This window comes from Geotrypetes seraphini, chromosome 2 (assembly GCF_902459505.1).
Source record: "Geotrypetes seraphini chromosome 2, aGeoSer1.1, whole genome shotgun sequence".
Taxonomy (NCBI): Eukaryota; Metazoa; Chordata; class Amphibia; order Gymnophiona; family Dermophiidae; genus Geotrypetes; species Geotrypetes seraphini.
The window spans coordinates 218,342,489-218,414,577 of NC_047085.1; positions in this window are offsets into that span (position 1 = coordinate 218,342,489).

Here is a 72,089-nt window from a genome sequence, read left to right on the forward strand (position 1 = left end):
TATTTTATGGTGTCTTATCTGCATGCAGCTCCACAGAGGCAATATGCAGTATCCTTTAATATGTTGGTCTCATAAGTTTTAAATATCGATCTATCTAAAAGCTTAATTGCCTATTTTACGTTTTGTGAGAGATTTTAGCTGGGTTTTCTTTTTTACTAACAGCCACAGTTGATTTAGGAATAAGTTACAGGGAAATTGCAGCTGTTTAGAAGTTTCTATATTTATCTATAACATTTGATATTGTCAAAAGAAGGGACACACAAAATTTTGTTTGTGCGTGTTTACTTTCTTACATTGCCTTAAGGGCGAATAACATTTATGTATTCAATTTTGTATCCCATTCTCTCAAAGGAGCCAGAGTGGGTTATAAATCGACATACACAGCATGAATCAGTAGTAAGATTTGAACATGTAGTTTACTTACTACTTCATGAAAGTCACTATAGATATAGTCCCTTGGGTGAAGGCTCACAAGCTTCCTCTCCAGAACACACTGCTGTCTTGGTGGTCCTCACAAATGAACTCACTTCAAATGACTCTTCTGTGGTCTCTGGAATCCCACTGCAGTATAAGTTGGTGGCTCCCTCCAAAGTCATTATTATGAGGCATGCCTCTCAGAATAACTTTGTGGGTGATTCTCACAATGGATGCCAGCCTATTCATCTGGGGAGGCCACTGCAATGGATGCCTAGTCTGGAAGCCCACTTATTGTTCTGATGAACAGGTGATCTCTGCAGCACATGTAGCAGGAGTAGATAATGTCTAGGCCGATTTCCTCAAAAGACAGACCTGGGAGAATGGATGTTATTGCAGCAGCATTTCAGTCCCTTGTTCATTGATGGGATCTAATGGCAACAGCGAAGAACAAAAAGGCAGTCTGCTTCTTCAGTTGAACATCTGAGCCAGGAAGTGGAGACCTGGCTGCCCTAGTCTAGACGTGGCCAAAGAGTGAGTTCTTGTAAGTGTTTCTTCCATGACCCATGATAGAGCTGATTCATCACAAAATAACAAACCACCCAGGGATACCGGTCCTTGTAGCACTGGATGGGCCACACAGACCATGATACACAGACCTTGTGTATATTCAGAGGGACAAGGGTCTCAGACTGCAGGTACAACATGATTTTCTGTCTCAAGGCCCCGTGGTCATTGAAGATCCAGATTGCTTTGTTCTTACAGCATGGCTCTTGAGCAAGCAGCATTAGAGTGCAAAGGATACTCAGAGGTAGTCATTGCTACTCTCCTCAGGGCCAAGTAGGCTATGATGATCTCTGTTTATGCTAAAGCATGGGAGATGTTTCAACATTGTTGCTTGAAAAAAGAAGGTGGAGCTATTTAGTGCTCCAATCGTGGTGATATCACTCAGGGTTCAAGTGGTTGACCTCTCATGTTCAGAGCCCATGAATGCAAAGCTCCCCTGGCTTCTCATCCAGACATAGCCAGATTCTTAAGGGGAGCACCAAAGCTCAGACCATGGTTTTCAGTGGCCTCAGTTAAGCTCCATATGAGCCTATCCAGGAGGCATCCTTGTTGGATCTTACCATCAAAACTTTTCCTAGTGACTAGTACGTCAGCAAAATGAGTTTCAGAGCTGCAGTCCCTATTATGCAGGAAGCCCTTCCTCAAGATAATGGAAGCAGGAGGTTCCTTTCACACATGCCTGTCCTTTTTGCTGAAGGTGGTTTCAGCATTTCATATCAGTCAAGAGGTAAAAGTGGTCCAGACCATAGGGTCAAAAAAAGGACTAAATTCTGAGAAAGCTGGATGTGAGGAGAGTCCTTCTATGTTATCTAGAGATCACCAATGAGTTATGACAGTCGGACCACTTATTTGTGTTCTAAGTCAACTCATTGTGGTGTCAGGGAGGATTCTAGGTTTAAATATAGAGATCAAAAAGGGTTGATACATCAATATATAACAATGATACCTATTCAAAATATCATACTATCAAATAGTAATTGTAAGTGAAATTATAACATGTGCTTAGAGATGTGTAGCCTTGTCAAGGACCAAAGCCCCTATAGCTAGACCTACCACCCAATCATTGCATATGTAGTAAAGTGCTAAAAACTTCTTATGCTGTGACTTCAGAAAAGTAATCAAACTTTTAAAATATTTTTCTCTTAGCTTCAGGTGATTATGAAGGTCCTGACGCGGACCACTTTTTGATGTCTTTTTCAAGGAACCCCAAATAGAATAAAGTGCTTGTCTCAAAACGAGTGGAGTGGTGAGTCCAATTCAAAATTCCCACTCGGACATGCTGTGAATAAAAGAGATATTCTCAAAGAATTTGTTGGATCAAAATGCAATAAATTATATCAACATTAAAGGCAAACTAATTGGGGAGGTACCTGTCAACAAAAATTCTTATCTTCATTCTTCAGTCGCTCAACTGGCGAAACAAGCCGCCACTGATTTAAAATATTAGCAACCTCACCACGTTACTGAGCGTGATGACATTTGCAAGACGTAGCCAAATGATAGATTGGCAGGAAAAAGAGCTAACAAAGGCAGAATTTACAAAAATGTTCCTCATTCAATCTTGTTGTTTAAACCTCTAGGGTGGAGAGTATTTAATTTGTAAATCCATCTTTGCTCCCGGATCCATAATGTGTGTGCCAAATCACCCTCTCTTCTTAAAGTGGGTATGTCCAAAACAGAAAATCAAAGATCACTAACATCATAAGTGGCTTCATCAGGGATCACTAAAAGGAACTCTGTAATTAAATGCCACATTTTGTCATTAGCTAAGCTAAGCTAGCAGTAGGTTTTCATTTACAAATAATACCATTCTACAGCATTCTGTAATGGAACTTTGGCACCAAGATGCCATTATAGATTTGGCACTAAGACCCTCTTTTGCTAAGGTGTGCTAACCGATTAGTGCACGCTAATTGAATTAGTGTGCACTAAACACTAACGAATGCATATTAGTCTATGGAGCGTTAGTGTTTAGCACATGCTAATTTGATTAGCGCTCTCTAGTTGGTTAGCGCACCTTAGTAAAAAAGGGGGTAAGAAAATGACATTGGGTGCCTAAACTGAAGTGTTAATTTGTAGATTTGCCCATGTGTTTTCTAATAATTTAGAAAAAGTAGATTAACTGGCTGTCCTTTTATCCCTGCTTACTCACACCTTCAAAAATATAACAGGGGGATTGGGCAATGTGTATCTTGTCTTATTTTTGCTTTGGCTTTAATGCTAGTTTCTACTAATTTTCCTGATACTAATATCAAGCTCACCAGTCTGTAGTTTCCTTGATCACCCATGGAACCCTTTTTATAAACTGGTATTACACTGATCATCAATCTTCAGGTATTAAATATTACCTTATAGTCTTCATCCTATAGTGGGTCCTTCAATCTGCTAAAGTTCCAGTTGCCATAAAATAATGGTGTCAGCCTTCTTAGTCTCAAACAAAACATCTGATAATATCCCTACTGCTTTTTTAAAAAATTATGTTTTTATTATTGTTATATATTATAGGTACTGTATATACAAAACAGTTGCTTTTATACTCTGCAGTTTGCTTGATTTGCAATAAAATATGATTCATTAAATCACAATTTAAAAAATACATTCAGAACTAAAAGCACCTTAATAAGTTAAAAAGAAAGTTGTCATGTATGTGATTAGGAAAGACTCAACATGGAAGGAAAATGCACAAGAAATATTTAAAGGAAGTTTTGGTAGATGGGATATTTGAAAGTTAAGAAAACCCTCTGTAAAACAGGGGATCAGAATCAGACTTCTTCCTAATTCTTGTCTGCAGGTCTTTCACACCTTATTTTTATGTGTCTGTGTTTCATTCTATAAAATGAAAGAGAAGATTTGATGGCTGCAGTATTTATTCATTTTGGGACCAGAAAATGACTCCACGGATCTGTGTTTCAGATTGCCAGGGGCAGCACATTTCTCAGCCAGACTAATATGATTTGTCAAACTAGCTGAATATTGCAGTTTTTGGATTTTGAAGAGAGAGAGACTTTTAGAGGATGATTATATTGATACAATTGCAAACATTTTAGTGAAAAACTCTTATTAGAAACATATGATTCATAAAAAAAAAAGATGTAAAATAAAGTACCCTTGCCTTTAAGCTATAATATAAATTTTCTATATTGGTTAAAGGTAATTATAGTGCTCATAGGCAGTAATAGATTTCAATTTGTGATCCAGACATGTTTAATATTTAAATTATTTTACATAGTAACATAGTAGATGACGGCAGATAAAGACCCGAATGGTCCATCCAGTCTGCCCAACCTGATTCAATTTAAATTTTTTTTTTTTTTTTTTTTTCTTCTTAGCTATTTCTGGGCAAGAATCCAAAGCTTTACCCGTTACTATGCTTGGGTTCCAACTGCCGAAATCTCTGTTAAGACTTACTCCAGCCCATCTACACCCTCCCAGCCATTGAAGCCCTCCCCTGCCCATCCTCCACCAAACGGCCATACACAGACACAGACCGTGCAAGTCTGCCCAGTAACTGGCCTAGTTCAATATTTAATATTTTATAATGAAAAGCTATATACTGCACACAGTACAACAATGGAAAGTGTATAGGTCCCACTATATGGGACAGCTTTTGCTGCATATATGTTTAATGTTGTTTAATGTTTGGATATACGAATGAACTGAGACCCTGCATTTCTATGCTCCTTGATGATTAGCCTATGCAGGGATCTGTTGTAATGCCTGTCTCTGGAAGGAGCAGAATTCCCCCTTCCCTCTCAGCCTGATCTGAGGGAAAAGAGAAAGACATCTGACAGGGCTGACTACTAGTTTCCAATGTGTTTGAGTGCCAAAACATCACTCAACATCGAGGCAGATACCCCAGCTGCTTTATCTCTCTGCTAAACATAGAAGGCCATAGTGCTTTTACCTGAGTATGTTTGAGACTAATAACTGCACTGTTAGATCTATTATACCCACTGAAGTAACTTCTGTCTTTGTTATTGGTGTAACAGCTAAATTAGCCCTTGACAACTCTTTCTGGGAGAGAATTAAGTTACTCAAGCAGACTCATTCTGTATGGACAGAATCCTAATCCATCTTAATTGTTACAAGTGACTTGTTGATTATTTAATGTATCAATTAATACCAGATGTCAGGGTCCAACTTGGGGGTCAGCGCTGAAGAAAAAAGATCTGGATGTCATCATGGATAAACAAGATGCTAGGAATTATTAGAAAAGGGATGATTAACAAGACTAAGAATGTTATAATTCCTCTGTATCGCTCAATGGTGCAACCTCACCTTGAGTATTGCATTCAGTTCTGGTCTCCTTATCTCAAAAAAATATATAGCAGCACAAGAAAAGGTTCAAAGAAGAATGACCAAATGATAAAGGGGATTGGACTCCTCTTGTATGAGGAAAGACTATATAACTTAGGGCTCTTCAGCTTGGAAAAGAGATGGCTGAGGGGAAATAAGATCAAAGTCTATAAAATCCTGAGTGGTGCAGAATGGGTACAAGTGGATTGATTTTTTTTACTGCATCAAGATTTACAAAGACTAGGGGACACTCAGTGAAGTAATGCTTTTAAAACCAATAGGAGGAAACATTTTTTCACTCAGAGAATATTTAAGCTCTGGAATGCATTGCCAGAGGATGTGGTAAGAGTGGTTAATATAGCTGGTTTTAAAAAAGGTTTGGACAAGTTCCTGGAAGAAAAATCCATAAACTGCTGTTGAGACAGACATGGGATAAGCCATAATAATAGCAATAATTGTAATGTCATTTCTTCCATTCGTTCTTTATATACACACAATATAATCTTATTAACAATATATAATAATAATAATAATAATAACAGTTTACATACCGCAGGACCGTGAAGTGGTAACAACAAATTTAAACTACACAAAGCACATTGAAACATCTGCATTCCTTAATGGCATGTTCTGAAAAGAGTTTTTCCCTCTCTCTCTCTCTTAAAGCAGCTAATACATGGCTAATCAACCCCATTCTACCTCTATTTAAAATATAATAAAAATCAAACACCCAGATCTTCACATAAAAAGTATCTCCTTTCTCAGCCTCCAATGACTGCTGCATTAATAGAAATTCCATCAACTAGTTTAGCAATATTTATTTCACCTGCACTATTCCATATCTAATTAACTCAAAAAGTTGCATGTAGCACCTGAAAAATGAAAATGAGAATTGTCAAGCTACTAAAATATTTATTTTACTACTGATAATGAGCTATAAACTACATTTGGGACAGCCCTTCTCATGCTCTACAATCCCCTCCCCAATGTTTTCTTCTCTAGCCCATATGCTTTCCAGCCCCCTCCATGTGCTTTCCTCTACAGCCTCCCCCCCCTGCCCCATGTTCTCCAGCCCTCTCCCCAATGTTCTCCCAGGAAGCCACAAAGCAACACTGGAGAAAAAGAAAAAGTGATGCACATTTTCCTGTACTGTGAAAAATATAAAGATAGCAGAAGTAAATTTCAGAAACTAAGAACTTAAGAATTGCCACTGCTAGGTCAGACCAGTAGACCATCGTGCCCAGTAGTCCGCTCACGCTGCAGCCCCCAGGTCAAAGACCAGTGCCCTAACTGAGACTAGCCTTACCTGCGTACGTTCTGGTTCAGCAGGAACTTGTCTAACTTTGTATTGAATCCCTGGAGGGTGTTTCCCCTATAATAGCCTCTGGAAGAGCATTCCAGTTTGGAGAGGGTGAACAATCTGCCTTTATCTACTAAGTCTATTCCCTTCAGTATCTTGAATGTTTTGATCATGTCCCCTCTCAGTCTCCTCTTTTCAAGGGAGAAGAGGTACAGTTTCTCCATTCTCTCACTGTACGGCAACTCCTCCAGCCCCTTAACCATTTTAGTTGCTCTTCTCTTGACCCTTTTGAGTAGTACCGTGTCCTTCTTCATGTATGGCGATCAGTGCTGGATGCAGTACTCCAGGTGAGGGCGCACCATGGCCAGGTACAGTGGCATGATAATCTTCTCAGATCTGTTTGTGATCCCCTTCTTTATCATTCCTAGCATTCTGCTCACCCTTTTTACCACTGCCTCGTATTGTGCGGATGGCTTCATTGACTTGCCAATCAGAACTCCCAAGTCTCTTTCCTGGGAGGTCTCTCCAAGTAGTACCCCGGACATCCTGTATTGATGCATGAAATTTTTGTTACCGACAAGCATCACTTTACACTTATCCACATTTAACCTCATTTTCTATGTCGATGCCCATTTCTCAAGCTTGATTATATCACGTTGCAAATCTTCACAATCCCCCTGTGTCTTCACTACTCTGAATAACTTCGTATCATCCGCAAATTTAATTATCTCACTCGTCGTACCAATGTCCAGATCATTTATATAGATGTTGAAGAGCACAGGTCCAAGCACTGAGCCCTGCGGCACCCCACTGGTGTCGCTCTTCCAGTCCGAGTATTGGTACAGTTGTCATATATCCATCTCCTTCATGCCCTGTGCAACCACACTTACCAAACCTATGTTTCTATGGTCCTGCAAAGCTATCAAGATATCTTGGATGGATTGCAGAATGTCAAGAGTTAACTAAAGAGTATTCTATTTCCAGGCCATTAGGGGCATAGATTTGAGGTCTTGATGAACATAAGAACATAAGAAGTTGCCTCCACTGGGTCAGACCAGAGGTCCATCCTGCCCAGCGGTCCGCTCCCGCGGCGGCCCATCAGGTAAGAACGTCTTCGGACGTCGACTAGCCCGCCTACTTCGAAGGGCTTTAAACTAGGTAAGTTGGGGGAGGGTATCCATTCATTCTCTGGAGCAGTAAGTAACTATCCTGAGGAGGTGAGTCGCCACTCTGAGTCTGAGGTAAGTGCACACACTGTAAACAATACATCAGGGGTCACACTAACTCAGGCGGGAAACTCTGTACAGGGACTTAGCAAACATAAGGTATGGAGAGCTATGTACGTCAATGCACACAGTTTGGGCAATAAAATTCTAGATTTAGAGACGGAAATAATGAACGCCGACCTAGACGTGGTGGCGATATCCGAAACTTGGTTCACGGACTCACACTGGTGGGATATGGTTATACCGGGTTACAACTTACTCCGTCGAGACAGGGAGGGCAAGTTAGGAGGAGGGGTAGCTCTATACACTAGAGAAGACATCAAAACTACCATAATCACAGATGTCAAGTATACCGGGGAATCCCTCTGGGTGAACCTGGCTAGAGGAAATGAAAAATGCCTGTATCTTGGTGTGATTTACAGACCTCCGAGACAACAGGTAGACAAGGATATGGAATTAATCGAAGACATTGAAAACATCACCTTGCGTGGGGACACAGTACTGTTAGGGGATTTTAATATGCCCGATACAGATTGGAATGCACTTACCGCACAAACTAGTGGCAGTAGAAGGTTGTTAACCTCCATAAAGGGTGCACAGCTCAAACAATTGGTATTGGAGCCCACTAGGGACCAGGCGTTACTAGACCTGGTACTCACCAACGGAGACAGCGTATCAGAAGTTTTGGTAGGTGATACGCTGGCCTCCAGCGACCATAACATGGTTTGGTTCAACCTTAGGAAGGGTTTCTCCAGATCGACCACAACAACAAAGGTCCTAAATTTTCGTGGCACTGACTTCAAACGCATGGGAGACTTCGTCCATCGGGCACTGCAAGACCATGCCGAAACCAATAATGTAGAGGCTATGTGGGCAAACCTGAAATCTACCCTACATGAAGCAATAAATCGCTATATAAAAACAACAAGCAAACGACGGAGGAATAACAGACCCCAGTTGTTCACTACAGAAATCTCGGACCTCGTTAAGAAAAAAAAAAAAGCATTTGTTTCCTACAAACATTCAGGAAGAGGAGCAGTAAAAGAAGACTATCTGGCCAAGTCCAAAGCTGTCAAAACGGCAGTCAGAGAGGCCAAGCTTCAGATAGAAGAGAATCTAGCAAAGGACATTAAGAAAAGGGATAAATCCTTCTTCAGGTACATCAGTGATAGGAAAAGAAACACAAATGGGATAGTACGCCTTAGGAAAGCAGACGGGACTTATGCAGAATCAGATTCCGATAAAGCCGAACTACTAAACGAATACTTCTGCTCAGTCTTTACCTGCGAGGCGCCAGGGTCCGGTCCACAGTTGCAAGCAAGGCATAGCTCAGATGACCCGTTCTGGAATTTCGAGTTTACACCCAGCAGCGTCTACTGCGAGCTATCAAGACTCAAAGTGAACAAAGCCATGGGACCGGACAATCTACACCCCAGGGTGCTTAGAGAGCTGTGTGATGTCCTGGCAGAGCCATTGTCTGTGCTCTTCAATCTTTCCTTGAAGGCGGGAAAAGTCCCCTTGGACTGGAAAACAGCCAATGTAATCCCACTCCACAAAAAGGGCTGCAGGACAGAGGCTGAGAATTACAGACCGGTGAGTCTCACATCCATAGTGAGTAAACTCATGGAAACACTAATTAAGCATAAATTAGATACAATCCTAGACGAGAAGAATCTACGGGATCCCCGCCAACATGGATTTACCAGAGGCAGGTCCTGCCAATCCAATCTGATTAGTTTCTTTGACTGGATAACAAGGAAACTGGATGTGGGTGAGTCCCTGGACGTCGTTTACTTGGACTTTAGTAAAGCTTTTGATAGCGTTCCACACCGCAGACTATTGAACAAGATGAAATCAATGGGACTGGGAGAGACGTTAACTACATGGGTCGGTGATTGGCTAAACAGTAGACTTCAGAGAGTGGTGGTAAATGGTGCCCCTTCAAAAACGTCGGAGGTGATCAGTGGAGTGCCTCAGGGCTCGGTCTTGGGCCCGATCCTCTTCAACATATTTGTGGGAGATCTGACTCAGGGGCTTCAGGGTAAAATCACATTATTCGCCGATGACGCCAAACTATGCAACATAGTAAGTGAGAACACTTTACCAGACAGTATGACGCAGGACCTACTTCTATTGGAACATTGGTCCTCGACTTGGCAGCTAAACTTCAATGCTAGAAAATGTAAGGTCATGCACCTCGGCAGCAGGAATCCATGCAAAACTTACACACTAAATGGTGAAACCTTAGTTAGGACCAAGGCGGAACGTGATTTGGGGGTGATCATTAGCGAAGACATGAAGACTGCCAATCAAGTGGAGAAGGCTTCATCAAAGGCAAGACAAATGATGGGTTGCATCCGAAGAAGTTTTATCAGCCGGAAGCCCGAAGTTATAATGCCATTGTACAGATCCATGGTGAGGCCTCATCTGGAGTATTGTGTACAATTCTGGAGGGCACATTACCAAAAGGATGTGCTGAGAGTTGAGTCAGTTCAAAGAATGGCCACCAAAATGGTCTCGGGACTCAAAGACCTCCCGTATGAAGAAAGGCTGAATAAATTGCAGCTATATTCACTTGAAGAACGTAGAGAGAGAGGAGACATGATAGAGACGTTTAAATATATCACCGGCCGTATTGAGGTGGAAGATGATATCTTCTTTTTTAAAGGCCCCTCTGCCACAAGAGGCCATCCGCTGAAAATCAGGGGTGGGAAATTTCATGGCGACACCAGGAAGTTCTTCTTCACCGAAAGGGTGGTCGATCGTTGGAATGAACTTCCACCTCAGGTGATTCAGGCCAGCAGCGTGAAGGATTTTAAAAGGAAATGGGATACACATGTGGGATCTCTAGGGGGGTAAATTCAAGGGGGTAGGGTTGTTGGGGTGGGCAGACTTGATGGGCTGTGGCCCTTTTCTGCCATCATCTTCTATGTTTCTATGTTTCTATGTTTCTACCTCAAGTTCTATCTATACCCCTCTATCCCCTTATCCTCCAGGAATCTATCCAAACCTTCCTTGAAACCCTGTACAGAGTTCTGGCTTATCACCTCCTCCGGAAGCTTGTTCCATGTGTCCACCACCCTCTGGGTAAAAAAGAACTTCCTAGCATTTGTTCTAAACCTGTTCCCCTTTCAATTTCTCTGAGTGACCCCTAGTACTTGTGGCTCCCCACAGTTTGAAGAATCTGTCCTTATTCACTTTCTCTATGCCCTTTAGGATTTTGAAGGTTTCTATCATGTCCCCTCTAAGTCTCCTCTTCTCCAGAGAGAACAGCCCCAGCGTTTTTAACCTGTCAGCGTATGAGAAATTTTCCATACCTTTTATCAGTTTAGTCGCCCTCCTCTGCACTCCCTCGAGTACCGCCATGTCCTTCTTACGGCGACCAGTATTGAACACAGTACTCCAGGTGCGGGCGCACCATTGCGCGATACAGCGGCATGATGACTTCCTTCGTCCTGGTTGTGATACCCTTTTTGATGATGCCCAGCATTCTGTTTGCTTTCTTTGAGGCTGTCGCACACTGCGCCGATGGTTTCAGTGATGTGTCGACCATCACCCCCAGATCCCTTTCAAGGTTACTCACCCCTAGCCGTGTTCCCCCCATTTTGTAGCTGAACATCGGGTTCTTTTTCCCTACATGCATGACTTTGCATTTCTCTACGTTAAAACTCATTTGCCACTTATTTGCCCAGTCTTCCAGTCTCGTTAGGTCCCTTTGCAGGTTTTCACAGTCTTCCATGTTCCTAACCCTGCTGCAGAGTTTGGTGTCATCAGCAAATTTGATAACCTCACATTTTGTCCCCGTCTCCAGATCGTTAATAAATATATTGAACAATAGAGGTCCCAGCACCGACTCCTGTGGAACTCCGCTCGTGACCCATTGCCAAAATGAAGAAGTTGACCCTTTGTTTGAGCGATCAGTGCTAGGAACTGCACTAGTTTTAATGAACAAAAGTGTTAGGTTTTAAAGAACAAAGAAATCTATGTTAAAGCCAGTGCATATAAATTTGAGATACAAAGAAGAAGGAAGAAGAAAACAGAAGAGAGGAACTTTTGAATTATTTTCATTAATAAAGAGGTCAATATGAAATGTTCTTTAGTCAAGAAAGAGGTACCCAGATTTAGGGACCATTCCTTAGGTTAAAGCACCCTACTGAATTTGTTGTCAAACTGATTCTGGGATCCAAATATGTAGTTGACCCAGATTTGAATACAACTGGCTATCATCCCACATCCTGAATGTTTTTCTACAGAGGTAAAGAGATTATGAGTGTCTTTTAGGGTTGTCCAGAAAAACCCTAAAGCTCATCTTATGGTCCTTCAAAGCCACAATTACATAAAGCTCCATTTTTCTTAAAATTTGCAATTATTTTTGCTTAATGAAACAAATTTATTGGTATTATAGCTATAACTTTTATGATTTCATACTTTTTGTCAAGTCTTTTTTTACAGAAAAAGAACAATAAATCAGTACAGAAATAACACTAAAGAGTCTTCAACTGTGGTAGGATTCCTTAGACCCCCACTAATATAGCGTTACAGCCACAAAATAGGGAAACATTCTCCTGTCTTCAAATAATGATAAAATACATTTTATGCAAAAACTCTAGTACTATTTTATTAACTTAACCTTCAATATCTGAACTTTATTGTGGAAAATAACAGAAATTTAATATATTTTACTAATTGCTAAATATGTACACTTTGGCGTAGTCTTCTACTAATGGTGTTCCAAACACTCAAGCATTCAATGTCTTCTTGAGATAGAATAAAGCCTACAATGCTATTCAACTCCTTGCAACAAGGCCTCTCTCTTCCTATGGCTATCCCACTGAATCCATCTTTTCTCTGTTCCTTGTGCCACCTGTCTCTTCCTATTCTCTTTGAGTCTCTCTGTCTCTCTCTCTCTCTCTATACCAGGTTTCCTCCCTCTTGCTATTACCCATGACTTAAGCAACTCTGGTCTCAGCAAAGGATGGGGCAGATACACACATTCTTCAGGTTAGGCTGTTGCTGGAGTGTGTATACAGTAGTGACTGAATTAAGAACATAAGAATTGTTGCTGCTGGGTCAGACCAGTGGTCCATCATGCCCAACAGTCCGCTCACGTGGCGGCCCCCAGGTCAAACACCTGTGCCCTAACCGAGACCAGGCCTACCTGCGTTCGTTCTGGTTCAGCAGGAACTTGTCCAACCTTGTCTTGAATCCCTGGAGGGTGTTTTCCCTTATAACAGACTCTGGAAGAGCATTCCAGTTCTCCACCACTCTCTGGGTGAAGAAGAACTTCTTTACGTTTGTACAGAATCTATCCCCTTTTAAATTTAGAGAGTGCCCTCTCGTTCTCTCTACCTTGGAGAGGGTGAACAACCTGTCTTTATGTACTGTCTATTCCCTTCATTATCTTGAATGTTTCGATCATGTCTCCTCTCAGTCTCAACTTCCCTAATCTCTCACTGTACGGCAACTCCTCCAACCCCTTAACCATTTTAGTCGTTCTTCTCTGGACCGTTTTAAGTAGTACCGTGTCCTTCTTCATGTATGGTGACCAGTGCTGGACACAGTATTCCAGGTGAGGGCATATGCATATAGGGGTCCTTTTACTTTTATAAAGATTAGCACGTGCTAAATGCTAAGGCGCCCATAGAATATAATGGATGCCTTAGCATTTAGCAAGCATTAATTTTTAGCACGTGCTATATCGATTAGTGCGTGCTAAATTGGTTAGCGCGCTTTAGTAAAAGGATCCCACATTTAGAGACACCACATATCTATTTTTAAAAAATACAATCACTGCCACTGCAGCAAATTTTCCTGAATGCTGTTTATGGCAGAAAAGAATCCAACAGTAACGAGGTACTTTTAAAGAATTTTTCTTTTTTGGACCTAAAGGCCATTTTATAAACATAAAATTACCTCAGAGGTTGACCTGCATGTAGACATGTTCAGATGCAGGGTTTAGGTGGAGGCATGATTTATATAGATGTTTTTATGCTAGCAATTATGTCTGTTCCCGAGCAGGCACAAAATGTTTATAGTTTCTGTCTACAAGGTGAGGCACCCTATGATTTTTGCACAATAAAGCTACCTCTATTTGAAAAAGAAAAATGGGGTACTAGCTTATTGTTAATGGAATTACAGTGGCTGGAGAGCAATGCTAGAGGCCTAACACAAGCTCCACTCAAAATTGCAAACAGTTGCCAAACTTACCCTCTCCTTTACAAAGTTGTGCGAGCGTTTTTATTGCTGGCCATCACAGTAACAGCTCCAATACTCATAGAAATCCTTTGAGCAACCGAACTGTTACCGTCGTGGCTAGCGCTGAAAACATTAGCACGACTTTGTAAAGGAGGGGTGAGTGAAGCACTGCAGATGATCTGGAACAACCTGCCACAAGAAAAGATCGACAAGGCTCTTAAGAACTTTCTGAAGCAACTGAAGACTTGTGTTAAAGTTGGGGGTAAACTCTTTGGCTCCAATAATGTTGCCTAAAGTTAGACACTTTAGATCAGTGCGCCTAGCCGATCTGGACACCTAATTTAATTTTCTAAATTGACTTAATAAACACTGATAATTGAAAGTGTGATTAAAAAGCATTACAAATTAACTGGTAGTCTAATCTAATCTTCTATTTCTGCATTGTGCATGCCTAAGAAGGCTCAAGGCGACTTACATACACTAACCTTGAATTCTGGGTCCGATCCGAGGCCAATTCCAGCAGGCCCGACAAATTCACAACAGCCCAATATTGTAATGAGGTGATCAGAGGAATGCCCCCTTCTGCCCATACAGATCACTAGTGTGCGATCCTGACGCATGCGCAGACCATTTGTTTTCCCTTCAGATGGTCTGCGCATGCATTTTATGTCTGTTTTTTTTATTTTGACATTTGTTTGGCTTTTTCTAAGGCTCCGACTCTCCTGCTCTCAAGCTAGCCCTTGAAACCCTGCCTCCCTTCTCAAACAGCGCACCAGCAGAGCAGACTTTACTTTTGTAGCCCAGAAAACCCGTGGTTTTAACCTGTTTTAAACCCATGGGTTAAAACCACGGGCTCGCAGTGCGGGGAAGGGGCAGAGCAGGGCGGTGATTCGGGGCCGCAGGCAGGAGAGATCTAGGGAAGAGCATCAGGGCGGCAGGCAGGAGAGATTCGGGGCAGCAGGCAGGATAGATTTGGGGACAAGCAGGGCGGCGATTTGGGAAAGAGCAGGGCGGCAATTCAGGAGAGAGCATGTAGGAGAGATCGGGGCAGAGCAGAGTGGCGATTCGTGGCAGAGAAGGCAGGAGAGATCCGGGGAAAAGCATCGGGGTGGCAGGCAGGAGAGATTTAGGGCAGCAGAGAGCAGGGCTTCAATGGAGCTGGAGAGTTGGAAAGACGTTTGCAACTGATCCTCAGCACTCACTTCTTAGGCTGATCAGCCAGCCCAGTCGGTTTCAAAAATTTATTTGGTGAATCGTGTCCCTGTCTACTTTGCATGCATTTCCCCTCATTTGCATGCACGGATTGGAAGCGGATCGCAGGAGAGGTTAGTGAATCGGGCTGGAGGGAAATCTGGTCGCAAAGGGGTCACAAACCGATTGGTTTGCTTAGTGTATCTATCCCATAGAAAAGAGAAGGGAGAGGAAAGGGGCAGGGAAAGGAGGGAGGAGGAGAAAGAGGGGGGATACTTAGGCAGGAAATGTGAAAGAGAAGATCTGTGTAGCTTAAGTGTCAAAGAGGAGGGTTTTCAGTTTTTTCTGGAATTTGGTGTAGCTGGGTTCCATTCCGGTCATTTCAGTGAGGTCATTCCTAGGAAGGTTAACATGGAGTGTAAAACACTTTTGTATTGGAGATTCTTTGTTGATGGGAGGTTTAGTAGTATCCTGTTGAGGGTTCTGCAAAAAGTAGTCCATGCTTTTGAGAACAACTGGATGAGTTTCCATGAATAATTTGGTAAACGATGCATGATGTTTTAAATTTTATTTGTGATGGGATGGATAACCAGTGCAGTTGTTTGATGAAGGCTGAGACTGAGTTGCATTTTTTTAGGTTGAAAATTAGCTTTACAGCTGTGTTTTGGATGAGTTGCAATTTATGGACCAGTGTGGTGTTAATTCCTATGTAGGCAGAGTTACAGTATTCCAGCTGTGGTAGAATCATCGACTGCACAATAAGAGCAAAGTGATGCCGATGGAAGTATGGTCTGATGAGTCTTAGTTGCCTCATAGTGAAGAGGGACTTTTTCCAGATATTGGAGATTTGAATTTCCATGGTTAATGTGGAGTCAAGAATGCAACCTAGGATTTTGAAGGTTTTATTGACAGCGAGGGTGTTGCCCGATCGAAGAGTGATGCTTGTCGGTGCTGTTTGTTGGGCGGTGTGGAAGTATAGGACTTTGGGTTTGGCTGGATTTAGTTTTAGCTTGTTGATTGTTGCCCAATTTTGGATTCTTTCAATATTGATTGAGACTTTGTTGGTGACATATGATTGGTTGTTGGTTGTAGGAATGAGGAGCAGAATGTCATCTGTGTAGAACATTATGCTTTTGTCATCAAATTTGATGTTTCCGAGAGAGCTCATGAAGAGGTTAAACAGAATGGAGAGAGTGGAGAGCCTTGTGACACTCCATAGAAAGCCTTCCAGTAGTCTCTGTTTTGTAAGAAGTCAGAGAACCATTTTAGCACTGTTCCAGTTATACCAATTTCTGACAGTTTTGTCAGTAGGAGGTTGTGATCCACGGAGTCAAAGACAGCTGAGATGTCAAATTTCAGGAGTAGTGCCTGACGTCCTGTACTGAGTAGTTGTTTGGTTTTGTGATCAAGGTGATGAAGAGAAGTTCTGTGCTGTGTTGTTGGTGGAATCCAAATTGTGATGGGTGGAGACATGTGTAAGTTACTAGTTGTTTACTTACATGGGTCTTGATGATTTTTGTTAGGATGGGAATGCCAGCAATGGATCTGTAGTTGGAGGCCATGGAGAGATCTGCCTTTGGGGTTTTTTGGTATGGGAGTGAGCGCTATTTTTCCCATTGTTTTTGGTAATCAGCCTTGGTTTATGGTGGTATTGAGAAGGTTGGTGATCCAGGTGATGATTTGTTTGGGTGCAGCTATGAGGAGGTAGGAAGGGCAGTTGTCTAGGGGACTGCAGCATGCTGACAGCTTGGATAGGAGGTTTGTTGTTTTGGAGATGGACAGGTTGGAGAATGAAGATCACATTTGGTCTGCTTTTGTGGGTTCTGTGGGGTGCCGGAGAGTATCAAGAGCATGAGGGTCCGTAGTGGTCACTTTGGCTACTTCAGATTGAACTGTCTTGATTTTATTTAGAAAGAAGTCTGCTAGTTCTCGCGCTGTGATTTTGTTGAAGTGTCTCATAGAGTTTTTATTCGGAGGGATAGTGAGCTGTTACACCAGGAAGAATAGATCATTTTATGTCTGCATTTTGGTTCCTAATTTGGCGGTATAATAGTTTTTCTTGGCATCTACACCGAGGCACCTACCAGCAATTAGGCATGGTTAGAAATGGAATTGGGGCAGATTTTGGACACTCATTTAGGACAAGAAAACCCTGGTCTAAATGGGTGTGAGCTTAAGGATTCAACACCTATTGGCACTTAAGACTGGTTAGGTGCCACTGGGAGTGATTCTATAAAGAGCACCATAAACATCTATCTAGCTCCATTACTAACTCTTTGTCAGTCAATCAGTTTTTAAATCTTTGCGTATGCCAATGACATACAAATTCTTCACACTATTGATCCTTCTAATCTTGCTATCAATTCTATCAACTCTAAGCTAGAAATAATTAGAGAATGGCTCCATTATAACATGCTCTCTCTCAGTATTAACAAAACAAACTGTGTCCTATTTCCATGGAAGGATAATCTTCATCTTCTTGCCCCTTTGTCTATCGAAAACACTCTGATTGAATTACTCTCCTCAATCAAAATCTTAGGTGTCATCATTGATAACAAGCTTACCTACCGTCCACAAATTAGCGCCCTTGTTAAAAACTGTTTTTACAAACTGAGAATGATACGTTCATTACCTTCTGTCCTAGATTCCCAATCACTTAATATCCTGATACATTCTTTAGTTATCTCAAAAATCAATTATTGCAACTCACTCTTTAAAGGATTATGTCAAAAAGATATCAGATGCCTTCAGTTGATCCAAAACTCCACCATAAAAATCATTACAAATTTTAAAAAATATGACCACGTCACTCCTCTATTGAAAAAAGCACACTGGCTACCTATACCTCACCGGATCACATATAAAATTGCCTTCTTAATATTTAAAACACAAAAAACCTAATGAACCCGCTTTTATAGACCGTCTTTTGATTGCATATGATCCTCCCAGGGCTTTAAGATCTACTTCTCAACGAACACTCTATGTCCCCTCGCTAAAAATTATTGGCACTTGCCGTGCCTCCATTTTCTCTGTCACAGCACCCATGATCTGGAACTCTCTTCCATTTTCCATCAGAGCAGAAAATCATTTAGAAAAATTTAAGGGTAGTCTAAAATGCTTCCTTTTTAAGGATGCATATGAGTAATTTTCTTGTTTCTACATGATTTCATTCTAATTTTCCCTCCCCTCCCTTCTTGTCTTTTCCCTTTATTGTCTTCTTCCCCCTCTCCTCTTGTCTTCCAATCTTCCTTATGTCTATTGTGATTAGGTCGGCCGTCTTGTCTTGTCGGTAACCTAGAGTTTGTCTTCCTTTAAAAAAATGTTTTATTTAACAGTACGATGCTTTGATTTTTTTTTTTAATTATTTATTTATTTATAATTTTAACAATTTAGACAAGAAAATAAACTGCTTGTACAGAAAATGAATAAGATATGGATTCCAATATCACAACAACAAAATTTTTAAAGTAAAATTATCAACTTAATCAATCTTTAAAGTCCCATAATAAAGCGATCCAAAATTCAAATGAGTGAATCGATATAAAAAGAAAGGAAATAACATATCCTGTTGAAGAAAAGCAGACAACTTTCAGTGAGTACAGGAAAAAATTATTTTCTCTTATTCAATTGCAGTTGTTATCGCATTTCCCCCCTCAAGACGTTTCATGGTTAGAAATCCCGACAGCTGAGAGGGTTCAAAGAATATATAGTTAGAAGATTTATATTTTACTAAACATTTACATGGATATCGTAAAAGAAAAGTTGCACCCATTGCAATTACTCCTGGTTTTAACAACAGAAATTGTTTTCTTCGCTTCTGAGTTTCTTTTGTCACATCTGGAAATATTTGGATTTTTTGACCTAGAAATTCCTTGTGTCTGTCCTTGAAGAATAGTTTTAATATCCAGTTTTTATCTGGCAGCAATACTACATTGGCCAACAATGTAGCTGGTCTTACTAATTCTTTCAATGAAGTATCCAGCATAGTTGTTAAGTCCATCTGTTGCTCCTGATCCTGATCTTGTTGTTGCCTGGATTGCTGCCTTTCCTGATTTTCCATTGGAAGATAATAGATTTTTGAAAATGGAGGAAAAATTTCTTCTGAGACATCAAGTATATCCTGAAAATATTTTTTTAACATTTCTTTAGCTGAGATTGAGGATATTTTGGGAAAATTTAAAATTCTAAGATTATTAGCTCTGCTATTATTCTCCAAAATTTCCATCTTCCTTCTCAGATTCAGATTGTCTCTGATTATAGTGGACTGAATCTTATTAACTTCCAAGAAATCATTTTCAACTTTTCCAATTTTTGTATTAATTGCAATATTATCCTGTTTCAAAATTTTTATATCCTCATTTTGTTCCTGGAATTTCTGTTCTAGGACTTTAATTTGGGGTGACAAAGTTTGACCCAGAGTCACAACTAAATCCCATAGCGAGTCCAGGGTAACATTAATGGGTTTAGTAATTGTAAAGATACTTGCAGCCTTTGAATCCTGTCCAGCTGTTCCGATTCCCTCCTGAACGCCTTGTTCCTCTTGCTCCACCAATGGATCCCCCGCAGACAAGCTCTCATCCAGTGCCAAACTCAAGATAGCCTCCCGGGACAGAGTCCACCACCTCAGGCAGACTGTCCTCCCGTGGAGAGCTGGCACTCTGCGGTTGTGGAGGAGGGGTCCTAGCGTCTGGGCTCAGCGTGGATTCCAGCCCAGGGAGACACACGGCGGCTTCACTGAATGCCCGTGGCTCCAGCGGGCGACTCCCAGTTGCGAAAGATTCCTGTCGAAGGCGCCTCAGAAAATCATCAATCGTTGCCTATGAGGGAGTCTCCAAGCGCTGCGAGGCTCCAGCAGCGCTTTTCCCTCTCCTTTTCGGCATCGCTGCGCTCCGGTATGTAAACACAGTTCTCTGAGAGCGTCTCTCTCACTGACTGTTGTCCGCGGCCATCTTGGCCATTTGAACTCACGATGCTTTGATTTTTATGATTTGCGTTTAATCAAATTTTAATAAACTATGAAACTATGGATGATTGACAATCTCAACGGTGCTTAAGAGTTAGGTACTGTTTATAAAATCAGGCCCTTTGAGCATTCACGGTGACTCCATAGGCATCTCCGGACAAGTACTAACCTGGCTCACAGGCTTCCTAAAAAATCGAACCTACCAAGTACACAATGATGGAACCTTCTCCCATTCATGGAGCAACCCTTGCGGAGTCCCCCAAGGCTCCCCACTATCCCCATCACTATTCAACATCTACATGGCATCACTGGGACACATGTTATCGAACTGCAACCTGAAATCCTATATTTACGCAGATGACATTACAATCATCTTACCCATCACCTCACTGTCACACGAGACCGAACAATACATCTCAACTGTCCTCACTATGGTTGAAAACTGGACCACACGCTTCAAACTAAAATTAAACCCAGAAAAAACCAAGTTCTTCCTTGCAAGCCCCAACCACAAACTAACGTCCACCACCCTGCAACTTAATGGTTTAACATATCCAATCAACTCTACTATAAAAATCCTCGGAGTCATCTTAGATCGATGCCTCACTTTAGAAGATCACACTAACACCCAAGTCAAAAAATGCTTTTCCACCCTCTGGAAACTCCGCTCCATCAAACATTACTTCGATTTCCCCACCTTCAGGTTGCTGGTCCAATCCCTAATCCTAAACTCCCTGGACTACTGCAACATCATATATCTGGGCTCATACAAGAAAACCATAAAACGACTACGACTTATCCAGAACACCGCCGTCCGCCTCATCTACGGGCTCAAAAAGTCAGACCATATCAGCCCTTTTTACAGAAAACTTCACTGGCTACCGTTCGAAGCAAGGATCATCTTCAAATTCGCCTGCCTCTGCTTCAAAACCCTAACTAGCTCAGCCCCGATATACCTGTCACACCACTTCACCTTCCCAGGCTCTAACCGTACACGCAATGTACACCTGTTTGCCTACCCCTCCCCAAAAGGATGCATCCACAAAAGGTTCTTCGACAAAACCCTCTCTTTCCAAGCTGGCAAATGGAATGCCTGCCTGTCCACTCTCATCTCTCTTGCCCCAACTTATCAATCCTTCAGGAAATCTCTCAAAACATACCTCTTTGACAAATTCCTCTAACCCCCACCCTCCCTACCCAAAATAACACCCCACTTCATCTTCCTCCCTACCCTTCCCTCTCCTTCACCCCGGTTGGCACCCCCCAAGCAACAGTGATTGGTTCACTTTGCATTTGCCACTGGTCTATACCATATAATTGTTAATTAATTCTCTACACCTGCATTGTTTAAATCGCTCTGAACTGTTTCCAATATGCTGTAACTTCGATGTAACTTCGCTGTAAATGTACAGTCTCTTACCCTGTAAACCGCTCTGAACTGCTTGTGGTATTGCGGTATACAAGAATAAAGTTATTATTATTATTATTATTAATTATATTGTTTTAATTATGTTGTTTTACTGTGATTTATCTTGAACATATTTAATGTACAAAAATCACTAGGTAGTAATGCTAAAATATCAGTAACATCCACATAGCTTAAGATAAAATGTAGCTTAATAGTAATACTTAGGTATGATGACTAAATCATTTTGTAAAATTTCTTATTGAAATTCAATTCAGTTGCTGAGAAAACAGAATAAAAAAAATCTTTAGGGGGTTACTTTTTTTCTGCCTCACTTTTGTGTGTGTGAGGGGTCTCTTTTTTGTTGTTTTTGTTCTTTATTTTTTTGTGGTTCATTTTAAGATCTTCCACAGGACCAGAAGGAAATAAAGACACTTTCTGTGGGCTAGTGGTTAGAGCTTCAATCTTGACACCCAGAGGCTGTGAGTTCAAATCCCACACTGTTCGTTGTGACCCTGGGCAAATCAGCCAATCCGCTAATTCCCCAGGTAAGAAAAGATAGGGAAAGTGCTTGAGTATCACTGAGGCTATAATATCTAAAGATTATTTTTAAGATTCTTTTTAAAAAAAAAATCTTTATTCATTTTAAAGCCAAAAATAAGTGCAACATAATATACAGATTTACACTTTAATAGCACTTAAATTCTATCAAATTATATTTTATGACAAATATATATATCATCCCTCCCTTTCTAAATATCCAACAATTGCACTCAAATTAAAAGTATCTCCCCACCCACCCACCCTGGACGTGTATGATCAAAGGGCAAAATCAACAATCACTCCTTACAGAATTTTGTCAATAGCTCCCAAACATCCATAAATTTTCTATAATGTCCCTGTTGTATGGCCATCATACATTCCATTTTAAAAGTGTGGCATAGAGATTCCCACCAGAAAGTTTAATTTAACCGATCCCAGTTTTTCCAATTCCTCAAAATAAGTTTTTTAAGATTCTAAACTGAAAATAGACTTCTTAGAATGCTGAGGCAAGAATCCCACAAAAATAATATTAGCAGTCACAAAATAGTGGACAACCTTCAATCTTAATGGCTCCTTTTACGAAGCTGCAATAGGGCATTAACATACGGAATAGCGTGCACTACATTGCCGCGCGCACTAGAGGCTAATGCCAGCATTGACCTGGCGTTAGTTCTAGCCGAGTAGCGTGCGGTAATATCCTGTGTGCGCTAAAAACGCTAGCACACCTTAGTAAAAGGATCCCTAAATGTTATTGCATTGCTAGTGCAATGTTAACAAGAAATAACTCTATTTTCAAAATAGGTGTGGTATCACAGCATGGTGTAAAGTCTTTTGTATTTTTAAATACTTGTTTGAATTAATTGACTGATTCAAATTAGGCAGTAGGACATGATTTGGAGAGAAAAACCTGTCTTTTATTGAAGAGTAGCAAAAGCATCCAGTTTTGATGGATGCACAGTGATAAAGGCACACAATGAACAGAATTGTACATTTACTTGTAGCATTCTAACTGACCTATTTATGAAAGAATGTAAAAAATGTCATTGAAGACAGGTATTGAATGATATTGCCAAGGGACTTTAATGCATATCTACAAAGGGGTGAGTGTACGAAAAATCTGATAATGTGCATGCATTATGCTAACTCTTGCTGCATTAAGAATTGCACAAGATAAAGCAGATCAGATTATTATAACAATTATCTGCTTGCATTATTTCTATATTCTATACTGTACATAACTGTGTATGGCCATCACTTCTTAGGGCTCCTTTTACGAAGGTGCGTTACGGGTTTTACCGCACGCACCGGATTAGCACGTGCTATAGCGCGCTCTAGCCAAAAATCTACCGCCTGCTCAAAAGGAGGCAGTAGCGGCTATTCTGTGCGTTAAGGCCCTAGCGCGCCTTTGTAAAAGGAGCCCTTAGTGTTGTAAGGTGGAAGGCAGAAAAGAGACAACAGAACAGGTTTTGTGAGTTCTCAGTGATACTTCTTGTGATAACAATTTCCTTCACTGTCATTTTCTTTTTTCCTCTTTCTCTTTTTGTCTGCTTGTCATTTGTACCTGTCAATTTCAGTTTGCCCTCTTTTGTGTTATAGTGCAGAAGAGCAGAACTCGAGTCTCATGGGATCTTGTCTATCAGAGTGTTTGAGTTACAAGGAACTGATGAGGGAAAGAGATGGAGACTTATATACTGCCATTTTGTAGTTTTACAACCACATTCAAAGTGGTTTACATACAGATACTTCAAGCATTTTCCCTATCTGACCTGGTGGGTTCACAATCTGGCTAATGTACCTAAGGCAGTGAAGGTTTAAGTGACTTGCCTAGAGTCACAAGGAGTAGCATGGGATTTGAACCCACATGGGATTTGAATGGGGGATTATGTCAAGGAATTGTTGGCTAGATGGGAACGTCTGGAAGGAGCGGAAATGCAGTGGGCAAAACTGAAAGGAGTAATTGTATGAGTAACAAACCCTAAGGCAAGTAAGTAAGAGGAAAATAAGGCAACTTTGGCTTTCAAAAGCAGTAGCTGAGAAGGTAAGGAATAAGAGGTTAATTTTCATAAACTACAAAAGAACACAGAAAGAGGAAGATAGACAAACATATCTGGAAAAGTTAAGAGAAGCTGGTCGTATAGTCAGGAAATCAAAGATGAACATGGAAGAAAAGACATTTTTTAGATACTGTATATCAGTGATAGGAAGAAGTGCGAAAGTGGCATTGTAAGACTCAAAGGTGAAGGGGAGAAATACAGTACCTTGGATTATGAGCATAATCCGTTCCAAGAGCATGCTCGTAATCCAAAATGCTCGTTTATCAAAGCAAAGTTCCCCATAGACAATAGTGGCAACAGCAACGATTGGTTCCAGAACCCGGAGTCTGTACCTGTCGGGGCCGAGTGCTGTAGTGCCTCTCCTCCATCTGCCTCCTCCGTCCGTCATTGGAAGAAGAACCCCACCCCTTCTCTATGTCCCCTTTTGTCCAACATCTGCCCCTTATGTCCCCCTCTTCCCCCCTGTCCAGTATCTGCCCCCTCTCTCCCTATCCAGCATCTGTTCTCTCTTCCCCTTCAGTCTAGCATCTAACCCTTCTCTCTCCCTTTCTAGCATCTTCCTCATCTTTCTTCCCCTTCTTCCCATCATCTGCTGTATCTCCTTTTCTTTCCTCCCTTCTTACTAGCATATTCCCCCTATCTCTCCATCTTCCATCCAGCATCTGACCCCTCTCCTCTTTTCTATTCAGTGACTGCCTCCTCTCTCCTTCTCTTTGCATCCATCATCTGTCTTCTCTATTTCCCCAGGCCAGTTTGTCTGTACCCCTTCCATCCAGCATATCTGAGCCCCCCTTTCTACATCTAGCATCTACTCTCTCCTACCTGTACCCCAGCCACCGCTGCTGCTGTTTCTCCAAACTAACAATAAAACAAAGATAAAGCCATCATAGAGCCTCTCCATTCATTCTCATGGGTGCCATTCACACCCCCTTTGAAATCATTTCCAGTTCTGGAACACATCCTTCAGCCATGAGAATGAATGGAGCAGCCCCATGATGGCTTTATCTTTGTATTGCCGCCACTGAAAACAGCAGCAGCAGCGGTGGCAGTGGGATATGGTGAAAATGGGGAGATTCTTTGGGGTGCCTAGATTTTATTTTCCAGATGGCCTAGGAAAATATTTAACATTAACAGGTCATAAAACCAAGATGATAAAATCTTATGTTATACAACAAAATCTAATTAAGTTTTCTGATTTATTTGCTACACTACTTGGGACCACATGTCATTTTCAATTACATGTCAAAATGAAGTTAGTCAGATTATATATTAATGAACATAATACTGTAAAAAGAAAAAACAGTGCATGAAAACTATGAATTAGACTGTAAGAAATTTAAAAGAGAACAATATTACACACAGAAACCATTTTTTTAATATTAACATTTAATGCAATAGTTTGTTTTTTTTGGGGTTTTTTAATGAATTGGAAACCAAATTTTTTTTCCTCATCTGTACAATGTAACTTCTGTTTTGACACTTTATCTTTTGCAAGAGAGCTTTCAGACTTTTAGAAAAGCCTTTCACCTTTTTTGTAGGTTTTTTTTTTCTTCTTTTCTGTAAATGTTGTTTTTGGAGGGGAAAAAGTGCTTTTCTTTCTCATAGTCTATATTTGCTGAAATTACAGCTGCATCACAACTTATGACAGCTTTATCTTAGTGAGCAGACCAATTGCAGCAGAAGGTCTTGCTAGAGCTCACAGAAATTATACCAAGTCACAGGCATTTGAGAGGCTTTGAAATAAATGTTACTGGACAACATTGTCAAGATGGCAATTTTTGAGATTTCAAAAATAAAGAGAAGCAGAGAGAAAGACATCCTTTGTAATTTTACTTGTAGTGATATCTGGGAAGCACACAGTAGGAAGTGGGGGATATAATATATATTAGTATTTCTTAAAGTCCTTTTCTATAGTAATAGTTCTTATCGAACAGTAGGTGGATGTTTTATCTGGCATGCTGTTCTAGGAAGCATTATAGATGCCTCCATTAGGAAATCAGGCTTTTCTTGTTTTGTTACTAACAGAACCACTGGAATCAGAAAATATGAATTGAATCCATTGCATACACAGTACATTCAGCTATAATTCCAGATGAGAAAAGAATAAAGAAATGAAGAAAAATAAAAGAAGCCAAAAAAAGGAAAAAAAAAGGAAAACAACACCATCAGAAAAAAGGATCATATTTTCTCATGTCTTTTTTTTTTTTTTTAAATCATCTAATATAATAAAACGCTAGGCCGCACATGCACACTCCCATCTGCATGCGCCGGTTTTCTGTGAGCTGTAGGGCATCACAGATAGGAGTGCGCATGCGCGCAAAGCTCTCTCTCTCCCTCCCCCCGAGGTGGATGTCGGCCATGGCGGCTGCTGGCCGCCCGAAGCTCGCTCTCTCTCTTCCTCCCTCCCCCCGAGGCGGATGTCGACCGCGGCGGCCCGAGTCGGATGTCGGCCGTGGCGGCTGTCGGCGGCTGCTGGCCGCGGTGGCTGTCGGCGGCAGCAGGCCGTGGCAGCCAAACCCAGAAAGCATTTTAACATAAGTAGGGCATGGAGTTCAGGAGGAAGGTATGGGGGGGAGGAAAATACTGCACAGGGAAGTGGGGTGGGAGGGAAATGCTGCAACACACGGAAATGGAGGGGCAGAAAAGGGGTTGATGGACAGGGGAAGAGGTGCTGATGAACAGGGAGGGCGGCAGAAAAATGAAGACAGGCCTACTGCTGGACAGGGGAGCAGGAAGGAGGTGATGATGGAGAAGGGCTTCTGCTGGATAAGGTGAGCAGTGATGGGGTGGTGGAGGACACAGGGGAGGTAAAAGGAAGGGAGAATGGAAAGGGGGAGCAGGCAAGGGGTGGTAGTGGACAGCCAAGGAAAAAAAAAAAAGACAGACAAAAATACAGAAAGCGGCTAAGGAGAGAGAAAAAAAAATAAAGACAGACACACACACATATATTCTAGCACCCGTTAATGTAACTAGTTTTGAATAATTTTACCTGTGGGTATTTTGGTCTTTATAAAATTAATAGCAATAAAATATGAGGATCTCTCAAATGTCCAGTTCCATTGATATTGAGGATGTCTTCAAACTCTCCAAAACATATTTGTCTAAGGTCCCTTGGCTTGTAGAAAATAAAAAATGGTATTATCTAGTAACGAGTACCTAACATTGGGTTTCTTCTTCTTCTTTAGGTGCCATCGACTCATGCTCAAGCCCGCTGTGGACTCCGCCCCCTTCCGGTACATGTCATACAAAACCAAGCACTTTGCGGCGCATGCCCCCTTCCTTTGTGCGCTACTACAGTGCGTTACTACAAAATACAGGGCCTTCAAAAATTATAATTTTTTCATAACACTTTCTTATTGTTTCCTTCCTTACTTTTTACTAACTTACAATTCTTCTTTCTTCTTTCATAAACAAATTTTCAATATCTCTCCCCTTAATATGGATAACTACACCAACCCAATTCCAGTCATTTGGGGTCATAGGCCTACAAAACCATTTAATCATTTAACATTACCCAGTCAGTCAGAACGCATAGAAATTTTATCAGCTTCACCTATGACGTCTACCACTGATTCTATTTCTCCAATTACAGTCTCCAACAATTTTCAACTTAATATTGGTTTAATTAATGTCCGGTCTGTAAAAACTAAACATCATTTAATCAAAGATCTAATAATTCAACACTCTTTTGACATACTATGCCTAACTGAAACTTGGTTGACTGAGGGAGATGAAGCCTATCTGTCTTACATTTGTCCCCCCCGGTTATTCATATTTTTTCAATCACCGCCGCCTAAAACGCGGAGGAGGATTAGCCATTATCTCTCGTAACCTATTATTAACAAATATTGACTATTCCCCCCCCCAACTTTTCTATTGAATTTTTACAATTTTCTTTTCAATCTAAACCAAAATTAGATGCTCTTTTTCTCTACTTGCCTCCCCCTATCACTAGTGAGAATTTAACTCAACTTCAATCACTCCTCTTCGATTTTGGTTCTTCTTCTCTGAATCCAATCATATTGGGAGATTTTAACATCCATTTTGATAACCCTGACAACCCTTTCACTAAAAATATCCTATCTTACATCAAACAATTAGATATTCAGCCTTTAATATCAGAACCCACACATCAAATAGGTCATACAATAGATATGGCCCTCATTTCAACCTCTTCAGTTGATAATTATTCATTAAACTTTTGTATGCCAGTTCCTTGGTCGGACCACTATTTAATCTCATTATCATATAAAACAACACATATTAATTCCCACTCCTCTAAAAAAAAACAGTTAAATTTAGAGATTTTAATAATCTCTCTTTTGAAGCTATTTCAGCAACTCTCTCACCTAATTTCTTTGACTTCAATACTTCCTCACTGGATGATTCTCTAAATCACTGGTCTACTAATACTCTTTTATTATTAGACTCTTTAGCTCCTTTACAAACAAAAACTATCTCATCAAGAAAATCTACTATCCCTGGTTCACTTCAGAACTTTCTCTTATTAAAAAACAATTGAGATCACTTGAACGTAAATGGAGAAAAAATAAATCACCAGTCAATACTGAATCATTTAAAGAACATTCCAAATTCTATAAATTAAAAATTAATCATGCCAAAACTAAATATTATTCGACTAAAATTTTAAAAGCTAATAATTCCTCAGTACTCTATCGAATTTTGAATTCAATTACTTATTCAAGTAAGCGGAATAATTATGAAGAAGAATCCACCCTTACTGCTCAAGATCTTTCTACGTATTTTATTAATAAAATTATTAATATTAGGTCAACTTTTAACGTACATCAATCACTCTTATCCACTCATGAACAAACAGAACCCAGCCCACTTTCGTCGAAATGTTCCTATTTCAAAATTCCAAATTTGACTGAGATTGAAATTCTCTTTAATTCTATTAACATAAAAGGCTCCTCAGCCGACGCAATACCACCTTTTATTCTCAAGCGTTATTTCAGGATATTTGGTCCAGCAATTCTTACACTTATTAGTGAAAGCTTAAAACAAAGCTATATGCCAAAACTCTGGAAAAAATCAATTATTCGCCCTATCATTAAAAATCAAAAAACTAGTATTAATGACATGTCAAACTATAGACCAATAGCTAACATCTCTTTTCTATCTAAATTAACTGAGAAGATAGTCTTTAATCAATTATCAGATTTCATTGAAAAAACCAATATTTTACACCCAAATCAGACAGGCTTTAGGCAACACCACTCAACAGAATACTCATTACTAGGTATGATCACATCCATACAATATTTCTTAGATCATCACCAGTCAGTTTTATTAATTTCATTAGACCTTTCAGCCGCTTTCGATACTATCGACCACGAGCTCCTATTAAATAGGCTTCAATCCACTGGTGTCACAGACCAGATTTTATCTTGGTTTCAATCTTACTTTTCCGATCGTACATCCTCCGTGTTATTCAATAATGAAACTTCTAATAATTTCTCCTTAACATATGGTGTTCCGCAAGGTTCTATATTATCTCCACTTTTATTCAATATCTTTCTTGCACCACTCCTTACCCTGTGTCAGTCCATCGGCTTTAATGTCTTTGCTTATGCCGATGACATTCAATTATTACATCCCATTGATACTAATAACCCTTTGGACATTTCAACAATAACCATGAAACTAGAAAAAATATCAGATTGGTTAAATATCAATCGTCTGGCGTTGAATATAAATAAATCAAATATAATGCTCTTTCCCTGGAAAGATAATTTAAGTCTTAATTTCCCAATCACTATCAAGGGCATTCCGTTAGAAGAAGTTAAAAAAATAAAAATCTTAGGAATTATATTTGATAATAAACTCACTTTTCATGATCATATCAGCAGTGTTGTCAAATTATCTTTTTTTAGGCTCAGACAAATTCGCTCTATTTCTCAATTTCTTTGTGAAAAGTCTCTTAAAATTCTTATCCATTCTTTCGTTTTATCTAAGATAGACTATTGTAACTCTCTATATAATGGTATTGCTCAAAAGGAACTTAAACGCCTTCAGATTATTCAAAACACATCTATAAAATTGATTACTAAAGCAAGGAAATTCGACCATGTGACACCTCTTCTTAGGGAAGCCCATTGGCTACCAGTCACACATCGTGTAACTTATAAAATATGCCTGCTTACATATAAAACTCTTCTTTTCAAAACCCCAGCATTTATTCATAAATATTTGATTCCATATACAGTGGTGCCTCACACAACGAACTTAATTGGTTCCAGGAGCAAGTTTGTTATGTGAAACGTTCGTTATGTGAAACGCGTTTTCCCATAGGAATACATGTAAAAAAAAATAATTCGTTCTGCAGCATAAAATATGCTAAGATGACATAAAAAAGATAAATTTTTTGTTATTATTTTTATTTAGATACATCTAAAAACATACATCTCCCTGTCCTTTTACTTCCACTATCTTCCTATCCCATCTCTATTCCCTTTTGTCCCTCTCCCCATGATCAATCATCTCACCACCTCTCTCTGCCCTCACCCTCAGGGTTCAAGATTGCTTCCACTCTTTTTCCTGTTGTTCTCTCTGCCTGTCACCCTATGATTTAGCATCCCTTCTGCCCTTGTCCAATATTTCCCCTTCTCTCCCTCCCTCTCATCCCCTGCTCCAACATGTGCTTTCAGCGGCCTTCTCCCCCCTTAAGCGTCTTTTCTTCTCCACTCCACCTTTCCTCCCTCCCTGCCTCCACCTTTGTGGCGCTTTTGCACCCGACCGACAACAGAACAGGCCCGGTCGGACAAATCTCCCTGTCCTGTAGCCGCGAATCTAAATTACCTTCTTACAGCAGCTGGATTATTGAAGCTGCTGTAAGAGGTAATTTAGATTCGCGGCTACAGGGCAGGGAGGTTTGTCGGCCGGGCCTGTTGTCGGTCGATCGGGGGACCTGACCAGCTGTGCACATTCTTCGGGGCGGACCGCCCCCTCCCCCCTCTTTCGTTCGCCATTGCCTTCTTCCTACCTGCCCTGCCGCAGCCGCACACAGCCGAACGGAAGTCTTCCTGATGTCAGCGCTGACGTCGGAGGAAGGGAGGGCTTTGCTTAAGCCCTCCCTCCGACGTCAGCGCTGACATCGGGAAGATTTCTGTTCGGCTGTGTGCTGCGACAGGGCAGGTAAGGAGAAGGAGACTACCCTCGCGGCTCGACCAACCCCGCTGCGATCCAACCCCGCAGGAACCCCGGACTTCGTTGTGTGAAACGAAGTCCGTTGTACGAATCAAGACATAAAGTTCGTTGTGCGCAGCGTTCGCTGTGCGAGGCGTTCGCTGTGCGAGGCACCACTGTACTACTAATCGAATATTAAGATCTACAGAACAACATCTGTTATCGGTCCCCTCTCTTAAATTCATTAATACTCGACGACAAGTTATCTTTTCTGTCTCAGCCCCCCAAATCTGGAATTCTCTCCCTATCTATTTAAGGGAAGAAACAAACATAGAAAAATTCAAAGGTAAGCTGAAGAGTTTTCTCTTTAAAGATGCCTTTTCTAATTAATCATTTCTATACTAATTAATAATAATTCGTTTACCTCTAATCTTTTACTGAAATATTCAGCCTTTTCCTTTTCCTTATGTATTTTCCCTACTTGTTTTTCTATCTTTAAAATATATTGTAACATTTACCCATGCTTTTCCTCATGTTTCATGTTTTGTTTTTTGTTTTTTTTTTAAATTTTTGTCAATAGTATGTTCAGTCTTATTCAGTGTATTTTTCCCCTTTAATTGTAATTTTAGTAATATGTAAATCGCTTAGAATGTGGATTAAGCGATTAATCAAATTTTTAATAAACTTGAAACTTGATAATTACAGATCTAAAAAGAAATTGGCTTTGAGCTAACCCAGAAAGATCTTCCAGCATCCCCATGGTTGTTTTCAATGTGTCCATCCATCTGATTGCAGGTCGCCCTCTTTGCCTAGTTCTTTTGATCTTCCCAAACATGATGTCCTCCACTAATGATCTTTCTTTTCTGACAGTATGACCAAAACAAGACAGTTATAGCTTCATTATTTAGCTGGTTTGATCTCTTCCATAATCAATTTCATTGGTTTTAAGGACCTCTTAATGAATGCTGAGTCTTTCTTCAGTAAGGGAGAGAGAGGAAAGAGCATGCCTGATTGTTGAAATACTCTGAGACAATTAATTTCCAAAAAGCCTATATCATGAGGGAAATGAAGATCTGTCATTTATTCAGATCTACTATATCATATGTAGTATTCTACTTGCAAGTTTGCATATGAATACCACAGTGAGTGAGTGAGGATTCAGTATTAAATGGTTTATAAATCTATGAGATCCTTGGAATGTTTACCCAGAAATCTAAACAGCAGTACATACTTGTGGGAATGCCTGCCTGGAACACAAGATCTGATTTTAAGATATCTCATGGATATCCATGGAATGCATATATTGTCTAGTAATTTTATATGAGGAAGCAATGGAAGGGGTTTTGCCCTTGCTGAGGAAAATCTGCCTGTCTACTTTTAGTTAAGATCACCCTCCATTGCTATCAAGCGTCGAGTAGCTATCATACCCTACCTGGTCACAATTGACTATTCTCCCCTTTTACTAAGCCAGGGAAGAGGTTTCTATCACAGACACGAGTGCTAAATTCTCTGGCACTGATAGAATTCCGTGTTCCGAGATAACATGTCTGTGTTCTAAAATTTATATTGATAAGACCACCAGGCAATTCAGAATACGTATGTCTGAACATAAGTCCTGTTTACATTTGCAGAGAAAAGAAGCTCCGCTGGTGGCTCATTGTTTTAACTTATAACCATACTTTTGAGCAACTGAAATGCATGATCATCGATAGAGTTCCAGAATCATGCAAAGGGGGGATAGGGGTACTAAATTATTACAAATAGAGCAGAAATGGATAGATCGTTTGCAATCTTTACAACCTAAAGGCCTCAATATATCATTAAATTGGCAGGCCTTTTTTTAAGTAATTATATATACTCTGATTAATAATATTAATAGGTCCCGTTTAGTTACAGTTTATTTTGATTTGCTGCTTTTGCGGTTCTTGTCCTTCATTATGGCTCACATTACCGCTGATTTGTAGCGGATGTGATGTCATTCCGGACATGATGTAAGACACCGCCGAAAATCTTTAAAATCAGGGTGTTCGCCGATGAGTGTTTGGTGATCTTTAAGCTTCTACACTGTGACTATAAATAGTTGCTTGGGCTAAATCTTGTAAGTAAAGTGTATTTGGGTCTTAAAGTTTGGTAGTATTTTAAATAAATTAAATTAAATTAAAGTAATAGCTATTTTTAAAAATAAGTTATGCAAGTGGCTTTAATAAAGGTGGGTGGTCTCTTTGATTCCTTCCGGGACGGCTAGACCTAGGGGTTTTTAGCCTGTGGTATATATGGGGTATTAATTTAATAAAAATAAAAATAATAAAATTATGTTTATAAATATATTTCTCTTGTTTTAGAATAATCGGCTTAATAAAATGCTGTCCTGAAGAAGCTCTTACTAATCTGTCCAGAGCGAAACGGAGATCTTCCGTCGGAGATGATAGCCGGGCGTGATTTATGACCCGAGCTAAGTACCATACAGCATAAATTAATGCCTATATAATTATACAACTCTACTATCTTATAGATTTATTGCTCATAGAGAAAATAAGACGTTGTATCAATGATAGCCCTGATATAAGTCGAGTGACTATGATTTGCCCTGGTCATCGTCTTCGGGCACTTGAGATATTTAGTCTTCATCTCTATGTATGAGCTATTTGTATTTTTCTAGGTCTACTGGTGGCCTTTTTGCTGTGTTTGAGTAGTTATACTACTGATAGAATTATGTCAGCGTCAGAGCAGTGCCAGAGCAATGTCAGAACATTTAGCACCCCGGGCCACAGTAGAAACCTCTACCATGGCTTAGTAAAAATGAGCCTATTTCTTTATTTGTGTAATATCATATATTGCTATGCATAGATTGTCCTCGGAATGTATACCGCAGGCCTAAACAAATAGAGGGGCATAATAAAAAAAAAACAACTAAGCACCCTTTTGGCCTAGGCCCTAAACGCTGAAAGTAGAAGCAGGGAAAATGTCCCTTTTCGGCACTTATACCTGTTTTGACTTGGTCTAAGTCAAAACGTATAAGTGCCAACTAGGCAACCTGTTAAACCTTTTGGTTATACCTGCTGTATGACTAAGTCTAGGTCGGCCCAACTCCCGCCCTTTCACCTCCTCTAAAAATGCCTCTTTTCCCTCTAGGCATTTAGAGGCAGGGGAAAGGCCTAAGCTAGTTTCAGATATGTCTAAAATCAGCTTTGATTATCGGTACTTGGATGATTTGGCTTTTTGATCGTCCAAGTACCGATTTAGGCCACTTTTTCAATGTTTTTTTGTTTTTTATTATGAGCCCCACAGTGTTAAGATCTAAGAACCTGTCCATACATCTATGATCCAGGCTAGAAATGACTGAAATGTTATTTTTTTTAATTCACATTTAAAAATCATCTATTAATAATGTGGTCAAAGTGATGCACAACAAACTATTTATTACAATAGCAATAAAGGAGTGGATAAAAGGCTACTGCTTTCTTATCACCCACCCATCTGCAGCTAATCAAGCAATGGAGAGAAGTCTAACCAGCCAATCAGGAGGCATATTATCTATAAAAATAAAACCCCAAGACAGGCTGCCTATACTGTAGGCATCTGTTGCAGTGCAGGAAGACATGATGGGACACTTAAGCTCCCCCAAGGTTTGGCGTGGGTGTGAATATAAGAACATAAGAATTGCCGCTGCTGGGTCAGACCAATGGTCCATCATGACCAACAGTTCGCTACCGCAGCGGCTCTTAGGTCAAAGACCATTGCCCTAACTGAGACTTGCCTTACCTGCATACGTTCTGGTTCAACAGGAACTTGTCTAACTTTATCTTGAATCCCTGGAGGGTGTTTTCCCCTATAACAGCCTCCAGAAGAGCGTTCCAGTTTTCTACCACTCTCTGGTGTTGGACGAGCATTGGATGAGTTTAAGCAACCTTAAGTGTCTCCCTAGGGCCATGAAAGACATCTCATGTAGCCGCTGAGCTGATTCTGGCAAGGAAACCCCCCTGCTGTGATCAGCTAAGCAGCTGCAGCAGGGAAACCCCCTTCAAATGCAGCTGGGTAGGAGGGATTCCCACTCCCTCCTGCCCTCAAATCCTGCCCCATTGAAGCAACTAGGCAGGAGGGAGAAAGAGAGGTGCAGATGCTGTATAGAAGTGGGGAACACAGATTCTAGATAGAACAGAGGAGTGAGAGGGTAGATGTTGAGGAGGGAGGAAACAGAGAGGAAGGAGATGATGGAAAGAGTGAAGCTACCAGATAACCTCCCTGAATGATTGCCAGCAGGAGGGATGTCTAATTCCTCCTGGAAAACACCCTTCACCCCACCAAAGGTTGACAACCCAGACCTCCCAAGGCCAGCCACACCCAGACCACACCCCCACCAATACCACCCCACCTGGACCCCTGACCCCACCAACATCCCCCAGCCCCCCACCAGGAACCCCCCTAATCCTACCTGGACCCCACTAACTTTTTTAGATGGGCAGATAGATGGGTCCTTCCTCCATCTGGCTGACAGGCCCACCTTCTCTGGAATGTTGAGCCTACACCTGCCTGGTGCATCTTGGGTTGCACTGGAGAGGGGCCTAAGGTCCTGATTAGCCCAGGCACTTAAGGGCCTTCCTGTAGGAGAGGCCTTAGGCACCTGCGTTAACTTGAATCTTTCGGTCTATCTCCCAGTGCATTCTGGGATATGCTGGGAGTGCCCTAAGATTTTGATTGGCCATATCCCCTAGGCCACTGCTATGGTGGATGGCCTGCGCCAATCAGGGCATTATACCCCTCCCTAGTGCATCCCAAGTTGCACTGGGAAGGGGCAGGCCTGCCATTACAGCGAAGACGGACCTGCCAGCCAGATGTAGGAAGAACCCATCTGGCCGGCCATCTAAAAAAAGGATAAGGAGGTTCTGAGGGGGATGGGGGTCCAGGTGGGCTACATTTGGGGGAGTTGGGGTGTCCAGCAGGAAGGACTGGGCATCACTCCAGCAGGTGAACTTTCATGGGGGGGGGGTCCTGCAGGAGAGATTGGGTATCTCTCCTGTTGGAGAATTATTGGGGGTCATGGCAGTTGCCGGGCAGAAGGGACTGGGCATCCCTCCTGCTGCAATCATTTGGGGGGGTCATGGCAGGTGGCAGGAAAGATTGGGCATCTCTCCTGCCACGATCATTCGGTGGAGTCATGGCAGGTTCCAGCAGGAGAGATTGAGCATCTCTCCTGCCGCGATCATTCGTGAGATTAGGCATCTCTCCTGCCATGATCATTCGGGGGGGGGGGGGGTTGCGGCATGTTCTAGAGAGATTGGGAATCTCTCCTGCTGCAATCATTGTTGGGGGTGGGGGACACATTTCCACTATTCTCTAACCAGCACTTATGACAGAGAGAATTGTGATTTTAGGCAAATGACTGATCCCTCCCTCACCTAAAAGGTCTTGTTTTGGGCGCTTGGGATTTGGGCAATTTTATTTTATTTTTTTCAAGAATAGGGCTTAAAGTTAGACATAGTGGCAGTGTAGGTGATTAAATGCCTGAATGTACAGGTAATCTCGAAAAAACCACATTTTGGACTTTTTTTCGAGAATGGACATTTCCCTGCTACTTACTTTGGATGCTTAAAGCCTAAGGACAAAAAGGGACTTAGACCTTTTTTTATTATGTCATTCCACATGTATAGCCCTCGATGGAGACTTCCTAACTTTGTTGGTTGGTCTGAGAACCTTTCAGCAGTCCCTCGTAAGGCTAGAGTTTCAATGGTAAGGGATGAATGGGATCTACAGTAGAAAACATTTGTCAAGTTTAATAAAATTGCTAAAACTGTCTCTCATTTCTACATGAAATTAAATGGGGAGAATATCTAAGGAATACTGATATTTGTATCTAGTCACTGTGACATGTTATACCGTTCATTGTTAGTATAGTTTGTGGGTGGGCCATTTGTCTTTTTAATCTTTTATCATGCTCAGTTTCAAGTACTTTGGCCCTATGCCTTTACTTCTTGATCAATATTTATCCACCTGAGCCCGTCACCTATATCTACTGACAGGATGTCAAAGCCTCCTGGGGCTTTGAAGAGGGGAATGAGAGGAGGGGAAAGAAAGGTAAGTCCTTGTACTGATACAGGTGAAGAGAAATAAGCCCTTTAGGTAGAACTAAAGGTGAAGAAAATGGAAGAACTACCCTGCCTCCAACCCCTGCTATAGTAAACCATTGTATTAAAGGCCTAAAAATGATTCACAAAACATTCTGACTATAATGGTCAGCTGTTATACAGTATTTGGGAAATAATCTGCTGAGAGCAGCAAGTAAAGCGAAACTCATGATAAGCAAAACAAGTGAAACTCACCCTTTTTGCATGACAACAGGTGCCACATCTGCTATGATATCATCAAATGATTAAGACACATCCTGATCAGCATCCTGATCAAGAATATAAAAGTACATTATTTTGCAAGAATACCTTGTGACAAACAGGCTTTTATTGGCCGATGGCTTGAAATTGCTGATAAGATGATTAGAATGGCATATGCAGGAAAGTTAGCTTTTCTGATAAACTGGACGCACAAATAACATGACACAAATATTACAAACCAATTAGTGAACTAACAAGTGTAATGATGTGAAAGAAATAACCAATAAAAAACTAATCATGTGATATAGATCAATGTGGTTTTAGCCACCTAGAAATGTATAAAAACAGGCCTTTCAGAGAAGATGGGCAGAACAGACACTGAAGATCCTCAGGCCTGATGATCATGCTCTGTTACTCCATATGCTGAAAGATTTGTTCTCGTAAGCTGTTATTGATTTATTAATAAATATACTTATTGATTAACAACAGTATATTGAGTATAAAGTCTCTCCTTAGGTGTAGGCCCTGAATAGCTGGGCCGACCTCAACAGAAAAAAATGAGAATTAGATGTTCTAATCTACAGGTTGGGAGTATTTGGGGGCTAAGACCATTAGAGTTTCAAAATCAGCAGCCATAACACAGTCCCTATATTTGTTGTTGATAGGGCATTATGGACCGCAGTGAAAATTGCCAAGTTTGATGTTATATTATTATTACCTGTTGGTCCTGTAAGTTAGATAAAGATACCCTTGAATCTATTATATTTTTCCATAGGAACCTTTCACAGTAGGGAGCTACATTTGTGCAATCTTAGAACCGCAAGAAACGCTCTCTCTTATCTCTATGTTCTGGAAAACTCTTGGAATAAGCATAACGTTGAAGAGCAAAAAGAAGTATCTACTAAAATTCTTAATGTCTCTGACTGTAAGATTAATAGTATAACAGTAATTTGAAACATAATACTGTAGATGTAAACCTGTGGTGGAACTTGGTGTGTTTTGCATGCTGATGTGAACTAGCATCAGAGTAGAAGAGAGTTTATTCAAATATACTCAAATGTGGAATCCTTTGGATATTTTTCTTGATAATTAATGCATTTTATATCATCACTCTTAACTGTAATGCAGAGGGGCCCTTTTACTATGTTGTTACGTAAAGTGGCCTTAATGCATCCTTATATGGGTCTTTTCTGTGCACTAAGGCCCTTTTTCTGTGTCCAGCAAATGGCCATTTTTCCATTTTCCTATCTAATGGCAATGCCCTAATGTTGGAAGTTATTTGTGGTTTCCTTTTGTTGGATAACCAGTAAAAAATATGTTGGTACTTTGAAAAAAAAAAAGGACAATTTTTATTTAAAAATCCATTGAAACTTATTTGCAGACATACAAATAGCAGATTACTATTTTCCCATGAACCTGTTGAAATTTTCTTACTATTCAAACACTCTTCTTAAACTCTCCTATCTTTATTTATGCCTTTCTAAATTCATTCATATCCATTCACACAATTGATTATTTTCTCATTTCAGCTCCCTAAATATCTTTTAGTGCTGAGCCTCTCATGGCTATTGAGAATGATCCTAAAGCTGTTTACTTTCAGTTAGACTGTGCAAAATAACATATAGATAGTCAAGGTTTAATGGCACAGAACTAACATAGATTTAGCCGAGGAAAGTCATGCCTCACAAATCTGCTACATTTTTTGGGGAGATACAAATAAACATGTTGAGAAAAGGTGAGCTGGTTGTTATAGTATATCCAGATTTTCTGAAAACTCTTGGCAAACTCCAGCATTAGATAATCCCGAGAAAATTAAAAAGTACAGTAAAACCTTGGTTTGCGAGCATAATTCGTTTCAGAAGCATGCTTGTTATCCAAAGCACTCATATATCAAAGCAAATTTCCCCATAGGAAACAATGGAAACTCAGACAATTCGTTCCACAACCCAAAAACTTTAATACAAAATACACAGAAAACATGCTTGTACACTCATACATCAAAGCAAATTTCCCTATAAGAAATAATGGAAACTCAGATGTTTCTTTCCACAACCCAAAAACTAATACAAAATATTGTACGTACTTGTATTGCAAGACCTCGCTCATTTAGAACAGTCACTACACTCCCGCAGGGTCAGACAGAGAAAAACCATTGGCTCAGTTGTGATGTGTGTATACTGTATGTACTCGTATTGCCTGACCTCGCTCGCTTAGAACAGTCACTACACTTTTGCAGCATCAGAGAGAGAATCACCATTGACTCAGTTGTGATGATGTGATGTGTGTATACTGTATTTTCTTGTATTGCAAGACATTGCTTGTATATCAAGTTAAAATTTAATAAAATATTTTGCTTGTCTTGCAAAACACTTGCAAACCAAGTTACTTGCAATCCAAGATTTTACGGTAATTGGACTACAGGCAATGTCTCTTGTGGTTTGGTAACTAGTTAAAAGATAGAAAACATATGTGCCCAGGAACCTTTCTTATGTATGTAAACTTGCAACCCATTTTGAACTCTCCTGTGAAGATGGGATATAAAACCAAAAAAATAAAATATATTTACAAATGATCCTTATACTGATATGTCTCAGTCTGGGCCTGCCTACCTATCTTTCCATGTGTGTGGATCTATGTATGTACTGTATGTGTATATAGGGTGCTAGTGGAGGGCTGAACTGGTCAGCCTGAATAAACTCAACAGCTGATTTGAGCAATTCATCACCAGCTTCTGTTTTAATTAAGCATCCATCCTGTTTGCCAGCAGCTAGACCCATTTATCTAGTCCACAGCCCAATGGGAACAAGCCATTCCAGTCCATTTGAAGGGCACCAGAACCATTGCTTTCTAGGCACTTTCTGAATAGTCCGTTCTGACAGTCACTGTAGGTTTCAGCCAATTTACTGCTTCACTCTGCATCCTTCAGTTTCTAAGTGTCCTTCTCACCCACAACACTATTTATATTAACTTCCATTGGCAAATGCTGCATAAAAAGCAAGTCATGACTAATTTCTATTAAATAGTGTCTTACTATCAGCATAAGTGGTCATAAATTGCACACATAACTCCATCAGGCCACTGGAAAGAGTAAGGGTATGTGGTAACATAAGGAAGAACAGGCAATGAGGCCAGGTAAGACAAGCCTCACACACTCAGCAAGTTAGGGTGAAAACATACAATATTTGTTAAAGGTGTTTGATAAGGGCTTCTTTTCACTTCATTGAGAGGGGGAAAGGGGGGCATGTGGAGGAAAAAACTATATTCAGAGCTAATTCTGTCAGCATAATAATCTCCATGGGCGGCCTGCTCCTGCAAGGCCACAGCTTACATAAATGTCTTTCTCTCAGCAGCAGCTCTCACTGGCCTTTTGCCTGGTCCCTGGATCCAAAGAAACTGGCAGAGTCTCTAGCAGGCACACAAGGCTGGTCTGCAGCCAGCCAGGTCAAAACACCAACTCTTCAAGGTTCCAAGCTGAACTTGGACTACCTGAAAGTAGTGCTCACAGTTTCTCAGCTTCTGCAGCAGGCATCAGTGCTCCCCTCTAAGCTTCTGTAACCTAGCTCTGGTCTAGCATTTAATACTTCCTTGGTTATACCCTCCTGACTCCACAGCTCTGATGCCACTTCCTCCTTGGATGGGACTAGGGGTTTTAAGGTGGCACCAACACTATGAGGAAGTGCTCCTAAGGGTACTTACTGTAACAGAAAAACCTGTCACTCCCTCAACATGCACGCAGTGTACAGTGGTCAAAGTCTCATCACTGGTGCCTTCTCAAGCATCCTTGGTTCCTGTCACAAATACATGTATATTAACTCACTCACTAATCTATTTCAAGAACACTGATGAAGGCTGTAAGGTAAGTTTTAAACTATGATTCACATAATACCACTCTACTTATGTCCTTAATATAATGAGTGCATAGCATAAAAGAATGGCCATACTGGGGCAGAACAATGGTCCATCTTGTCCAGTATCCTGATTCCAGCAATGACCAATCCAGATCGTAAGTACCTGGCAGATTAGACTATTGTAATGCCATATTGTTATGCAGTCATCACCCATCACTCCATCACCTCCAGGCACTTCTGGTCTTATTCCTCACTCACACACTTCTAAAACCTGACCAGGCTCTTCTGAACTCTTCCATGGTTGCCACCAGGTTCGCAAAACCATCCCTTGGACTTCTGGATTTTAAGGATGCTTCCAGTACCATTACCAGTCTCTCCACTGGTCGCCACTGGCTCCGCCGGGCCCTTTGCCAGACACTCATCAGTCACATTTGGCCAATGCTCTCTAGTTCTTTGGGATGCTTCCTTCTGGATTTTCTGGTACCATTACTAGTCTCACTGCTGGTTGCCATGGTTCCACTGGTCTCTTTGCTGTCACTCGCCAGTCTCTATCAGCCTAGGACCTCAGATTCCTATGGATGCTTCTCTCTGGGTCTTCTGGCTACTTCTTCCAGACCCTCCACAAATTACTAGTCAGTCACCTTCAGCCAGACTCTCCACTGATCACCAAGCTTGAGTACTCTCTGTTCACTGCAAAATCTAATGACACTACTCCTTAAGGACTCTCCCATTCACTCAGTCTTCACACTTTCTAAGAGCTCTCCCACTCTCTCAGTTGTCTTCTCCAAGACACATGCCCTGAGTACTCTCCCAGTTTCTCAGTTGTCTTCTCTCAGGCACACACCCTGAGGACACTTCCTGTTCCTCAGATGATCTCTGTGAGGACTCTTCCAGTTGCTCATTTTTCCTGAGGACATCTTTGTTGCTCTGACTCCTTCTTTCCACCAGACTCCTTCTTTCCACCAGGCCAGTTGTCAAGCTTGACCCTACTCTGGTCACTTCCAATTCTACTGCACAGACCAGTTTAAATAAGGCTTATCAACAGTTAGGCTGAAACCAACATTCCTCCCCTTAAGGGCTGCCCAAGCTCCCAAAGGAGCTCTTGCTCTTCTCAGCTCTTTGCTCTGGAACTGTTCTTTTTGGCACCCTTTTGCTCTCATGGTGAGTAGACGGCTTCCAGGTGCCTTTACAGGATATTATATGTAAATAAGCTCCATTCCCACTACTGACACTTCCCTCTGCTAGCCAGTGACAGGATCTTCACCCTGTCACATGCATACTCTGGAATCCCTCTTCTTAAAAGAATGCAAACTGTACAAAACACTGTTCTTTGTATCCTAGCTTATGCTTCTTAATTTGATCATACTTATATCACCCCCTTGCACATCTACAACAAATGGTTACCTCTACAGTAAACTATTATATCCAGTTTAAAATTTTTGTCCTGGCTTGCAAGGTTTTAAACAGCTGGTATTCCTCCTTATCTCACCTCCCTTATTGTTCCCTATGCTCTCCCCCCAAAAAAATTTGTTGCACTCACTATCTGTTTGCTGGCTTCACATACCATTTTTATTTATTTTATTTTAAGAATTTTTATAACGTTTAAGGCTTAAACGGTTTACATCAGGGGTGTCCAACCTGCGGCCAAAGGGCCGCATGTGGCCCAGTGAAGTATTTTGTGCGGTCCTGGTTGAGGGTGATGCAGTGTTTTACTCTGCTGCCCCCGGGTGTTTACCGTCTTGCCGGCTCCCTCCTCTGTCTTGCTGCAGCATTTGCACATTTGTGCAGCCCCAGAAACATTTTTTTCGGACAATGTGGCCCAGGGAAGCCAAAAGGTTGGACACCCCTTGTTTACATAGTGACATACATAATATTGTAAGACAAAATAAAAATGGGTAAACATAAATAAACAAATTCTAGGGAAATCAGCGGTAAAAAATCAAAGCCAAAAAGGCATGTACAGACATTTGTAAAGAGGTTCTCAAAAGCCAGCAATCATAAGGAATAACCATACAAGACTCAACTCCACAAGGCACTCTGCTATTTACTATGTCATTCCAGCACTTTGGAAAACTTTATCATTACACGTCTGTCTAAAAGACTGTTTATTAAAATCCAAAAGATTCCTGAAGACATTCCTATTTACAGAAGCCTAGATACTCTTGAATGCACCAGAAGGTAATAACATCTAAGACTTTACTACTTCTCCCCCAACCACCATAATCTTTCCCTGCTCTACTTTTTTTTCCCTCTTTCTTATATTATTTTGGCATTCTTTTCATTATTTCTTGTGATGTTTTGTGTTGTTATAAGCCGCTTTAGTACTTCTAGGAAAAGCAATATATCAAATAAACCAAAAACTATAATGCCTGTTGTATGAAAAATAAGATTTTATGTCTAGAAGCTGCAATGGCAGAGGCAGACTTGGATTTAATGAAAGTCATGAAAGCATGGTTCACTAAGAATCGTGATTGAGATATAGGGCTCCTTTTATCAAGCCGTGCTAGCGATTTAACGCGCGTTAAACCACTGTCCGTGGTAGACGGTACTGCCTCCTTTTGAGCAGGTGATAGTTATTGGCCAACGCAGGGGTTAGCATGTGATGAAACATCGTGCACGTTAACCCCGTTAGTGCGGCTTGATAAAAGGAGCCCATAGTTATACCTGGCTATAATTTATTCAGGAAGGACAAGGTAGGAAGAAAGGGAAGAACAGTGATGTTATATGTTAAAGATGATATTAAAGTAACAGAATTGTAGGGCTTATTGGGTAAGGATGAAACGCTGTGGGTTAATCTAGAAAGAAAGGGGAAATATAACATCTATGTATGTTGGCATAAGAACATAAGATTTGCCGCTGCTGGGTCAGACCAGTGGTCCATCATGCCCAGCAGTCCTCTTACACGGCGGCCCTTAGGTCAAAAGACCAGTGCCCTAATTGAGAATAGCCTTGCCTGCGTATGTTCTGGTTCAGCAGGAACTTATAGAACCTTTTCTTGAATCCATGAAGGGTGCTTTCTCCTATAACAGCCTCTGGAAGAGTGTTCCAGATTTCTACCACTCCCTGGGTGAAGAAGAACTTCCTTACGTTTGTACGGAATCTATCTCCTTTTAACTTTAGTGAGTGCCCTCTCATTCTCTCCATCTTGGAGAGGGTGAACAATCTCCCTTTCTCTACTAAGTTAATTCCCTTCAATATCTTGAATGTTTCAATCATGTCCCCTCTGTCTCCACTTTTCAAGGGAGAAGAGGCCCAGTTTCTCTAGCATGAAATATAGGCCTCTTTACAGACAGAAGATGGAAAGCATTCATAATATATTGGTGAAAGGGGAATATAAGGGAGTGAGTGGTATAGTAGCAGGTGCCTCACTGAGGTTGCACTTTAGCCACCTTGTGGCAGGTGAGACTAACCTGCCTTGTCAGATGCTAAGTCAGAGGATTGAGGATGAGATGTAGTTAAATTCCCTGGAGCAGAGTGGATCAAAGAGGCCCTAAAAAAAGAGGTCATCAGGAAGAGCTCTTAGTAAGGATCTTCACAAGGAGTTCTGGCTTGGCTGTAGTACCTGAAGAGAATTCTAGGGAAAAAGGATGGTCCTAGCTCAGACCCTTGCATTCCTGTTTGTTAAAAAGTCCTACGTCTATGATTCCAGAGTTGTATGAACGCAAATGAGGTAAATGAAGACTACCAAGGTATAGGGATACCAGATTTTACTCCTGTAAAATCTGGCCTCATAGCTGCGCCCCCAGGCCCGCCCAGTTAAACCCAGCCCTACCCTGTTATGCACCAACCTCATCCCCAGTCCCATACCCTCAACCTGTTCTTGTCTTTGGGACCGCATCGGGAGGGCATCTGCTCATGCACGGATGCAATGCGATAACATCACATACATGTGCATGATATCACCATGTTGTATCTGCGCATGAGCCACAAAAAACAAATCGGGAAAATATATATTCAAAATCCTATAGATTCACTCAATAAATATCACAAACATAAAAAATGAATCTCACAAACAAGTCCAAAAAATATAATAAAATCAAATCAAAAAATGATTAAAGGTGCTCAGTGAATAAAATAAAACACTAACAGGAACATCATAGCAACACCCCCTACCAGCCTACAATTCGAAAATAATTTTAAAAAGAGCATTTATCTCTGAAGGTAGATCCAAAGACATTCCTCAAACAGTTCAACAGGCGGTAGATCTTAGTCCAAAAACAGCAGAGGGTGAGCACAGTCCATTACCACTTCTTCAGTCCAAACGTGAACCAAAAACACATCCAAACAAAGTGAAACCTCGTGTAAAAACTCAATCTAAAAACACTCCAAGGTATCCAACATCCATCTTCCCTCCCGACGCGGTCCCAAGCTGGAAGCTTTTCAAAACCCAGACAAAGTACTGAGTTTTGAAAAGCCATCCAGACGCCCAGACATGTTCTGGTAACCCTACCAAGATAGACAAATTAGCCCTTGGCTATTTGAACTGTGGTTATGATAAAGGAAAGTATTGTATATTGAAGATTTTAGCCAAGACAGGGGCAGGCAAGTAGAATTAGGCCTGTGCTTGAGAGACTTGAATTGGAAGTACCAAGCCTGTGAGGAAATAGGACTGATTATTCTCATAAGAACATAAGAACATAAGAAGTTGCCTCCACTGGGTCAGACCAGAGGTCCATCTCGCCCAGCAGTCTGCTCCCGCGGTGGCCCATCAGGTCCGTGACCTGTGGTTTCTGACCACTTCTATAACCTACCTCAAGTTCTATCTGTACCCCTCTATCCCCTTATCCTTCAGGAACCTATCCAAACCTTCCTTGTACTATATATACATAAATAAAGTGTGTTGACTTTTACCTGCAACCTGTGTGTGAGTCTGTCACATTTGTGTGAGGTCCTGCAGCTAGCCATTGCCACAGGGAATTATTACTTATTGGTGATTTCAATATGATGGATATTGATTTAGACATTTCTGTTGCAGTATCATCAATAAGGACAGAGATCCTGGATTATTCACAGGATTGTTCCAGCAGTTGGTAATGGAAGCTATGCAGGATGGGCTATTAGATCAAGTGCTTACAAATGTGGAGAGTGTTTCTGCTGTTATTGTGGGCAATCATCTATCATCCAGTGATCGCTGGATGGTGTGGTTCAATATTAAGACAAATATGGAGAAGGAGTGAGTGTGTGCATACAAAATATGAACTGAAAGTGAAGTTGTATAGAAAGGCTTCAGGAAAAAAATAGAAAAAGAAAGGCTGAAAGATCTGTGGATGGTGTGAAATAAATTTGTAAATGGAGTATGTGGCTAAAAAAATAATTATAAGTGAGAGACATTTTCTTTCTTTGCCTGATTTTCCATTTGAGATGTTTGGAGTGCTCAGTGGAAATTTTTGTATCTTAAAGTGCTTCTGTCTGGTGTAACAAATAAATAAATAAAACCCCTGATTGGTCTGAGTTTAAAGAGAGAGAGAGAAAAAAAAAGTAAATTTTACACACACACAAAAAGTAAAAATGTAAAATACTAAAGAGAAGTGTGTTAGAATCTGGCTTACAAAACTGCAAAAGCTTTAAATTGTGCCATATTGAGTCTGGGTTTAGTGCACCGGAAAGTCCCCATTAAGACCCACTAACCCCTCCATTTACAAAACCACAAAAGCGTTTTTTAGCACAGGCTGGCACACTGAATGCTCTGCGCTGCTCCCAATGCTTATAGGAACTCTATGAGTGTTGGGAGCAGTGCAGAGCATTCAGCGCACCGGACTGGGTTAAAGCCACTTTTGTGGTTTTGTAAAAGGAGGGGTTAGTGTGTCTTAATGGGTGGGGACTTTCCTGTACACTAAACCCAGACTCAATATGGCACAATTTAAAGCATTTTTGAATACTTTCTTTCAGGTGATGCAATAATATTCACATTAGTGAGCATTACCAGTAAAACGGTAATGCAAGAGCTCTTAGCTCAGCGTTAGCCAGTGTGTGCTAATGCAGATGTACTAGGTGGTAAATATGCCAGCTCCCGTTCTCTATCCATGCCACTCCCCTTCTAAAAAATATTTTTTTAAAAAAATAGCTAATGCATGTGTTAACATGCACTAACAGGCAAAATAACATAAAACAAAGATCCTCTTTTACTCAGGTGTGCTATGCATTTTAACGCACGTTTAGCGGGCGCTATATCAACATGTGTGTTAACTGCTAACGTGTCCATAGGAGAACATGCACTTGTTAACATTTAGCGCATGTTTAGTGTGTGCTAATATTTACTGCACGCAAAAAGCATAGCGTACCTTAATAAAAAAGGGGGTAAGTGTTTTGAAGCAACCTGATTTTCACTCACTAAGTACATGTTAGGGCTTAGAGCTCTTTAGTAAAAGACCCCTTTATTTCTTATTAAGTTCCAGACTTTATTTATCAGATGGCTTTGAGTTGTTTGATCCTCCAATGTGATCAAACTATCTCATTATAACTGGGATAGAGCAATAATTCTCCTTATATTTTGTTATATCCTGTTCTTTAAAGTGGGATTCATGATAATTAAAGAAGAGACTCTTTTTTCCCCTCAGGGCACAAATTTAATAGAAATCTCTCCAGAAGTGCTGCTCTGTTTCACCTTTACCTATAAGAGATTCTGAAGAAAATCAGGCTAATTATAATTAAGATTTATTAAACGTATTTTGTACCTCCTCTTAAAAAGAATATTTCATATTATTATTGACAAAGAGGGAAAGAGAAAGAAAACTGTTGTCTGTTGTTGTTTTTTACCCCCCACCCCTTTTATTAAACCACGTTAGGGTTTTTTTTTATCGCCCAGCCACAGCGGTAAAAGTTTCAATGCTCATAGGAATTCTATGAGCGTCTGAGTTTTTACCGCTATGGCCGGCAATAACAAAACATAGCACGGCTTCATAAAGAGGGGGGTAATTTGGTGGTGCCAATGTGTTTTATAAAATGCTGAGATGAATGGTTTAGAATTGAAGTGGGTCGTTAAAGTCTCTTTAAAAATATCTAGATATAGAGAAATAATTAATTATGTAGGGGTGCTGAAAACTTCTCAACCCAACCAAGAAGAGAATGATGCACATATGGTTCAATCAATGATCTAAAACAATGTAAAAACAGAGAATTTTGGCACTTAACAAAATAAGATAACACTCTTTTCAGCTACAATGGCAAAATAATGCTCAGAATTTAGGAAGTTGGTTGGTTGTTAAAATGCATGCAGAATGAGAAAAATTGCAGGCATACCGTAGGAAATTGGAAGACTGGGCAACCAAGTGGCAGATGAAATTTAATGTGGACAAACGCAAAGTGATGCATATTGGGAAGAATAACCCAAATCATGGTTACCAGATGCTAGGGTCCACCAAGAAAAAGATCTGGGTGTCATTGTAGACAATACGAAGAAACCTGCTCGGGCCTGTGCTCTTCAACATATTTATAAATGACTTGGAAATTGGTACAACGAGTGAGGTGATTAAATTTGCGGACGATACAAAGTTATTCAGAGTAGTGAGGACACAGAAGGATTTCGAAGACCTACAACGAGACATAAACACACTCGAGGAATGAGCCACAAAATGGCAAATGAGGTTCAATGTGAATAAGTGCAAGGTGATGCATGTCAGCAATAAAAATCATATGCATGAATACAGGTTGTCCGGTGCTGTATTCTGAGAAAGCCCTCAGGAAAGAGACTTGGGATTACTTGTAGACAAGTCAATGAAGCCGTCGGCGCAATGCCCAGTGGCGGTGAAAAGGGCAAACAGAATGGTAGGAATGATTACGAAGGGGATCACAAACAGATCAGAGAAGGTTATCATGCCGCGGTACTGAACTATAGTACACTCCCACCTGGAATACTGCGTCCAATACTGGTCATTGTACATGAAAAAGGACATAGTACTATTCGAAAGGGTCTAGAGAAGAGCAAAAAAAAAAAATGGTTAAGGGACTGGAGGAGCTTCCGTAAAATGAGAAGCTAGAGAAACTGGGCCTCTTCTCCCTTGAAAAGAGGAGACTGAGAGGGGACATGATCAAAACATTCAAGATATTGAAGGGAATTGACTTAGTGGAGAAAGAGAGATTGTTCACCCTCTCCAAGGTGGAGAGAACGAAAGGGCACTCTAAAGTTAAAAGGGGATAGATTCTGTATAAATGTAAGGAAGTTCTTCTTCACCAAGAGAGTGGTAGAAATCTGGAAAGCTCTTCCAGAGGCTGTTATTGGGGAAAGCACCCTCCAGGGATTCAAGAAAACGTTTAATAAGTTCCTGCTGAACCAAAATGTACGCAGGTAAGGCTAGACTCAAATAGGGTACTGGTCTTTGACCTAAGGGCTGCCGCAGGAGCAGACTGCTGGGCATGATGGACCACTGGTCTAACCCAGCAGCGGCGATTCTTATGTTCTTATGTTCAATGTGCAGCAACAGCCAGAAAAGCAAACAAGATGCTAGGAATCATTAAACAAGAGATGGTTAAAAATACTAAGAATGTTATAATGCCTCTTTATCACTCCATGGCAGGACCTCACCTAGAGTATTGCATTCAATTCTAGTCTTCTTATCTCAAGAAAGATATAGAGGCACTAGAAAAGGTTGAAAGAGCGATCAAGATGATAAAGGGGATGGAATTCCTCTCATATGAGGAAATACTAAAAAGGTTACGACTCTTCAGCTTGGAAAAGAGACGGCTAAGGGGAGATATGATTGAAGTCTACAAAATCCTGAGTGGATTGATTTTTTTCACTGTCAAAAACTACAAAGACTAACCCCCTCTTCTACAAAGCTGTGCTAGCAGCTGCCACATGGCAACAGCCCTGAAGCCCTTTAAATCTCTATGGGCTTTGGGGCCCTTACTATGTGGCTTTGTAGAAGAGGGGGTAAGGGGCACTTAATGAAGTTGCAGGGAAATACTTTTAAAACCAATAAGAGGATTTTTTTTTTTTCACTCAGAGAATAGTTAAGCTCAGGAACACATTGCCAGATGTGGTAAGAAAAGTTTGGACAATTTCCTGAAAGAAAAGTCCATAGTCTATTATTGAGAAAGACACGGGGGAAGCCACTGCTTGCCCTAGATCTTTAGCTTGGAATGTTGCTACTCCTTAGGTTTTGGCCAGGTACTAGGGACCTGGATTGAGAATGGACTACTGGGCTTGATGAACCATTGGCTGACCCAGTAAGGCCATTCTTATGTTCTTATAAAGGTTTGGATAATTTCCTGGAGGAAAAGTCCATAGTCTGTTATTGAGAAAGACACGGGGTAAGCCACTGCTTGCCCTGGATCGGTAGCATGGAATGTTGCTACTCTTTGGATTGGCCACCGGGAGGACAGGCTATTGGGCTAGATGGACCATTGGTCTTACCCAGTATGGTTATTCTTATCTTCCTATGTAGATCAGAGAGGTATCCTAATTGGGGAAATTGTAATGATCATTTATTTTGAAAGTAGTCAGAAACACACAGTAGCAAAGATATCTAGATCCAGTGAGTAACATTGATCCTGTTTGTATACATTAGGGAGGCAGTCTCTCAGGAAGAAGAAAAGCATATATCACCCAATGATGGCTAAAGATAGATGAAGAGTTCCTAAGACAAGAAAGGAGAAAAGAACAAAAGATAAATCAAAAACTACACAGTCATGGACATTTAAATATAAACTAGGTAAAGTACTGTGAGACTGCTGCTAGATGTCTTGGCATCCATCTTGAAGAGGCAGCCAAGATGGACAGGAGGAGAAATTGTTCTTGTTCATTTCCATGCTAGGACACCAGGGATAAGATGAGTAGGCCCAAAGGGATCTCAGAAGGGGGAAAATTTTCATGATGTACAGGGATGAGAGTGAAGGGGATCAGAAGGAGGGCTTTCATGATGTTTGAAGTGAAGAGAGGAAATTCGGAATCTTAGATGGGATCCAAACCTAGTGAGAACCTTATTCAGGTTCCAGCCACCATTTAGCTGGGACCCACATAAGCTTCAGTAGCCAGTGCAGTTAGCCATAGATAGTCAATTCTTATGTCTGAACATTTTTGTAGCCTGATATTGAATATCTGGGGCTAATCTTGCCTGCAGCAGTCAACGTTAACCCCCCCAAAAAAAAAAAAAACAACAAAAAAAAAACACTGACCGCCAGAAAGACCAAAGAGAATACAGAAATAAATAAAACAAATGTAAGACAAATTAAAGTTTATAGGGCCAATATATCCCAGATATGAACAATTTTACAGGTTGATATTCAGCAGCACTGCCTGGCTTACTGCCACTGAATATTAGCATTTAGCCACCGATAAATGATTTAAATGAGGCTCCCAGTACTAAATATCTTGTCATGACCACCAACCCATAAGTTAACTGGATAAGTGCCAATATTCAGACTGTTGCCAAGTTAATTTGCCACAGAAAGTTAGGACAATTGTTAGCCAACTAGCATGTGCTAATAGGATTGAAATAACTGGTTAATTCATCCTCACCCATTCTCTACCCATGACACACTCCTTCCCAAAAAATATTTTTAAAATATAGTTAATGGGATAGCAAGTACTAACAGGCAAAATACCATAAAGTATTTGGCTGTATCTTGTTTTTATGCACTAACACCCAAATTCTATAAAGTTCACCTAAATTGAGGCACGTACATCGGAGTGCTTAGCTTATGTAGCTGCCTAACTTAATTGATTAATAGGCCGAATCGGTGCCAATATTTGGCATTAAATGCCACATAATTGATTTTAATTGGAATTGACAGTTTGGCACCAAATTTGATTGACGTGATTCTCTAAAAATTAAGCACCTTGACCAAAGTGCCTACCTAAAAGTTAGCATGGTTAGGGGCAGATTGTAAGTGTGTTTTGGAGTCAGGCAGTTGTTTTTCACTTACATGCCGTTGTGCACCTGACTTAGGTAGACACATTTAGACCAAGAAAACATTAGCATAAATGTGGTGTATCTAAAAGTTAGAATGCCTTAGTGACACCAAATGCTGCTTTGGTGACACTAAACATGATTCAATTCAGTGTATATAACTTTTATAGATTCGCAATTAGTGCCACACCAGCCAATGCCAATTATTTTAGACAACCGAAACAGAACCAGGTCCTAAGGGCCTGATTCAATATATCATGCTTAAAATATTGGTGCTGACTAGTACAATGCTAAATGTGATTCTACAAAGTGTGCATACCTTTGATAGAATCATGTTTAGCACCAGTACTCATAATAAGCAAGTGTTCATAAATTAAAACAGTGTCCATTATGTCTTTCAATACCAATCACTAACAGTCCTCAGTGACACCACCAGGGACTCAATACTTTCATAGTCCGTGGCTTTAAGTGTCATTTCTTCATCGGACGCTTTTAAACTTTGCTTTCTACTTTTTCAATTTATTTTATTTTAATTGTTCAACTAGAAGTACTTAGCTTAGTAGTCAGAGTGCTGGGATATTAAGCCTTAGCTTTAGCTTAATTTATTGAAGATTTGAGTGGCTTGGTAAATAGCAACAGTATTTGACATATAACTTAGGAGCAGACATTTAGGTACCCCAATTGCCTGCACCTAAGTTGTACACACAATGGGGCTGATTCTGTATAGGACACTAGTCTCAGCGGCCACCTAAGCAGTGGCTGAGAATCGCACACCAGCGTCCTATACAGAATTGCTTCTGTCCGATTCTGTAACTGGCATCCATGTCACAGGTGCAGGTTATAGAATCACATTGCTACTGAGCTGATCACAGCAAGGAATCCGCCCTGCCACGATCAGCTTAGTGGCTGCAGTAGGGAGAATACTGCTCCTGCAAATATCCTTGGCAGGAGGGATGCCCAATTCCTCCTTCCCAAACCCCTCTAAACCGCCACCCCAACACCCCCAAACCCCAACTCCCTACCCCCCAAAGCCTACCTGGACCTTTTTCAGCAAAGCCAATGGAGAGATGCATCTTCAGAATGGCAGGCCTTCCTCTTCCTGGTGCATGCTGGGATGCACAGGGAAGGAGGCCTAAGACCCTGATTGGCTCACTTGGGCCAACCAGAATCTTAGGCCTCCTTCCCAGTGTATCAATGTTATTGTGGATGAATTTGGATTCTACAAGTGTTTAATAAACACTTGCATCAAGAACATCTATGCCATTGCTCTTTTTGTGTTTTGGAACTCTCCTTTTTATACTGTGGAATAGCTGGGTTTTGTTGTTTGTTGTATCTGTACAAGACAAATATGCAAGTTGGTATAGAAGCCAAAACACATGTGTAAATTTTACACTTGGAAACTCTGAAAATCATCAATGTTTGTACATAAACATCTTCACCTGATAAGCAATTGCTGCATATTTTTGTTGTGTCAGTATGTCACCTGCATATGTAAGTGTATATTGAACATGTATTCCTTATGTAACCCCCACCCCACCTCCCCAACAACCACCACTTCCCTACTGATAATATACATGGGTAAGAGTGGTGTTTTCTATCACTTGCACACATATTTGTCATGACCTCTTTTTTTGTATGGGTGGGAGAAGAACATGCATTGCTGAGAATGAACAAACACATTATACATGTGGCTATGTACTCTGTACTGCTTTTACAAAATATTGCCATTGTATGGAGGTCCCAACTTAAATGTCTGTTCTCCTTCCTTGATGTCCTAAGTAAAACTGAGCTTTTAGTATCATGTGTAGAAAGATATTATTAAAAATACAGGCGTAAATATTAATTGGAATATAAGAACATTAGCTGAACTTTCTCTTTGACTCATATTTCAAGTTTCAGTGAAGGGATAAGTTTAAAAAGCCTAGTTATTTTTGCAGTATCTATGTATAGATTCTAGCAAATGGAACGTGAAAGGTTTTATGAGAACTGCTGAAGAGACAGGAGAAATAATAAAAAAGAATCTGTAAATTTAACTCTTCGGGGAACAATGGCAGAAAGATTTCAATAATAGCTAACATAATACGGAGAAATAGAAGGCAAGAGGGAATTCCTCCAAGTATGAGAAGGAAACATGCATTATAGAAACCTAATAAATATCTGCAATATATATTCATACCCGTACACACACATACATTTTTTTATCAGTTTAACAATGCTTGATATCCATGGCAATGCCACAGGCATATTGGAAGCAGAGGTTACATCTCACACCTCTGACTTAAGTGCAGTTAATCTGAGGTTTTCACAGAAACCTTCAACATAGTCTTCAAACGCTTGAACATTTTTTATATTCTGCAGTCTAAAAAAATGCAGTTCAAAATGTGTTAAACTAGGGTTTTGCTGCATTAATCTACACTCAACAAAAAGGACCAGAGGAAGAGTAGAAAAATATCAGATATACAAAGCACTTCCACAAAATGTCAATCTACACAACATACTCTGCACTTTCAATATGAAATAACAATTATATACTTCTCCCTCCGTATTTGCGGTTTCTGCACTCACGATTTCGATTATTTGTGGTTTTTGGCTTTCTGGCTCCTCCCCCCAAATTACATCACCATGAGTGCAGGAAAAAATTTTTGACGCTTCCGAGCTCACGCAGCATTTAAGGGAACTAAACTGAAAAACCAGGAAGCAAAGTCTTCGCTCCCGTCCCCACGAACTACACCTCCCAGGGCCACCCTGCGAGAGGAAATGCCTTTCCACACAAAGCGATGTTATGTGCATGCCGCAGCTCTCCACCTGAGTGACTAGACGAGATGGGAGAGGAGCTGCAGCGACTTGTTAAGGCATAAGCATGAGGCCACAGCTGCTCAGTCGGGATTCCCTGGAGTGGGAGAAGAAATCCGTGGTGGGCCTGCTCATTAACCCTGTTCTGCAGCTGGCTGAAGATTTGAAGTACAATGCCGGGAGGAGGTTTTGGGGGGGGGAGAGAGCTGGTAGCTGGTGAGGGGCCATGCTTCAGGATTCCACTGGGGCTAGGGAGGAGCTCCTGGGCCCCCCTAAGTTAAACAGAGTTCCGCTGCCTATGGATTATACAATGTCCCAATTGTAGGTAGCGATAGACATCCTACCACTGTCTCACCAGCCTATCGGGATGCACTTTTTTTTTAATAATCCATGTGGCGCAGGATGCCTAAAAATATAAGAACATAATTTATAACCATTCAATGCTTGCATTCCAAGGCGTGTTGTTGTGGAACCCCTTTCATGCTTGAAGCAAAGAGAGCTCCATCCTTATTAAGCTTCCGGAAATGAATTAAAACTTCAGGGAATGAATTAAAACAGTACACTTCTCACTCCGTATTCGCGGTTTCAACAATCACGGTTTTGATTATTCATGGTTTTCTGCTCCCTCCGTCCTCCTGTCTGGTTTCACAGGCTGCGTAGGGACCATCCGAGGCTGTTCTGTCCCCGTTGTGGGGAAGCCGCCAGCATGTTGAATATGTGGAAAGTGCGGGAGCTGGTGGATAAAGCACGAGTGCGGCAGTCTTGGAGGTTTCTGGAGCCGAGGGATCCCTTTTAGTGGGCAGAGGGGAGCAGGCACATCACCCTTATTTCTTCAGGTGTATGACATGTGACTTTCTGGAGAAAAGTGCAGCAGGAAGGCTGAAACACCATATGAAAAAGTTATTTATGGTTTTTCTGTATTTGTGGGTCTCTTCATCCCTCAATCACCATAAATATGGATGAAGAAGTGTATAACTATTCAAAAAATTATTAGGAATAAGATATTAAAAAAAAAAAAAAATCATCCTGATTGTTAATTGTATGATGGTAAAGGGAGGCTGAAATAACACAAAGGTTTTGGCATTTTACCAGATGTGTGTGTGTTTAATCCTACTAAAAGTATACGTGTGGTAACCAAAGCATATATCTAACCTCATAGTGAAAGTCATAGAAACATAGAAGATGACGGCAGAAAAGGGCTACAGCCCACTCTGCTTACCCACCCCTGTCTATGCCCTAATGACCCAATTTCCTTATCTTGACCCTCATAGGGATCCCACATGGGTATCCCATTTATTCTTAAAGTCTGGCACGCTGTCTGCCTCGATCACCTGCACTGGAAGCTTGTTCCAATGATCAACCACTCTCTCTGTGAAGAAATACTTTCTGGTGTCGCCATGAAATTTTCCGCCCCTGAGTTTGAGCGGGTGCCCTCTTGTGGCCGAGGGTCCCTTGAGAAAGAAAATATCATCTTCCACTTCGACACGTCCTGTGAGGTACTTAAATGTTTCGATCATGTCTCCCCTCTCCCTACGTTCCTCAAGAGTGTAGAGCTGCAATTTGTTCAGTCTCTCTTCGTACGAGAGACTCTTGAGCCCTGAGATCATCCTGGTGGCCGTCCGTTGAACCAATTCAATTCTGCGCACATCTTTACTGTAATGTGGCCTCCAGAATTGCACACAGTACTCCAGATGAGGTCTCACCATGGCCCTGTACAACGGCATTATGACTTCAGGCTTTCAGCTGACAAAACTTCTATTGATACAACCCAATATCTGCCTTGCCTTAGATGAAGCCTTCTCCACTTGATTGGCAGTTTTCATGTCTGCACTGATTATTACTCCTAAATCTCGTTCTGCTGAAGTCCTAGTTAAAGTTTCTCCGTTCAAGAAGTACGTCCTGCATGGATTTCCACTTCCGAGGTGCATGACCTTACATTTCTTAGCATTGAAGCCTAGCTGCTAGGTTGAGGACCAACTTTCCAATGTAAGCAGGTCCTGCGCCATATAATTCTGTAAACTGCATTCACTTACTATATTACATAGTTTGGCGTCATCGGCGAATAGTGTTATTTTACCTTGAATCCCTTGAGTCAGATCCCCTATGAATATGTTGAAAAGGAGTGGACCCAGGACCGAGCCCTGCGGCACTCCACTGGTCACCTCCGATGTTTTAGAGAGGGTACCATTAACCACCACCCTCTGAAGTCTGCCACTCAGCCAATCATTGACCCATGCAGTTAGTGTCTCTCCTAACCCCATCGATTCCATCTTGCTTAGCAGCCTGCAGTGTGGGACACTGTCAAAAGCTTTACTGAAGTCCAGGTACACGACGTCCAAAGACTCTCCCAAGTCCAACTTTCTTGTTACCCAGTCAAAGAAACTGATGAGATTGGATTGGCAGGACCTACCCTTGGTGAATCCATGCTGACTGGGATCCCGAAGATTCCCTTCATTCAAGATCGTGTCCAATTTGCTTTTAATTAGTGTTTCCATGAGTTTGCACACTATTGATGTGAGACTCACCGGTCTATAATTCGCAGCCTCTGCCCTGCAACCCTTTTTATGCAGAGGAACGACATTAGCTAATTTCCAGTCCAGGGGAACTTTCCCCTTACTTAGGGAGAGATTGAATAGCTCAGCCAACGGTTTCGCCAGGACATCGCTCAATTCTCTGAGCACTCTTGGGTGCAAATTGTCTGGTCCCATGGCTTTGTTCACCTTGAGTCTTGCCAGTTCACTGTAAACTTCACCTGGTGTGAACTCAAAATTCTGAAACGGGTCTTCTGTGCTTTGTGTTGCCTTCAACTGCGGACCGTGTCCCGGTGCCTCACAGGTGAAGACTGAGCAGAAGTATTCATTCATTAGTTCGGCTTTATCGGAATCTGCTTCCACGTAACTTCCGTCCGGTCTTCTAAGGCGTACTATCCCGCCTGTGTTCCTTTTTCTGTCACTAATATACCTGAAGAAGGATTTGTCCCCCTTTTTAATGTTTTTTGCCAGAATTTCTTCCACTCGAAGTTTTGCCTCCCTAACTGCCATTTTGACCACTGAAGACCTGGTCCTATATTCTACTTTTGCCTCTCTTTTCTCCATGCGCTTGTAGGAGAGAAACGTTTTTTTCTTCTCCTTAATGAGGTGCGAGATCTCCGCGGTGAACCATTGGGGTTTAGTGTTTCTTTGTCGTTTATTTACTGATTTTATGAAGTGGCTAGTTGCTTCATGTATGGTTGATTTCAGTGTTAACCACTTAGCTTCTACATCATCGGTCTCCGCTTGGTCCTGCAGCGTCTGATGGACAAAATCTCCCATGCGTGTGAAGTCTGTGCCCCGGAAATTGAGTACCTTTGTTTTCGTGTTTGATCTAGGGAAGCCTTTCCTAAGGTTGAACCATACTATGTTGTGGTCGCTGGAGGCTAGCGTATCTCCTACTGAGACCTCTGAAACGCTTTCCCCGTTGGTGAGTACCAGGTCGAGGATCGCCTGGGCCCTAGTACTTATGATCTTAAAGTGTTTGAGGCTTGTGCAGATGAGAACGGAGCTTGCAGGAATGGAGCAGGAAAAGAACTCGCGGGGATGGGGAAAAATTAGTCCCCATATCATTCTCTAAACTAGTTAGCATGCACTAATACTAATATGTTACCTGGTTAATCTTCCATATTAGTTGTTCACCCATGACATACCCAACATTAAATAACTTTTTAAAAGAAGAAATTTGCATGTTTGCTCACGCAAATGAGCGTATTGCCACAAAATGCTTTAACATGTTGTGCCATAAGTCTTTTCTTGTGTGCCAAGGCTGCTTTAGAGTTTAGTGCACTTTTGCATAAAGTGAACTGAACCCAAAATGCAGTAAAAATGTAAAATCTATCAGAATGCTTTCCCTTCTCTGACTATAGTTATTTTTGATGTACATTAGAAAATCATAACTCAGCATGTCCTGGCACTTTCATATGAAACCCAGCACTTCAGCCCCGTGTTTATTTTAATATTTTCATTTATAAAATGGTTTACTATATACTTAATGGAAAGTTGCAGTCAAGCTTATCAAGAAGATCAAAAAATATACTTGTGTTTCAGTAGCAAGGAAATAAATGACTTCTTTCAAATTATCAGGCAATTGTTCGATTTGCAGAGAATGTGACTTATGTGCAGTACTGAGTGTACTGATCTTTCAGGGAGAATGAAAATTATTCATACATTAATCTTCTGACTTAAAAAAAAAGCGCCTCTTATTTAATTGCTAAATTACAATTGTATTTCATTTGAAAATACATAAATATATGCCATAACATAATATTAAGTTGTCTCAATTAAAATCAAAGACATATTATAAACAATTATTCAGACTTCTACTGCTGATTTTTAACATTCATCAAATTTAAGACAATTTTTTTTTCCCTAAAAGATCATTAATGGTTAAGACTTACAGCATTGTGATGTATACTAGGGATGGAGAGCCAGAACTTTTTTTTTTTTTTTTTTTGTTTCATACCATTTCCCATGTTGTTTCTTGAAATATTCCTTTCAATCATTTTCATTTATCCATTTTTCACTCCAAAGCAAAGTCATATAGGGCCAGATCCAGTAAAGGGTACCCAGAGCTATTCTATTAATGACATTTTGGGATTAATGCCCTTTATAAAATAGCATTGGGTGCTGAAGTCTGTGTCCAACTTTGGCCACAAGGACTAGCACCAATTCAAACCGGGTGTAAATCCTGGCATTTAAACCGGCACTCATTCTCGGTTTTCTTTAATATTGTGTGCAATTTTCTGGAATGTCCCTGACCCTCCCGTGTCCCATGCTCCTCCCATGTGAATGTCCTCTTTGCAGCTGCATACAAATGCAATTACCTGCTATCATATAACTGGCTATGTAAGAGCTAGATTCACTAAGGACACAGATCGGATCCCATCCGTGAGGGATCTGATCTGTGTCCGGTGGGGGGGGGGGGGGAGGCTGATTCACAAATTGCAAATGAGGGTGATCAGAAATACGCCCCCAACCGACTGCAGGGATCACTGAATAGCGATCCCGACGCATGCGCAGACCATCTGTAGATGGTCTGTGCATACGCTAGCCCTCCGTGCTCAGCAGAGCTTTTTACTTTTTACTTTTTTTCGCAAGCCCATGGTTTTAACCCACTTTAAACCCGCAGGTTAAAACCACAGGCTTGCACAGCGGGGAAGAGAGCAGATGGGGCAGAGAGCAGGAGAGTGGGGCAGAGAGCAGAGAAGCAGGGCAGCAGAAGGCAGGGCAGTTGGAAAGGACCTGAGCGGCTGGTTCTCAGCCGTCACTTATTTATGGATCAGACAGCCCAGTCGGTGTCCCTCATTTTTCTTAGTGAATCGCTGCCTGCCTACATTTGAATGCCGTTCCCCCTCATTTGCCTGCGCGGATCGGATGATAATCGGGACAGAGGTTAGTGAATCGGGTCGGAGGGAAATCGGGTCATAAAGGGGTCACTAAGTGGTCATAACTTGATCGATGGGCTTAGTGAATCTAACCCTAAGTGTATGTCCATGGAAGTGTCGTTTCAGCTCCATTTCAGCATGTTGCAGTCATTAGTTGGATGCAATGGCGAAGTAATGGGCTGTCTTGGTGGGGGTATTGGCACTTGTGGGGGTATCGTCACTTGTTCTCCTTTCCGTTCCCCCCGCTCCTTCCCAAACTCCCTACTGTGCACATGCATCCCTTCTCTTCCCACATACCTCTTTAATTTTCTCAGCATGAGCAGCATCACAAACTTGCTGCACACATCAGTGTCAGCTCTCTCTGACATCACTTCCAGGTCCCGCGCCTAGGAAGTGATGTCAGAGGGAGAGCAGACATGACACGGGCAGCAAGTTTGTGATGCTGCTTGTGCCCAGAACATTAAAGGGGTATGGGGGGAAGGGAAAGGGGCATGCACATGGTGGGGGGGGTCAGGAAGGAACAGAGGCAGAGTAAAGGGTAGTGGAGGGGCACAACCACCCTGAGTGCCATTCACCCTCACTATGCCACTGGTTGGACATGGATTTAGTGCCTAACTAGGAGCTATTTATAGAATTTGCTAAATAGTGTGGATTCTTGAAAAACGTGTGCGCTTTTTGGAGAAAAAGCACATGCTTTCTAAAACAGTATGCAATCTTTTCTTGATATCATATGCAACAGCAATGGGGTAATAAGGGGGGGGGTGCAACGAGGATGGTCTGCCCCAGGTGTGGTCTTCCTCGGGGTGCCAGCACCCCTCCTTCTCTCTGTATCCCCCTCCAACTCCTCCCTCTGCTGCATGTGCATGTCTGCACCCCTTTTCCCATACATTTTTAACTTTGGCACAGCAATAACAAACTTACAGCCTGCGTCAGCTTTTGTGCTTTCTCTGATGTTAGAGAGAGCTCCGAAGCTGACGTGGACAGCAAGTTCATCGCTGCTCATGCTGAAGTTAAAGAGGTACAGGGAAGGGGTGAAGGCACGTGGGTGGCAGGGAGGTAGGGAAGAGGGTGGGAGGCAGCACCACTACCCCAGTCACTGGTCACCCTCACTATGCCACTGTGCAACAATACTGTACCAAAAAAAGAGTGCATCCCTTATCCAATTAGGTTGCACTCTTACAAAAGAATGTTCACTATTATTGGCAAATTTAAAAATCTTGACCATTTATGGGGGGGGGGGGTATACTCTTTTCGAGATTTTAAAGATTATGCATCAATATGGAATACATTCTTGAAACTTTTCATGTTTCAGGAAGGGAATAAAGGAGGACCAATTAAATTCCTACAAAATACAGAAATGGTTGAAAATATGATACTGAAATAACACTCCCCACTGGCAGGACTGTAGATGGAACACTCCCATTCAACAGAGAGGGAACAGTGATGCAGACACATGGAGAGCAATTTTATAACAAGCCTAAGAGGAAGAGCAAGTGGGCATCTATATTGGAGATATATTTGAAGGCATATAGGCATTTGCAGGATAAGGCATGGGCAAAATGTGCCCTTATATATTTATATCTAATCTAATCAGGATTTCTTAATTGCACTTATCCATTACAGGTTCAAGGCTATTTACAAGAATAAGAAGCCCTTGCAGTATCAAGGGGAAAAGGCTACATCACATCATAAAGGAAGATTGCACTGTTACAATAAGGGAACATTTACAAGTGCTGTAGTTCGGAGGGGGGGTGGGTGATCATTATCGTGGCAGGAGAGATGAGCCATCTCTTCTGCAGCGATAGGCAGGTTGTTGGGGCCGCTGAGCTGCAGCGATCAGTTCAGCGGCCCCTTTTTCGGCACTTATACCTGTTTTGACTTGGTCTAAGTCAAAACGTATAAGTGCCGACTAGGCAACCTGTCAAAATCTTTGGTTATATCTGTTGTACGCCTAGGTCAAGGTCGGCCCAACTCCCGCCCACCCCCCTCCGCCCTTTCCCCCGCCTCTAAAAATGCCTCTTTTCTCTCTGTGCGTTTAGAGGCAGGGGAAAGGCCTAAGCTGGTTTTAGATACATCTAAAACCAACTTTGATTATGGGTACTTGGACGGTCAGGCTTTTTGATCATCCAAGTAGCCATTTAGGCCACTTTTTAGACGTTTTTTTTATTATGAGCCCCATAGAGCTCAACAGTATTGCAGTACAGAAGTGAGTTTTTATGTTATGTTATGTTGGGCATCGGTAGGCATAGATACTTCCATAGGCGTAAGTCAGACACCTATATTGTAGGCATCCTTCAAGAATGGATTATGTTTTTAAACATACAACCCAATTGTCTGGTGAGACAGCAATAGGATATCTACGCCACCTACAATCAGGACACTGTTTATAGAATCAGTTCTTTTAGGCTTAAACCTTAGATTCTCATTGGGAAATTGAAAGTTAAGTGGTGATAAACATGGTTAGGTGCAGCACCGGACTTCAGCAATTGGTGCATTGTTAATTGACAGAAGGGTTGTGTACTTTTATTTTTTGATTATTACCCCCCCCCCTTTTTTTTTTTTTAACAAAACCGTAGCACAGTTTTTAGCTCCAGCTGTGGTGGTAACAGCTCTGACACTCATAGGAATTCTATAAGCATCACATCTGTTATTGCTGTGGCCGACATTAAAAAATGTGCTATGGTTTTGTAAAAGAGGGGGAGGGGTAAATTAGATGATAACTGTGATATTCTAGGTTGTAGTAATGAAGTTGCAGATGCTCTATCTCTTTTTCAGTGGTCTTGTTTTTGGTTGTTTCTTTTAGATGCTGACTGCTTTCAAGGATGCCAGAAGAGTTTTGGAATCTCATTTTTTTTTTCTCTATCCTGCAGTGTATGAAAAAATCTATAGTAAAAGCTGGAAGGGATTTTGGGAAACTCAGTGTAAATAAATATATGTTGGTTGACCCTGTTTCTTTGGGGACTGCAACAGAAAGCTGGTGGCCTAAGTTAGAGTATCAACTTTAGCATTTTATTCTAAAAAGAAGGGTTTTAATGATCTTATGAGTTTGATTTTTGTGAAAAAGTTCTAAGAAGGTTCTTTTCACCCTATATTTGTGGTGCATGAACATATTTAGGAAAACCCACCAGTTTTGACGGGTGGGTGAATAACATTAGCTGAACCTGACACAATGGGATTTAAAATGTAGGCGAGTGAGAAGGTAAATGGGTTGGGGGAGAAAGGGTAGGAGGATAGAGGTTGGGATAGGGTTAAAATAAGGAGGTCTGTGATAGGCTGGGAGAGTGTTGTTGGTAGGAAATGGTTGCATTGTTTGAAGATGCAAGGTGGAGGAAGGATAATTAAGTGGAGGTTTTACTGTTGAGCTTTGGTGAGCTTCAGGGTTCTTGGTGAAGGATAAGGAGCAGGGGGTTTAGGTTAGTTGTTTCTTATTTTTAATTTCACATTTCCAGCATTGCTTACGCTGGTATCACATCTTTATTAGACATGCCTTCAAAGTGCTGGTGTAATAATCCAATGGCCAATAAGATTCTGCCTTAAATGTTTTGTCTTTGTAAGGTCAATATTTGTCTTTGCAAGGTCAATATTTGTAAGGTCAATAATATTTTACTTTTTCTGATTGTAGCAGCTGTGTCTCCAGACCTTACGTTTCAAATCTTGTTCAGTGGGCTTTTAAGGGGAAAATTACATTTTGCTTTTCAATTATTTCTATTTTTATTATTCTTTGGAAACTCAGTTGACAGGCAAAAATTATCACCAGCCTTGAAGGCAAACATGTTAGCTCATGTGTACTGTGCTAAGCAAGTCTAATAATGTTGTTATCTTTACAGAAACAGACAGTTTCCATTTACTTTGGTTGCTATTCAGTAACATTCTCAGGCCTTAAAACAATTCTACTTATTTTCCTTATGACATAGAGTATTCTTTTCTATAATATTGTCTAATGAGAACATTCACACACTTCCCTTCCACAACAAACAAACAACAAAATACAGCAATGTATGACAAATTCAGAGCTACAGCTTCATTATAACAAAATTCAATAAGCTTACATAACAATTAGATTGCCAGACTGAAAATGAGACAATAATGCAAAGTGATCCAAATAATCTGACAATTGTAAACTTTTAAATAACTTAACTCCCTTATATGAAGTCACGTTAGGCTTTTCTTTTTTTGTTGCTGGCCTCAACGGTAAAAGCTCCAACGCTCATAGAATTTCTATGGGCGCCAGAGCTAATACCACCATGGTCGGCAGTAAAAAAAAAGCCTTACACGGCTTCATAAAAGAGGACCTTTATAAAAGAGGACCAATAAGGGGTCCTTTTATCAAGCTACAGTAGGGGTTTAATGCGCATAATGCCACGTGTTAAACCGCCTGCCGCACTAGCCACTAACAACTGCATTGATCAGGTGTTAGCTTTTTAGATGGCCACGGGGGTTAGCGCATGATGAAATGTCTGATGCACTAACCCCGCTAGCGTGGCTTGATAAAAGGACCCCTCAGTTTTAATAAGTGTACTCCAAGATTGGATAATTCCAGCATGTTAGACCTACCTAACAAATACATTGTCTTCATAATTTATTATAAATTTGTTGGAGTCTCTTAGAACATACGTATACCTTGGATCTAAAATAATTAGCTAACATATCAGGTGACGGAGGATTTTCTTTCTTTCACCTTGGGCAATTCATGGATTGTTTCCATATTGTTGGACCAATCGACTGAAAATATAATTGACTATATCTAAGTCCACTTTTTACGAACCCTGACAGCGTAGGTTGATGCAGTAAATGTTCCAACACCTATAAGGGCACACTAAGGCCACTTTCTATTGTTGTTTGGTAAAAGAGTTACTAAGATTGGATTCTTCATGTAACATTGCTTTTAGTTGTCTGAATCTTTCCTGTGGAAGTCAGTTAACTTGAGGCTTCTGAGTTAAAACCCGATTCAATGGCCAAGCTTTTTCTAGTTATTTATAACCCCCCTCTCCATGTTTACAAATCAGGATTGTGAGTCTCCATCAACTACCACCTATTATCTCATTTGTGTTTTTACAATTATTTGTTGTCTAAGTTAAATTTTGATCTGTAATCTTTAACATTGGGACTCTTACTTCAGACATCCTCTTACAATATATTCCACTACTCCCATATCAAATAGTACAACTGCACTACTAAATTGGCAAAAAAATTGGCCACTGCTTTATTTAACATCATCTATAATATTACATTTCATTAGAAACATTTTTGTAAATACAACAAATGCAACAAATTTTCAGTTTGGCGAATCGATCTCCTGGAGCTATTTGGTATCAAAACTAGCTCCAATATCCAAATAAAACTTTCTCTTTTGACCTCTGGTGACTTACAGTGTTGTAAAGCCACCTGAACTTGTGGCAGTGCCACCCATGAGTTTATATTTCAAACTACTCACGTATCATATGTCTTAAATTTCAATCCGTCTCTGATAAAATGCTCTCCTCTAGGCCACTCATACCCAGCTGCAACCATCGCTCCCAACCCTACCCTCCCAAAAAAAAAATCAGATCCCAACCCCACCCTGTCCTATACCAACTTCCCTACCCCAAACCACCAAATGGGGCAGGAGAGAGGGGAATACAAATCCCTCACAAACCTCCCTCATCTTCCTACCTCCCAATACTAACTCTTTAGCCTGCCAAATTCTCCTCACATCTACCTGTCCCTTACACTCCTCCCTACTCTTCCATCAATCCAAACTTCCCCCAGCCTACCAATCAGCATCCCTTCCTTCTCTGTCATCAACCTAACCCTTATCCTCCTCCCATCCCCCTCAGTTTTCCATCCCTTCTCCTTGGCTTTGACTTCGCCCAGCATTAGCCATCCCCATCCTGTATGTATATATATATATATATATATATATATATATATATATATATATATATATATATCCTTCCCCTTGAAGCTTTGTTTACCTCATTGGAATAACTACAGACGGCATTGTATCTTCCAAAACAGACAATATTTGTTTATTGTTAGTATAATGGCTTACAAAATTATAGCAGAAATAAATAAATATATTGTCAGTTCAGAATATGCAATGGAGAGAAGAACTTCACCCATATGCTTAGCAGGGGGCTAGCAGTTCCCCGTAGCATAAGTAAGTGAATCTCTCTGGCCCTATCTGTGATGCACATGTTTTTTATACAGAGAAATTCTTCCTTTGTTCCAAAAAGTACCTCCACGAATTCTGGTCATGACCCCCTATTGATACAAAAAATGTATACCTAACTATTCCTCCTCTCAGTCCACGCCTCTCTCCCTCCCTCCCACGAGAGGGGCCCGGGCAGTCCAGAAACAGAGGGCACTTCATGAACTTCTTCCTTATCACCTTGCTGAGGCTGATTTGTGGTTCAGGATGCTGAAAGTAGAAACAAAGATGCAAGGGTGACTTTCCAGCAGCCCAGCTGCACCTGGTTCCCATAGGCAAATGTCCAGCATGTTCTTTTAAAAGTTCTGTCTTGGTATCAGTCGCCTACGTCTTCTGCAGAGGATGTCGCTCATTATAAATGGTTTATGGCTTTCCAGGGTGCCTTGCATCTGTGAAGTCATACAGCACTGATAACAGCTCAGCAGAGCCTTAGAGAAGTATCCTCCCAACAGGGAATGGAGACAAAAACTTTGCAGCAGAGGTCAGCTGGGTTAGCATTTCAAAGGATACATATGTTCACAGATAGAAAAGTACAGGCTGTTCCATCTGATTAGCTTGTAAGAAAGGCTGTTTTAGACTGTGAGAAAATATGAGTTAAAATGTCTGTAGTTTCCAGCATGCACAAGGTAGTCGTCCACAAGGTAAATGGCTGTAGTGTCCAGGTTATCCATCTCACCCTCTACCCTTGCATCCATCTCTCCCTCTCTCTTCTTTCCATCCCATCTGCCCCTACTCAATTTAACAGTCTCCTCTCCTCTGACCCAAAGTGACATCTGCTCCTTCAGGGGGGTCCACAGCCCAGTATCTACCCATCTTTCTCTGAAAAACATTCCCTGAAATCCTTGGTGGTAATTCTTATTGCTTCAATGGAAGTAGAACCCAGATGTCTCAATCTGTTCTCCTTACTTCCTTTTTTTATATATATATATTTTTATTTATGCAATTTTTCAATATTGCAAGCTTACACATGTTACAGTAAATAAAGTTACTTGAAAATTTCCAAGGAAACTATTTAACTAATTCATCAATAACATGTCTCTATTTAAACCCCAATCTAAAAAAATATAGGAAGAAAGAGACAAGATTACATAAAATCATGGGGCACTAAGAATATGAAGCAAAAAATAAAAATATAAGAATTTTTTTCTTTTTTTTTAAATCAGACGAAACAGGATTCACTTTTCTACCGCAACATTCATATCACCATCTGAAGGAGTGGATAAAGCTATAGGAACTGGAGGTTACCTTGCTTTGAGGAAATTCTTTAAATGTTCTAGGTCTAGAAATACTTAAGTTTTCTCCAGTATCTTAACAATACATTTACATGGAAACTGCAATAAAAAAGTCCCTTTGAGGTCCAAAACCTGAGATTTAAGGGCTAAAAAAGCCTTTCTTCTCAGATGTGTAAACTTACAGAGGTCAGGAAAAAAATCATTACTGAATGTCCCAGACACTGAACATCTTTAAAATGAAAATACAGTCGAAAAATCCAGTTTCTATCATATTCCAAAGCAAAAGTTGCATTGAGGGTAGCCTTAGTCACTACCGATCTAGAATCTTCTAGGAAGCCATAAAGATCAAAATTGGCTCCCTCCTTCTGTTCTTTTACTGGATTTACCATAGGACTTCCTGAGTTCATATAAAAGGCTTTGGTAATTAGAGGTATCATATCAGATGGAATTTGTAGGTTTTCCTTTAAATACTTCTTCAACATCTCACTAGGTGACAACATAGGAGATTGCGGAAAATTCAACAACCTCAAATTCAACCCATGCTCATAATTTTCCAACCTTTCCAATTTTTGATGGATATTCACATTATTTTTAACCACAGTCAATTGAGTAGATTGTATATTATCAATAATTTTCTCCATATGTTGAGCTCAAGTCTCTAAATTAGTGACTGAGTCCCCACATTGCTTTACATGAGTTTGTACCAACTCTAGAATCTAAACACGCTATCTAAATATTTACAGTGTCCCATACCTCTTCCAGCATTATCTTCTCATCTTTACTTCAGGCTAGGGATGATTCTAACTCCATAATCTGGGCCCCTGGAGTTCAAAGGCCCTGCTCCCAGGAAAAAAAAAAAAAAACTAACTTCAGAGCTTATACCTTCAGCTCCAGCAAAGGGCTCCATCGCTGGGTGTCCCATCTCCTCTCATGGGGAACCAGTTAGCATCCCAGCTTTAGGGCAGGTCCCAGCAACCCCTTTGGTATCCAAGGTTCAGCTCCCCAACTGAAACTACACTCCACCAAGAGGCTGAGAAGGAGTCTCGTGTTGTTTGGGGCATAGCATGATGTCAACAGTACTGAAAACCAAATCCCCCCAATGTATGCCCTCATTCCCAAACATTTTCTTTCTCCTTCTGTGGCAGGAGGAAGCCCTCCAGCATACACTGCACTAATACCGGGGAGGAAGCCGACTCAACTGGGTAAGAGTGCGGCTTTCCTTTTCTCTTAACCATTGCTGTAAACAGGCAGTATCACAAAGTAATGGGAGCTCCCTCCTATACGTCCAAGGTTACCACCATCTTGCCTCTCTCTCTCTCCTTACTTCCATTGCTTTCAATGGAAGTAAAACCCAGATGTCTCAAGCCATCTTTTTTCTGGATCCACATGGTAATCCTAGGTATCTTTAAAACTGTGAAAAAGAAAGACTATATTTTAGTGGTCTTGGATGACAACTTCTATAATGTAGAAAAGTCTTGTTACCTTAGCTTTCCTATGTACAGTAGTAGTATATCCAGTGTCAGTTCTCTTTATTTTCATATTCTAAAAGGATACCTCATCCTTGTCTCAAGTGACTGTAAAATTTAATCTAGAAATACATCCAGTCTGCCAAGTTAAAAACTGATATAAATTATCTGAGGTACTCTGTCATAGAAAAACAATGTCATCTATAAAATGGACTCATAAACATATTAAAGGTATATACTCTGATTTTTTAACCTATTTATATTCAGTCTTTCTATCCATCTTGATTGGATGGCATAAGAATAAGGCAATAAAATATATAGGAACAAATTTTATAAAGGACGCTTAAGTTAGGCGTCATTTAGATGTCCAGCAGCACAAAGCTCAGCGTGATTTTATTATGCATAGACGCACAACACAGAATTGCATTCAGTGATGCCCAGTGAATTTAAGCACATCTATATAGTTAGGCTTCCTTTATAGAATTGAGTGTGCTTATGTGCGTGCATTGTAGAATTGCCTTTTAGGCATCGCATAGATGTCACGATGACATCTATAACGTTATTGCATTTTAGTGTAATGACTTCATTAGAATTGTGATTTTATGCTGGGGTTTTTTTACATTAAGGGCTCCTTTTACAAAGCCGCACTCGCGGTTTTAGCGCATGCATCAGATTAGCACATGCTATAGTGCACGCTAGCTGAAAATCTACTGCCTGCTCAAAAGGAGGCGGTAGCAGCTAGCGCATGTGGCAATTTAGTGTGTGCTATTCCGCGCGTTAAGGCCCTAGAGCAGCTTTGTAAAAGGATCCCTAAAACTGTATGCAGTAAAATGCATGCAGGAAGTAACCCAATTCTACAAAGGGGGACTCCAGGCTCTTCCTCCCCAAGAAGCACTACTATTTTAAGTTCAATAATTTTTATTTATTTATAATAAAACAGACACAATAAATAGTCAGAGTACATAAAATCTTAATAATATATATATATATGATATCAAAATTAATATCCAGACAAAATACGACATAAATGAACCATAAGAGTTTAAAAAAAAAGCGGATAAACTGCTAAGATAAAAAATAAAATAGAAAAATCAGCATGGATGTACATCATAAACATATGGATAATTTGTTAATTTGTTAATGATAATGTCAATGATTAATGTTTTTGGGCACACAACTATATTGAATAAGAGGATTCCATGTTTTCCTAAATGACCTCAATGCACTCAACTTCTCAGCAGCAATCCGCTCATATTTGGCAGTGATATATACTAAGGACTCCTTTTACGAAGGTGTGCTAGCATTTTAAGCGCACGCACACGATTAGTGCACGCTATAGCGCGTGCTAGCCGAAAACTACCGCCTGCTTAAAAGGAGATGGTAGCAGCTAACACGCGTGGCATTTTAGTGCACGCTAAGCGCACGTTAAAACCGCTAGCGCACCTTTGTAAAAAGAGTCCTAAATTCCACCAGATGATATGCTCTACCACAGATGTATCCTTCCAATGTTGAAGAATGACTTTAATTGCTAACATTAATAGTATGTGGAGTAATTTTGCTTGGTGTTCTGTCAAGTTTAGATGAAGACTCTGATGACCCATGATAACAATTTGTAGAGTTAAGGGTTCACTAATGTGAAGCAGAGAGCAAATAGTGTCCCAAACCCGACTCCAAAACACTTGTATCTGCACACAGTGGTAAAGTAAGCAGGAGAGAGTGCCAATTTCTCGATGGCAAGACCAGCATTCCTGTGATTTAGAATTAGCATCCTTAAGCATAGATAATTTATATGGAGTCCATATAGTTAAGGGGTAAATAATAATAATAACTTTATTCTTCTATACCGCCATAGTCGTGAGAAGTTTACATTGAAGAGGGCTGGACAGTCAGCGAGTTACAATATGCAGAGATAAGGGAAATAAATTATTGTCTTACGTTAGCATTTAGCGTGTGATTATCTCATGCTAATATTTACCACGCGCTAAAAAGCATAGCGCACCTTAGTAAAAGAGGGGGTATGAATCAGTTTATCATGACTATCCCCCTCTTTTACTAAGGTACGCTATGCTTTTTAGAGCATGGTAAATATTAGCGTATGCTAATCACGTGCTAAACACTAATGCATGCATGGACGCGTTAGCGGTTAGCGCACGTGTTGAGTTAGTGTGCGCTAAACACAAGCTAAGTGCACCTTTGTAAAAGAGGGCCTATGTTGTCTCCTAAGTGTAAAGAATGGAATAACATATAATGGATAACTATCCCATTTTTTGCCGAAGTTGCACGTATCCAATCAGGTGTACCATCAGTAATTTTGGATACAGTAAACCAATTAGAGATTTGTTTAATTATATGTGCTGTATGATATTAAAAAAAGTTCACACTACCCACTTGTTTTCCAGCTTTTAATATTTTCATTGCAATCTGAGGAGATTATCATTCCATAAGAAATTAGATAGTAATTTATAAATTTTATGATACTGTGGGTTTAAAGTAAATAGGCAACATCTGAAGGATATAATTAATTTAGGGTGAGATCATCATCTTGATGGTATCAAGCCATCCCTACCAAGAAAGTCTAAGGCTCTCTTTTGCTAAGGTGTGCTAACTGATTACACACAAACTATCTGCCCGATTAAAAATAAAAATAAAAAAAGACATCAGAAACCCTGAC